At 43.9% G+C, this 72089-nt stretch overlaps 1 long non-coding RNA gene across 6 annotated transcripts; it reads left to right on the top strand.

Annotated features, from left to right (window-relative positions):
- Positions 1 to 11959: 11959 nt before the first annotated feature.
- LOC130363053 (uncharacterized) lies at positions 11960 to 45882 on the top strand. 6 transcript variants are annotated; one of them, XR_008891699.1, is made up of 6 exons: positions 11960 to 12124; positions 38537 to 38671; positions 38763 to 38893; positions 39111 to 39414; positions 40574 to 40700; positions 42702 to 42929. It is a non-coding gene; the product is annotated as an uncharacterized LOC130363053 (long non-coding RNA). The 6 variants fall into 6 exon arrangements; XR_008891700.1 differs by lacking the exon at positions 11960 to 12124 and adding an exon at positions 28283 to 28401; XR_008891702.1 differs by lacking the exons at positions 11960 to 12124; positions 42702 to 42929 and adding exons at positions 28939 to 29034; positions 45689 to 45882.
- The last annotated feature ends 26207 nt before the right edge of the window (positions 45883 to 72089 follow it).

The following is a 72089-nucleotide window of genomic DNA, read 5'->3' as shown; positions in this document are numbered from 1 at the left end:
TGGTCCTCTCTAACTGCACTTCTGAAATTCTTCTCAGACTGCCTTGGCTCCAACGCCATTCTCCTACCCTTGACTGGACCACCGGGGAGATCAAGTACTGGGGTGCTTCTTGCCACAAAAAATGACTCACGTCTGCTCCCAGTCCCGCCAGTCAAACCCCTGTGGCTCCTCCTATACCAGGTCTCCACAAGGGCTATTTGGACTATGCCGATGTTTTTTGCAAAAAACAAGCAAAGACTTTGCCTCCTCACAGGCCTTATGACTGCCCTATTGATCTCCTCCCTGGTACTCCACCCCGGGGCAGGATCTGTCCTCTGTCAGCTCCTGAGACACAAGCCATGTCGGATTACATCCAAGAAAATTTAAAGAGGGGATTCATCCGCAAGTCTTCATCCCCTGCCGGAGCGGGGTTCTTCTTTGTCTCCAAAAAAGACGGTTCCTTACGGCCGTGCATCGATTACCGCAGTCTTAATAAGATCACTATAAAAAACCGCTATCCCCTGCCTCTTATCTCGGAACTCTTTGACCGCCTACGTGGCGCTAACATCTTCACCAAATTGTATTTAGGAGGTGCATATAATCTCATCCGCATCAGGAAAGGGGATGAGTGGAAGACTGCATTTAATACCAGAGATGGACATTTTGAATATCTGGTTATGCCCTTTGGGCTCTGCAACGCCCCTGCTGTCTTCCAGGACTTTGTGAATTAAATTTTTCGAGATCTGTTATATACCTGTGTTGTGGTTTACCTGGACGACATTTTGATTTTTTCTTCTAACCTCGAAGAACACCGCCGTCATGTCCGTCTAGTGCTCCAGTGACTCCGTGACAATCAATTATTTGCCAAGATAGAAAAATGTCTCTTTGAATGCCATTCTCTTCCCTTTCTAAGTTATTTAGTCTCTGGCCAGGGACTTCAAATGGACCCAGACAAACTGTAAGCCGTTTTAGATTGGCCACACCCCTCCGGACTCCGAGCTATCCAACGCTTCTTGGGGTTTGCCAATTACTACCGACAGTTTATTCCGCACTTTTCCACCATTGTGGCTCCAATTGTGGCCCTCACCAAGAAGAACGCCAACCCTAAGTCCTGGTCTCCCCAAGCGGATGAGGCATTCAATCGGCTCAAAACTGCCTTTTCTTCTGCTCCGGTACTCTCCAGACCTGATCCATCTAAACCCTTCTTGCTGGAGGTAGACGCCTCCTCGGTGGGAGCCGGAGCTGTACTCCTACAAAAAGACTCTTCTGGACATAACATTACTTGTGGTTTCTTTTCTAAGACTTTCTCTCCGGCGGAGAAAAATTACTCCATTGGTGATCGAGAACTGCTGGCCATTAAACTTGCCCTCGAAGAATGGAGGCACCTGCTGGAGGGTTCCAAATACCCAATTGTCATCTATTCTTCACGGATCACAAGAATCTCTCGTATCTTCAGTTTGCCCAACGGTTGAACCCACGCCAGGCTAGGTGGTCGTTGTTTTTTGCCCGTTTTAACTTTGAGATTCATTTTCGACCTGCTGACAAAAACATCAGGGCTGACGCCCTTTCTCGTTCCTCTGATGCTTCCGAAACAGAAGCCCCCCTGCAACACATTGTTCCTCCTGAGTGTCTGATCTCCTCTTCTCCAGCTTCTATCAGACAAACACCTCCTGGAAAGACTTTCGTTCCTCCACACCAGCGCCTCAAGATCCTCAGGTGGGGACATTCCTCGCACCTCGCCGGCCATGCTAGCGTCAAGAAGTCCATCCAACTCATCTCCCGTTTATATTGGTGGCCTACCCTGGAAGCTGATGTCGCTGATTTCGTTCTGGCCTGTACAGTCTGTGCCCGGGACAAGACTCCTCGCCAGAAGCCTGCCGGCCTCCTTCATCCTCTGCCTGTCCCTGAGCTACCATGGTCTCAGATTGCCATGGATTTTATAATGGACCTGCCTTTATCCCATGGCAACACAGTCATTTGGGTGGTCGTTGATCGTTTCTCCAAGATGGCACACTTTATTCCACTTCCAGGCCTTCCTTCTGCCCCACAGTTGGCGAAACAATTTTTTGTGCACATTTTTCGCCTTCACGGGCTTCCCACGCATATCGTCTCGGATAGAGGCATTCAATTTGTATCGAAATTCTGGAGAGCTCTCTGTAATCAACTAAAAATCAAATAAAATTTCTCGTCTTCCTATCATCCCTAATCCAATGGGCAAGTAGAGAGAGTTAATCAGGTCCTTGGTGACTATTTGCGACATTTTGTTTCCTCCCGCCAGGATGATTGGGCCGATCTCCTACCCTGGGCTGAATTCTCGTACAATTTCAAAGACTCTGAATCCTCCGCCAAATCCCCGTTCTTTGTGGTGTACGGTCGTCACCCTCTTCCCCCCCTCCCCACTCCCACCCCTTCTGATCTGCCTGCTGTTGACGAAGTTACCCGGGACTTCTCCACCATCTGGAAGGAGACTCAAAAATCCCTCTTACAGGCCTCATCCCGGATGAAGAAGCATGCCGACAAAAATAGAAGAACTCCTCCTGTCTTTGCTCCTGGAGACAAAGTGTGGCTCTCCGCCAAGTATATCCGCTTCCGTGTCCCCAGTTATAAACTGGGACCATGTTATCTTGGACCCTTTAAAATCAAATGCCAAATCAATCCTGTCTCCTACAAACTCCTTCTTCCCCCTTCTCTTCGCATTCCTAACTCTTTTCATGTTTCTCTCCTTAAACCGCTTATCCTTAACCGCTTCTCTCACAAAGTTGTCGCTCCTGCTCCTGTCTCCGGTTCCTCCGATGTCTTCTCTGTTAAAGAAATTCTCGCATCTAAGACGGTCAGAGGTAAAAAAAAAATTCTCGTAGATTGGGAGAATTGCGGTCCTGAGGAGAGGTCATGGGAACCCGAGGATAACATCCTCGACAAGGACCTCATTCACAAATCTTCGAGTACCAAAAAGAGGGGGAGACCAAAGGGGGGGGGTACTGTTACGCCGAGCGCTCCGGGTCACCGCTCCTCCCCGGAGCGCTCGCAGCGTTTACCTGCTCGCAGCGCCCCGGTCAGACCCGCTGACCGGGAGCACTGCGATAGTGTCCCTAGCAGGGATGCGATCCGCAATGCGGGAAGCGCCCGCTCACGGTTCGCATCCCAGCCTGCTTACCAGACCCGTTCCCTGTCTGTTCAGTCCCGGCGCGCGCAGCCCCGCTCCCTAGGGCACGCGCGCGCTGGCTCTCTGCGATTTAAAGGGCCAGTGCGCCGCTGATTGGCGCCTGGCCCAAATTTGTGAATTCACCTGTGTCCATGCCTATAATACCTCACTTCCCCTTCCCAGCATCGCCGGATCTTATTGCCATTGTGCCGTGAAAGCGTTCCTTGTATGTCCCAAGCCAGTGTTCCAGACCTCCTGCCGTTGCCCCTGGCTACGATCCTTGCTTCCTGCCCTGACCGTCTGCTACATCCGACCTTGCTCTTGCCTAATCCCTTGTACCGCGCCTATCTCAGCAGTCAGTCGGGGTTGAGTCGCTATCGGGTGGAACGACCTGGGGGTTACCTGCCCCAGCAAGTCCATCCCGCTTTGCGGCGGGCTCTGGTGAATACCAGTAACCCCTTAGACTCCGTTCCCCTGGTACGGCCCACGTCATCACCCCACTGACACAGAGGATCCACCACCAGTATCCTCACAGTACCCGGATCCTGACACTCATGCTGCCAACACCTCCACGCTGTGCCATTCAGCCACTATATAACCGCTGATGAATCTGTAGGCGCTATATAAATAAATAAAAAAATATGGTGTCCTCATGCTGCCAACTCCTCCACACTGTGCCATTCAGCCAGTATATGGTGTCCCCATGCTGCCAACACATCCACGCTGTGCCATTCAGCCACTATATGGTCTCCTCACGCTGCCAACACCTCCATGCTGTGCCATTCAGCCACTATATGGTGTCCTCATGCTGCCAACACCTCCACACTGTGCCATTCAGCCAGTATATGGTGTCATCATGCTGCCAACACATCCACGCTGTGCCATTCAGCCACTATATGGTCTCCTCATGCTGCCAACACCTCAACGCTGTGCCATTCAGCCACTATATGGTCTCTTCATGCTGCCAACATCTCCACGCTGTGTCATTCAGTCACTATATGCTCTCCTGACACTGATGCCACCACCAGGCTCTGTAATTGTGCTGCTGTGCGTCAGTGATTCTAAAAGCGAGGCCGGTAATCTGCATGTTATTCTGAATAACAGTATTATTTCACTAACCCAGCACACTCCATATGTGTTTTAGAACACAGCAAAGTGTTCTATACCCCTATAGAGGCTGTATGTAGGCTAAAAATAGCCTTTTTTAATATAGACTAGCTGAGTACCCGGCGTTGCCCGGTTTTTCCTTGTTGGGGAGGAAAATAAACAAAGGAGGAAGCTTTTGACTTCATATCCTGACCTCCTATCCTGTCATCATATCCCGTCCTCCTATCACGTCCTCCTATCACGTCCTCCTATCCTGTCCTCCTATCCCGTCCTCCTATCTCGACCTCCTTTCCCCGACCTCCTATCTCGACCTCCTTTCCCGTCCTCCTATCCCATCCTCCTTTCCCGTCCTCCTTTCCCGTCCTCATATCGCAACCTCCTATCACGACCTCCTATCCCGTCCTCCTATCTCGACCTCCTATCCCGTCCTCCTATCTCGACCTCCTATTCAGTCCTCCTATCTCGACCTCCTATCCCGTCCTCCTATCTCGACCTCCTATACCGTCCTATCCCGTCCTCCTATCGCGTCCTCCTATGGCGTCGTCCTATCCCGGTCCTTCTATCCCGGTCCTCCTATCCCGGTCCTCCTATCCCGGTCCTCCTATCCCGGTCCTCCTATCCCGACCTCCTATCCCGTCCTCATATCCCGACCATCCCGTCCTCCTATCTTGACCTCTCATCCCGTCCTCATATTCCGACCTGTAATATGTGAACAGGTATTGAAATATCTCCAACCATTTGGAAGTTATGCAGTAATATATATTTCCCATTGACTTGTGTAGGACTTTAAACATAAACCCCGCCCCTGGCAAATGGGGGGGAGTAAGGGTTAAATCACCTATCCTATGTTTGTTGTTGACATATAAGTAACATGTGTGCCAAGTTTCATGTTAATATCTTTAGCCGTTTGGACGTGATGCTGGAACATACACACATACATACATACATACATACATACACATGTTGAGTTTTATATATATAGATTCGCCACGAAAAAATTCGAAACAAAACAAACTTTTTGGGAAAATTCGGCGAATCGGCCGAATTGAATTTTTGAAAAGTTCGCTCATCTCTAATAACAGTATGTGCCAATAACCCTTTGTAAGGTCAAGTGTTGTGATGTACTTCGCTCTCCCAAGCCTCTCACTAAGTCCATCTACCCGGGGCATTGGGTATGCATCGAATTTTGAGATCTCATTTAATTTTCTGAAAACATTACAGAATGTCCACGTCCCATTGGGCTTTGGGATTAGCACAGTGGGATTTGACCATTCACTAGTAGACTCCTCAATGACACCTAATTCCAGCATGCACTTGACCTCAGAAGACACTTCCTCCCTACGCGCTGTATGGCTTTAGCTTTATTTTACTGTGAGGCTCAGTTTTACTATGCTGTTTTATTAGGTGAGTGCGGCCCGGTAGGTCCGAAAATTTGCATCTGTTTCCCTGCAGGAATTCCCTCACCTCCTTCTTCTGGTGCACTGACAATGTCTCACCTATTGTTATTGGAGGAATTGGTTGCACTACATCTTTAACCTTAACCTGGGAGGCCACCAAAGCCTTGCAATCTTTCCATGGCTTGATCAAGTTTATGTGGTAAACCTGAAAGGGTTTTCTCCTGTCTGGTTGATGGACCTTGTAGTTCACCTCACTCATCTTTTCTAGAATCTCATAGGGCCCCTGTCACTTGGATAGAAACTTACTTTCAACGGTGGGCACTAAAATGAGGACCCTGTCCCCAGGATTGAAGGCCCTCGCCCTGACAGATCTGTTATAAATTTTGCTCTGGGCCTCTTGAGCTCTCTGCAGATGCTCTTTAACTATAGGCATCACCGTCGCTATCTGGTCCTGCATCTGGGCCACATTATCAATAATACTTTTATATAGGGTGGCCTCAGTCTCCCAGGTTTCTTTGGCAAGATCTAATAATCCCCTTGGATGCTGGCCATAAACTAACTCAAAGGGAGAAAACCCTGTAGACGCCTGGGGCACTTTCCTGATAGAGAACATGAGGTAGGGTAATAGACAGTCCCAGTCCCGGCCAGCCCTTTCTACTACCTTTTTCAGCATATGTTTTAGGATTTTGTTAAACCTCTCTACTAACCCGTCCTTTTGAAGGTGATACACTGAGGTACAGATAGATATAAGTGATTTTAAACAACTTGCATAGTTCTTTCATGACTTTTGACATACCCTGGTCAGTAAGGATTTCTTTAAGGATCCCTGTGTGAGAGAATATGTAAAACAATTCCCTAGCTATACTTTTGGAGACCATATATCTTCAGGGTACCGCCTCTGGGTACCGGGTAGCATATTCCAATACCACCAATATATATTGGTGTCCCCTAGCAGATTTGACAATGGGCCCCACCAGATCCATGGCAATTTTTCAAAGGGCACTTCAATAATGGGAAGGGGCTAGGGAAGTGTGGTGTGGGGGTACTTAATTGGCATGTCGGGCATGACTCACAGTACCTTTTCGCTTCTTCATACACCCCAGGCCAAAAAAACTTTGGAGGACCCTCTCTTGTGTTTTGTTAGTCCCCAAATACCCCAAACACATGGTTATGAGCTATGTCCAGCACCATGCAGCGGTATACTTTAGGCACCGGAAGCTGTTCCACAGTTTCATTGTTAACTTTGGTGATCCGATACATGAGATCCCCATTCATGGAAAAATGTGGACATTTCTGGTCAGCTTCTGGTTCCTGTGGTAAACCATTTATTACCATGACATTTGCCCGTGCAGTTGCCAGAGTGGGGTCTCTTAACTGCTCAGTCCCAAAGTTACCCCGAGTCACTTCTAGATCTAAGACCTGTTGGCCAAGTTTCTTCTTCCCCAGCTAACACCTGCAAAGGAAAACGGTCATCACTACACATTTCAGGTGGACCCACATTTCCATTTTGCCCCTCATTGTTACCATTGTTTTCAATGGTTGTTTCACATGACCCATTATTAACAGGGAGAGATATAGATTCTGCCGGAGTTTCTTCCACGGCTGTAGAAGTACCACCCCTTTTCCACAACTCCCAAAACAATGGGAAGTCACGACCTAATATAACTGCATACATAAGTCGTTTTACATCCCAGACGTAGGTCACAGTTCCAGAGGGAGTCACCAACTTAACAGGGGCCACAGGGTAAGCTACAATATTTCTGTGGATGCATAGCACTCATGTGTTTGTTCGGCACATAGTCTCTAGCCACAAGGCTGGCCCGAACCAAAGTTACCAGGCTACCAGAGTCCAAAAGGGCCTTCATGGAGCAGTCATTTATCTTTACCATACATACATGTGGTTCAGTCTCTGAACCTGGAACAGCTGCACACACAGGTTCGGCAAATAGCTACTGTCGCCAGCTAGGGTCACACTCCATGGGCTCTGGGGTAGGAGGGCAATAGGCGGCTATGTGTCCCCACTCATGAGACCTCCAGCACTGTTCTCTGTAGCATGGAGTCCTTTCTAGGACGGTGAAACCCCTGGGGTTCATGATCAGTCATTTGCCCTCCCCCAAACTCTAGAGCCCTTCTCCCTTTCACACCCTTCCACACACCTCCAGCTTGAACTCTCTTATCCATAGATGTCAGGGGCTTAATGGTTCTGGAAGGTGTTGGTGCAGTAGGGACATCACGGAGGTAGTCCTCAGTCGCTATGAACCGTTCCACCATGTTGACAAGCTGCTCAGCAGTCTGGGGGTCTTCTTGAACAACCCACTATTGTAGCTCTACCGGGAGGGTCCTGAAGTAATGGTCCACTATAATCTTTTCCACGATCTGGGCGGGTGTAGAAAATTCCGGTTCCAGACACTTTTGTACTAGATGAATAAGATCATACATCTGTGACCAGGCGGGTTTGTCCTTGGCGTAGCTCCAACTGTGGACTCTCCTGGCACTAACAGCTTGTATAACACCAAGGCGAGCAAGGATCTCCATTTTTAGTTTGGCATAGTCCTGGACATCCTGCTCCCTGAGGTCATAGTAGGCCTTTTGCGGTTCACCTGTCAGAAAGGGCGCAGTCACTTCTGCCTACTCTGCAACTGGCAGTTTCTCTCTGTCCGCCACACTCTCTCAAATACGGTGAGGTAGGCCTCGATGTCATCATCATTTTTGTAAGACCTGCTGAACGGCCCTCCTCACATTCGCAGTCTCAGGGGAGCTTCTCTCCACTTGTGAGGTCTTAGCTACAACAGTCTCTCTGAGCGCAGCGATCTGCTCCATCAACAGACGATTTGTTTCCTGCTGCTGTGCCATGGTCTGCTGTTGGTGTGCCATGGTCTGCTGTTGGTGTGCCATGGTCTGTTGTTGGTGTGCCATGGTCTGCTGTTGTTGCGCCTTGGTCTGCTGTTGTGCCTGTTGCTGGGCTTGAAACATTTCTGCAAAAAACTTTTGTTGCTGATTAGCCTGTATCACCTGCTTTATCATGTCCTCCATTGTGCTGGATGGGCCTTGCAATGCAGCAGCAGCTTTCACCCAGGATATATGCTTCTGGCCTTTAAATGTCCACAAAATTCAAATGCAGCGTTTTGTCATGCTGTTGCCCCTAGCAACAGGGTTTGCCCGCATCCTCCACCAATTGTAGGGAACAGCTCACACGGTGGGGGTCGGAATTGACAATATTCACACAGGCAGTTGGATTCAAACGTCCAAGAGGACGTTAGCATAGTGCAAACAAAGCAACAAAACCTAAGCCTGTACGGCTCTAACTAAACATCAGGATACCTCACTATCCTACTGTGGGCCTAATATCTGGCCCTAAGCAAACTCACACAATGTCAATAGAATAAAGTTCAGACCTGGTGGGTTTTAGCTGCAGTCCTGTTTTTGGCTGTTTTCTCCTCTGTCTCTCCAGCAATCAGCAACCTGCGGACTTCCAGATGTTGCAAAACTACAACTCCCAGCATGCCCGGACAGCCAACGGCTGTCCGGGCATGCTGGGAGTTGTAGTTTTGCAACATCTGGAGGTTGAAGACCACTGGTATAGAGTGTCAGCGCCGGCGGCTGCAACAAACAGGAGGACGAGGAGAGCAGCGCTTGCGGGTGATATGTGAGCGCTGGGCTAATAATTAATTGAGGGGGGGGGGGGGCAGAACAGAGCTCGTGGGTCACATATGATTAGTTCCCTGATGGGGAAGCGCTGGGCTGATAATTCATTCATTCCCGTGGGGGAGGGGCCAAACTGGTATTGCGGTATGGGTTAAGATTCATATCGTGCAGCACAAAAATTTCGGTATTCGGTATGAACCGGTATACTGCCCAGCCCTTATTGATACTATCGTTGTTTGTCGTCCCCCCCCCTCTCCCCTTTTTTATTTTTCCTTTTTATGACTATATGTTTGATATGATTTGTCATAAAGTTACTGTAGTTTGATGACACCGGTCATGTACCTGTAAATTTTGTCATCTTATACTGATATTTGTCTCTATGACTATTTCCACAGTCCAGGTGGACCAAAACGTCAGTAAACTTATTTTCTTTGTGGATTGCAAAATAAATAATATGAATATTATGAAAGTTTTTCTATGACATATGTTATAAATGTCATCTTAAAGGGGTTATCCAGGAAAATACTTTTTTTTATATATATCAACTGGCTCCAGAAAGTTAAACAGATTTGTAAATTACTTCTATAAAAAAAAAATCTTAATCCTTTCAGTACTTATGAGCTTCTGAAGTTTAGGTTGTTCTTTTCTGTCTAAGTGCTCTCTGATGACACGTGTCTCTGGAACCACCCAGTTTAGAAGAGGTTTGCTATGGGGATTTGCTTCTAAACTGGGTGGTTCCCGAGACACGTGTCATCAGAGAGCACTTAGACAGAAAAGAACAACCTTAACTTCAGAAGCTCATAAGTACTGAAAGGATTAAGATTTTTTAATAGAAGTAATTTACAAATCTGTTTAACTTTCTGGAGCCAGTTGATATATATAAAAAAGTTTTTTCCTGGATAACCACTTTAACGATGGGCACACTGTAAGGCTTGTACATCATATTTTTCCCTAGTATGCTGGTAAATCCTTCACCTTCCTGTTAGTTTTGATAAGAGCAAAATTATTTGCAAAGTTCACTTATTTTGCCTCAGAAAACTTATACCAGGTAATTAAGAGGTCTATAGTAATACGGCCTGAAACGCGTTTCATAAAGAACATTTCAAAGAAACTCCAAGAACAACAAAACAGCGTTTAATCTGCGTCTTAAAGTAAACAAATTAACAGCTTTCATGTAGCAAACGACTGAGTCAAGACTTTGCTTTCCTGTTAAAAAAATACTTTTCTGACATCTCTACTTTAAAGGGGGAAGTTTCGGATTCCTTCAGAAGTCCGTGAAGTCAGATCAAAAACATTTTTCAGGACTTTATGAAAAAGAAAAAAGCTTCTACTTAAAACCACATTCACCGGTGAACTCCCAGTTACTTTTGCCAATTATGTTCAGTTCTCAGCAGTCTAGGTGATTATACCGTCTCTGAATATTCTGTAGGTGCATTGCGTTTTTGGGAGTAAAAAAAAAAAAAAACTATATACATTTTGAGATGTTTTGGAAACGTTGTTGATAGTTATCTACTCTTGTGATATAAACATCACTTAGGGGGTTTGTGTGGAGATGTTGGCAATGAATTGGTTAAAGAGTACCTGTCACCAAGCTAAGCTTTTAATATATTTTTCCTTATATAATTATAAGACACTTTGCTATTTACTTGCTGTTAAAATTCTCAGCCTTTATATGCTTTTAATGTGATTGTGAAAAACGACCACTAGGTGGCTCTGTTCTGTTCCCTGCAGTTAATTTGGTCTCCTCCCAGCCTGGCAGGAGACCAAACTCATGAAGTGTGTGTGGGTGCATGACAAGGCACAGCTCTCACAGGCTTCAGTGACATTGTGCCTGCTGGGGAACGCCCACTTACTCCTGCCAGGAGCTTTTTAAAGGCAGGAGGGGTGTTAGGAGTAGTTAGGGAATATACGGATCCTGCTCTGCAATATCTCTATAGTACACCAGTGGGGCATGGTTAACGGGTATGGCGGTGGCAGCTCAGGTGTGTGCTACCTGAGCATGTAACTCTGCTAACCATCCGGCAAAAAAACTCAACTACATACTGACAAGAGAGAGAGGAAAACAAAAGTCCATTAGCCCTAATACACCTCTATGTGTGCGGCCTTATACTGCTGCATTAAGCTGCACTTGTTAACTTACAGCCTTTATAGGGTTATCAAGGAAAAAACTTTTTTTTATATATCAACTGGCTCCACAAAGTTTAAGAGATTTGTAAATTACTTCTATTAAAAAATCTTAATCCTTCCAATAGTTATCTGCTGCTGAAGTTGAGCTGTTCTTTTCTGTCTGGCAACAGTGCTCTCTGCTTGTCTCGGGAACTGCACAGAGTAGAAGAGGTTTGCTATGGGGATTTGCTTCTACTCTGGACAGTTCCCGAGACAGGTGTCATCAGAGAGCACTTAAACAGAAAAGAGCAACTCAACTTCAGCAGGTTATAAGTACTGAAAGGATTAGGATTTTTAAATAGAAGTAATTTACAAATTTGTTTAACTTTCTGGAGCCAGTTGATATATAATTTTTTTTCCTGGCTAACCCCTTTAAGTAAAATGATGCGCACAAAGCAAAAAAAAAATACAGCCCTGTAAAGCTGACACAATACTACCTGGCTGCAGAGAGGAGCCAAGATGTGGGAAGAAGAGGTCCAGCGTCCACAAGATCAGAGTCGCTGAGCCTGCTGTACCCAGGGCGTGGAGCGGTCATGTAATGCATCGCTGAACCCGACAGAGGGAACAGAGCGGAATACCGAAGATTTCGCGACATGACAACAGCGCGATGCGACCCACATGAGCCTACCGAACCTGACTGCCCGAACGGAGACTCCGCTGCGAGAAAGCGGGGAACAACGGGACGCAGGTATGCGGGCTGGGAGAGATTGTACACAGTCAGGAGCGTCATTTACAGCTGAGCAAGCTAAAGGGAAATTACCATGGGCAGTTTCAGCCATTATTTAAAGAAAGGCTTAATAGAAATGGAGGAGCTCTGCAAAACATTCTGGATACAGAAACAGATGGGGAGAAACAGTGAGCGGTGAACTTGCAGCTTTGAAAGTATCGATACTCCCTATGAAGGAAGGAATAGTAAAGAAGGTGGAGAAGATACTGCATATAGAAACCTAAAAATGAATGCATGGTGATGAGGTTTCAAATGGGGACAAAATTAAAATAGATCAATTAAAGGGGTACTCAGGTGGAAAACTTCTTTTTTTTGTTTTTTTTTTTTAAATCAACTGGTGCCAGAAAGTTAAACAAATTTGTAAATTACTTCTCTTAAAAAATCTTAATCCTTCCAGTCCTTTTTAGGGGCTGTATACTACAGAGGAAATGCTTATCTTTTTAGATTTCTCTGATGTCATGACCACAGTGCTCTCTGCTGACGTCTGCTGTCCATTTTAGGAACTGTCCAGAGCAGCATATGTTTGCTATGGGGATTTTCTCCTGCTCTTGACAGTTCCTAAAATGGACAGCAGAGGTCAGCAGAGAGCACTGTGGTCATGACATCAGAGAAATCTAAAAAGATAAGCATTTCCTCTGTAGTATATAGCCCCTAAAAAGTACTGGAAGGATTAAGATTTTTTAATAGAAGTAATTCACAAGTCTGTTTAACTTTCAGGCACCAGTTAAAAAAAAAAAAAAAAGTTTTCCACGGGTGTACCCCTTTAAACAAAGCAATAAGCTGCCCCTCAGTTCCAACATTAGCAAGCTTATCAGCCTCAACTGCCTTCAGCCCTGCAGCTAAAAGGGCCATTAACCCCTTCCCGCAGAATGTCATATATAAATGCCGGGTTGTGCAATGCGTTCGCGCATCCCGGCGTTTATAAATGACATTCAGTTACCCCTGGCGATGCGCAGCATCGCACGGGTTAACTGGCAGAAGTCCCGCTGTTTCCAGCAGGGGACAATTTCTGCTTCACCCCCAGGACCATCCATTGATGGTCCTGGTCAGCGATCACTGTGATTGGTCCCTGTGGACCAATCACAGTGATCTGGGGTGAAAGTTCAGATCCCCCGCACTGCCCGCCCCTGGAAGTCAGTCGGGCAGAACGGGGGACGATGGCTGCGGGGGCTCGAGGGGACCTGCAGCATAGGGGGGGGGGGGACACGAGGGGACCGGCAGCCTTACCAGATCCAGCGGCGGGACCGAGGAGCAGCGCGGGACCGGCCACGTGGACGAGCAGCGATGGGTAAGTATGTGGTCCTCAGAGGCAGCAGTGAAGATCTTCACTGCTGCTTCTAGGAGTCTGAAAACTACAACTCCCAGCATGCCTAGACAGCCTTTGGCTGTCTGCCTGGACAGTCAGTGCATGCTGGGAGTTGTAGTTTTGCAACATCTGGAGGGCCCCCGTTTGGAGACCATTGTATAATGGTCTCCAATCTGTGCTCTTCCAGCTGTTGCAAAACTACAACTCCCAGTATGCACTGACTGTCCAGGCATGCTGGGAGTTTTAGTTCAGCAACATCTGGCCCTTCAGATGTTGCCGAACTACAACTCCCAGCATGCCCTTCAGCTGTCTGGGCATGCTGGGAGTTGTAGTTTTGCAACAACTGGAGACACACTGGTTGGGAAACATTGTTTCTAACTCAGTGTTTCCTAACCTGTGTGCCTCCAGCTGTTGCAAAACTATAACTCCAAGCATGCACTAACAGACCATGCATGCTGGGAGTTGTGGTTTTGCAACAGCTGGTGCACCTCCCCCCCCCCCCCCCCCCCCCCCTGTGAATGTACAGGGTACATTCACATGGGCGAGGCTTTTACAGTGGGTTTCTCGCATCTTGAGATGCAGCAAATTTTGCGCTGGGAAACCCGCTGTAATCCCCCGCCCATGTGACTGTACCCTAAAAACACTACACTACACTAACACAAAATAAAATAAAAAGTTAAAAACACTACATATACACATACCCCTACACAGCCCCCCTCCCCCAATAAGAACGTCCTGTACGCCACTGTTTCCAAAGCAGAGCCTCCAGCTGTTGAAAAACAACAACTCCCAGTATTGCCGGACAGCCGTTGACTGTCCACGCATGCTGGGAGTTTTGCAACAGCTGGAGGCACCCTGTTTGGGAATCACTGGCGTAGAATACCCCTATGTCCACCCCTATGCAAATCCCTAATTTAGGCCTCAAATGCGCACGGCGCTCTCACTTTGGAGCCCTGTCGTATTTCAAGGCAACAGTTTAGGGCGACATATGGGGTATCGCCGTACTCGGGAGAAATTGCGTTACAAGGTTTGGGGGGCTTTTTCTTCTTTAACCCTTCATGAAAAGGAAATGTTGGGGTCTACACCAGAATGTTAGTGTAAAAAAATTAAATTTTTTACACTAACATGCTGATGTTGCCCTATACTTTACATTTTCACAAGAGGTAAAAGGGAAAAAAGCCCCCCAAAATTTGTAACGCAATTTCTCCCGACTACGGAGATACCCCATATGTGAGCGCAAAGTGCTCTGGGGGCACACAACAAGGCCCAGAAGGGAGAGTGGACCATGTACATTTGAGGTGATTTGCACAGGGGTGGCTGATTGTTACAGCGGTTTTGACAAACGCAAAAAAAACAAAACCCCACATGTGACCCCATTTCGGAAACGACACCCCTCACGGAATGTAATGAGGGGTGCAGTGAAAATTTACCCCCCACAGGTGTCTGACGGATCTTTGGAACAGTAGTCCGTGAAAATGAAAACTTGTACAGCCCACTGTTCCAAAGATCTGTCAGACACCAGTGGGGGCCAAATGCTCACTGTATCCCTTGTTACGTTCCTCAAGGGGTCTCGTTTCCAAAATGGTATGCCATGTGTTTTTTTTTTTGCTGTTCTGGCACCATAGGGGCTTCCTAAATGCGATATGCCCCCCCGAGCAAAATTTGCTCTCAAAAAGCCAAATATGACTCCTTCTCTTCTGAGCATTGTAGTTCGCCCATAGTGCACTTCAGGTCAACTTATGGGGTACCTCCATACTCAGAAGAGAAGGGGTTACAAATATTGGGGGGTATTTCTTGCTATTAACCCTTGAACAAATGTGAAATTTGGGGGGAAACACACATTTTAGTGGAAATTTTTTTTTTTTTTTTTTACATATGCAAAAGTCGTGAAACACCTGTGGGGTAATAAGGCTCACTTTATTCCTTGTTAAATTCCTCAAGGGGTCTAGTTTCCAAAATGGTATGCCATGTGTTTTTTTTTTTTGCTGTTCTGGCACCATAGGGGCTTCCTAAATGCGACATGCCCCCGAGCAAAATTTGCTCTCAAAAAGCCAAATATGACTCCTTCACTTCTGAGCATTGTAGTTCGCCCATAGTGCACTTCAGGTCAACTTATGGGGTACCTCCATACTCAGAAGAGAAGGGGTTACAAATATTGGTGGGTATTTCCTGCTATTAACCCTTGGAAAAATGTGAAATTTGGGGGGAAACACACATTTTAGTGAAAAAAAATATTTTTTTTTTTACATATGCAAAAGTCGTGAAACACCTGTGGGGTATTAAGGCTCACTTTATTCCTTGTTATGTTCCTCAAGGGGTCTAGTTTCCAAAATGGTATGCCATGTGAGGGTTTTTATTGCTGTTCTGGCACCATAGGGGCTTCCTAAATGCAACATGCCCCCCAAAAACCATTTCAGAAAAACGTACTCTCCAAAATCCCCTTGTCGCTCTTTCCCTTCTGAGCCCTCTACTGCGCCCGCCGAACAATTTACATAGACATATGAGGTATGTGCTTACTCAAGAGAAATTGGGCTACAAATATAAGTATACATTTTCTCCTTTTACTCCTTGTAAAAATTCAAAAATTGGGTCTACAAGAACATGCGAGTGCAAAAAATGAAGATTGTGAATTTTCTCCTTCACTTTGCTTCTATTCCTGTGAAACACCTAAAGGGTTAAAATGATGACTGAATGTCATTTTGAATACTTTGGGGGGTGCAGTTTTTATAATGGGGTCTTTTGTGGGGTATTTCTAATATGAAGACCCTTCAAATCCACTTCAAACCTGAACTGGTCCCTGAAAAATAGTGAGTTTAAAAATTTTGTGAAAAATTGGAAAATTGCTGCTGAACTTTGAAGCCCTCTGGTGTCTTCCAAAAGTAAAAACTCGTCACTTTTATGATGCAGACATAAAGTACACATATTGTATATGTGAATAAAATTTTTTTTTATTTGTAATATACATTTTCCTTACAAGCAGAGAGCTTCAAAGTTAGAAAAATGCTAAATTTTCAAATTTTTCATCAAATTTTAGGATTTTTCACAAGGAAAGGATGCAAGTTACCACAAAAATTTACCACCATGTTAAAGTAGAATATGTCACGAAAAAACAATCTCGGAATCAGAATGATAACTAAAAGCATTCCAGAGTTATTAATGTTTAAAGTGACAGTGGTCAGATGTGCAAAAAACGCTCTGGTCCTTAAGGCCAAAATGGGCTTGGTCCTGAAGGGGTTAATGGGGTTCTCTGGTGCTTACACATCTTTTCCCCTATCCAAAGGATAGGGGATAAGATGCCTGATCGCGGGAGACCCGCCACTGGGGACCCCCGGGATCTTGCACGCGGCACCCAGTTTGTAATCAGTCCCCGGAGCGTGTTCGCTCCGGGTCTGATTACCGGCGGCCACCGGGTCTGCAGCGCCTGACGTCACGCCTCCGCCCCCGTGTGAAGTCACGCTCCGCCCCTCAATGCAAGCCTACGGGAGGGGGCGTGATAGCTTTCACATAGGCTTGAATTGAGGGGCGGAGCGTGACGTCACACGGGGGCGGAGGCGTGACGCTGCCGGCCTTCACTGCAGTACTACAAAATGCAGTGACTACAATACAACAACACATACAAACCATGGGTAACCCGTACAAATGGAACAAAAAGTAGAAGAACAGACGTTAGGCCATAACAAGCTTGTAGTAACTGTGGGAAAGCTAAAAGAGGAGGTAGCTTTCCGTAAAAAGAAACTGACGGACATAGAAGATCGTTCAAGAAGAAATAATCTTTGCATAAGGGGTATATCAGAGTCGGTGCGACAAAATTAACTATTACCTTTCCTGACGGAATATTTTTCCATTTTAACACCTGACCTCACTAAATTAGATATGACTGTTGATAGAGTTCATCGCTTGCCTAAAGCTAGGGGTCTCCCTGCTGGTCTGCCAAGCGATGTCATACTACAAACGCATTTCTTTAATGCTAAAGAGAAAATAATTGATGCATCTAGGAATCCCCCACAGATCCCAGAATTTTCTTTAAAGGGGTATTCCAGGAAAAAAACTTTTTTTTTTATTTCAACTGGCTCCAGTAAGGTAAACAGATTTGTAAATTAATTACTTCTATTAAAAAATATTAATCCTTTCAAGAATTATCAGCTGCTGAAGTTGAGCTGTTGTTTTCTGTCTGGCAACAGTGCTCTCTGCTGACATCTCTGCTTGTCTCGGGAACTGCACAGAGTAGAAGAGGTTTGCTATGGGGATTTGCTTCTAAACTTGGCGGTTCCCGACACACGTGTCATCAGAGAGCACTTAGACAGAAAAGAACAACTCAACTTCAGCAGCTCATAAGTACTGAAAGGAGTAAGAATTTTTAATAGAAGTAATTTACAAATCTCAATAGTAATAAATTAACCATACCTCAAGGATGATACACAATGAACAAAAATTAAAGACAGTTAGATTGATAGAAATGCAAAACAATTTATTATACAATGTTTGTCACAATATAAAATCAATAAAAAAATTAATTTGATAAAACATAAATAAAAATACGACTGATAAAGCAATAGTGTATATAATGTTTTACTATTGGGCCCTAATGGTATATGAAATTGAATATAGCACTGCTGTTTGGGTGGTTGTTAGGTTATCGGCCGATTGTCCGGCAGAAACTGTTAGTCCGGCAAATATGTGGCTATAGTGTGAAACAGTCTTTGGTTGACAGACTAGGTTGTTCAGATTAATAGGAATTGGTTGTCTCTCACCCTGTCCGCTGGTCTCCGTACTGCGACGGGCCAATGATGGCAAAATTGCTGTGTTGTAGGCGATGGTTAGAATCTGTCTAGCGGCGGTTTGTTTCAATCAATGTTCCGGCTTCTGGAGGAGCAGTGCATATTTCTAATGCTCTATTCAGACTGTATCCAGACCTAGACGCGTTTCAGGGCACTTAAATAGACCCCTTCTTCAGTAGGCAAAGAAGTGGTCTATTTAAGTGCCTTGAAACGCGTCTAGATCTGGATACAGTCTGAATAGAGCATTAGAAATATGCACTGCTCCTCCAGAAGCCGGCACATTGATTGAAACAAACAGTTCATCTTTTTATCACACCAGCTGGGAGCCTCCCCTACCTGCCGCACTGGCTTGCTAAGTAGAGGTCCGATACCAACACAGCTGCACGCAGCCGCCTCCGACGTGGGAGTCTCTAACCAGAGCCCCCGCCACTAGACGGATTCTAACCATCGCCTACAACACAGCAATTTTACCATCATTGGCCCGTCGCAGTACGGAGACCAGCGGACAGGGTGAGAGACAACCAATTCCTATTAATCTGAACAACCTAGTCTGTCAACCAAAGACTGTTTCACACTATAGCCACATATTTGCCGGACTAACAGTTTATGCCGGACAATCGGCCGATAACCTAACAACCACCCAAACAGCAGTGCTATATTCAATTTCATATACCATTAGGGCCCAATAGTAAAACATTATATACACTATTGCTTTATCAGTCGTATTTTTATTTATGTTTTATCAAATTAATTTTTTTATTGATTTTATATTATGACAAACATTGTATAATAAATTGTTTTGCATTTCTATCAATCTAACTGTCTATAATTTTTGTTCATTGTGTATCATCCTTGAGGTGTGGTTAATATATTACTATTGAGTTAAATTCGCCCTATAAGAGATCTTTACTAGCTAAAGAGGTGCGTTTAAACCAACCAGACTTTTGCTGTATCCAAGAAACCCATTTAAGCCAAGGCGACTCACATAGATGAAAAATAAAATCTTACTCTATAATCATTTCATCGCATGATGTGGGCAAAAAAGGGGGAGTCTCCATCTTGTTCCATGACAGAATAGTGACCAACATCCAACAGCAAATTATAGACAATTAAGGTCAATGGGGGATATGTATCGTATTTTAACCCTGTTTTGTGTGTATTTTTTTGCGCAAAATTTTGCGCAAGCCCTTTTTTTGCGCATTTTTTTGCGCACGTTTTGGTAGAGCATGTCCACCAGATGTGGCCTAATCGGGGTACCTTGGAGTGACATCTATAGTACACATGGATTTATTAACTGTGTACTTTTCCTTTACACCAAAAACTTTGCCGCAAGAGCTGTTTTTTTTGCACAAATATAAGCCAACTTGGACATAATGTAGCAAGATGCTCTAAATCATCGATTCTATCTTCCAAAGAGTGGATTGAGGAGATTACTATATTTACCCGCAATTTATTAAGCTCATTGCGCTTGATTGATAAATTTTGCACTTCTGCTCATAATTTAGAATTTGGGAAAAGGGGTAAAATGCTTCTACCATACACAAATAATGATACATGTCCCCCAATATGTAATACTTGTAGGCTTAATTAATAATGTGCAATATACCATAGTCTCAATATACAGCCCCAACTCTAAACAACACCGCCACGCCCCCTCCCATAGACTTGCATTGAGGGGGCATGGTGTGACATCACTATGGGGTGTGGGCATGACATCACGACCCTCGCTGACTGTGCCCAGCATTCGGAACAAAATGTTCCCGACGCTGGGGCAGTGCAGTACCCCTTTGATCTACCCTGTCCAGAAAGGGGTCCTGCTTATGGTGGGTGACTTTAATAAGGCCCAATGGCCTTCAATGGACACTACCACTCTAAAACACGAATTAGAGCCAACACCATATGTTAAAGGGGTTATCAGGAAAAAACTTTTTTTTATATATCAACTGGCTCCAGAAAGTTGAACAGATTTGTAAATTACTTCGATTAAAAAATCTTAATCCTTCCAGTACTTATGATATGAACTGCTGAAGTTGAGTTGTTCTTTTCTGTCTAAATGCTCTCTGATGACACGTGTCTCGGGGAACCGCCCAGTTTAGAAGCTACTCTGTGCAGTTCCCGAGACAAGCAGAGATGTCAGCAGAGAGCACTGTTGCCAGCAGCTGATAATTATTGAAAGGATTACGATTTTTTAATAGAAGTAATTTACAAATCTGTTTAACTTTCTGGAGCCAGTGGATATATATATATATATATATATATATATATATATATATATATATAAAAAAGTTTTTCCTGGAATACCCCTTTAATACATTAAATTCATACTCACTACCTGACCCATGGAGAGTGCAACACCCGGGAGAAAGGGATTATTATTCTCCCCGCCATCTAATGTATTCCAGGATAGACTATTTTCTGATAAAACGACTTAATTTACACTTAGTGAAATCTACTAAAATAGGGACAATAACATGGAGCGATCATAGCCCAATTACAATTCTAATAAAAGAACAATTACCACGATCACAGGAATCATTGTGGCGTTTAAATGAGTATGTACTTAACCATGAGGGATACTTACCAGCCACGGCAGAAGCCAAAACCTCTTACTTTAAAATTACGGTAATGATAATGGCCTGGTTTCGGATAGTACGCTTTGGTGCGCCCACAAAGTCACACTACGGGGCCATTTTATTAAACAATGTTCACATTTCAAAAAAACTAATACTAGGGCAGTGATGGAAATTAAACCAAAATTATCCAGGCTACATTGCCTAAATAAAATTAATGTTGATCACCATAGATCAAAAGAAATATCAGAACTAACTGCACAATTATACATATTACAAAGCTATAAATTTGAAAGAGCCTTGCGTAAACTTAAAATAACACATTATTGGCATGGTGGATGCCCAGGGGCTCTCTTAGTTAACCCCTTAAGGACTCAGGGTTTTTCCGTTTTTGCACTTTCGTTTTTTCCTCCTTACCTTTTAAAAATCATAACCCTTTCAATTTTCCACCTAAAAATCCATATTATGGCTTATTTTTTGCGTCGCCAATTCTACTTTGCAGTGACATCAGTCATTTTACCCAAAAATGCACGGCGAAACGGAAAAAAAATCATTGTGCGACAAAATCGAAAAAAAAACGCCATTTTGTAACTTTTGGGGGCTTTCGTTTCTACGCAGTGCATATTTCGGTAAAAATGACACCTTATCTTTATTCTGTAGGTCCATACGGTTAAAATGATACCCTACTTATATAGGTTTGATTTTGTCGCACTTCTGGAAAAAATCATAACTACATGCAGGAAAATTTATACGTTTAAAAATGTCATCTTCCGACCCCTATGACTTTTTTATTTTTCCACGTACGGGGCGGTATGAGGACTCATTTTTTGCGCCGTGATCTGAAGTTTTTATCGGTATGATTTTTGTTTTGATCGGACTTTTTGATCACTTTTTATTCATTTTTTAATGATATAAAAAGTGACAAAAATACGCTTTTTTGGACTTTGGAATTTTTTTGCGCGTACGCCATTGACCGTACGGCTTAATTAATGATATATTTTTATAGTTCGGACATTTACGCACGCGGCGATACCACATATGTTTATTTTTTATTTTTTTTACACTGTTTTATTTTTTTTATGGGAAAAGGGGGGTGATTCAAACTTTTATTAGGGAAGGGGTTAAATGACCTTTATTAACACTTTTTTTTTACATTTTTTTTGCAGTGTTATAGGTCCCATAGGGACCTATAACACTGCACACACGGATCTCTAATGCTGATCACTGGCGTGCATTAACACGCCTGTGATCAGCATTATCGGCGCTTGACTGCTCCTGCCTGGATCTCAGGCACGGAGCAGTCATTCGTCGATCGGACACCGGGGAGGCAGGTAAGAGCCCTCCCGGTGTCCGATCAGCTGTTCGGGACGCCGCGATTTCACCGCGGCGGTCCCGAACAGCCCGACTGAGCAGCCGGGTCACTTTCACTTTCACTTTAGAAGCGGCGGTCAGCTTTGACCGCCGCTTCTAAAGGGTTAATACCGCACATCGCCGCGATCGGCGATGTGTGGTATTAGCCGCGGGTCCCGGCCGTTGATTAGCGCCGGGACCGACGCGATATGATGCGGGATCGCGGCGCGATCCCGCTTCATATCGCTGGAGCCGGCGCAGGACGTAAATATACGTCCTGCGTCGTTAAGGGGTTAAACAAATAAAAACTGAACAGAAGAAAACACAAACCCCAAATAATTATAACTTGATAAGGTCGTAGATCCCCAAAGTATTGCTAACATACTATCAGAATATTATAGTGGTTTATACAACCTTAAAGGAGATAATTCTATTTACCGGCCAGACCAATCTCACATTGCTGCCTTCTTGGAGGGTATGGAGCTCCCCCGAGTGACAGAACATCAGTTAGAAACCCTGTCAGCCCCCATCTCTTTGACTGAGGTTATTTCAGCTATTGGATTGTTAAAAGCAAACAAATCACCAGGTCCAGTCGGACTATCAAATTTATATTATAGAATGTACCAATATAGGCTGGCACCGTTTTTGACTCAGTGTTATAAAGAAGCAATGATTGGTGGTGCTTTTCCATTTGAAATGCTTAAAGCTAAAGTTGTATCCCTACCAAAGCCAGGAAAAGCTCAGATCGAGCCTGCTAATTTAAGACCCATTGCTTTGTTGAACACCGACTTAAAGATATATGCAGCTACAGACTAAAAAAATATCTTATCATCTTCGATAGTGAATGACCAGGTGGGGTTTGTCAGTGGGCAACAAACCTTAAACGGTACTCATAGGTTCCTGGACTTCATCCATGTTTTGGAGAGCCGTCGAGCGCCTTCTCTGCTTCTAACACTGGATGTGGAGAAGGCGTTTGACTGCATACACTTGGAGTACCTGAATGAAGTGTTTAAGAAATTTGGTCTAGAGGGGAACTTCAAGAAAGCGATCATGGCATTATATTCTGGCCCGTCAACAAAGGTGTACATCTCAGGTACTTTGTCAAAAGAGTTTCACACTACCAATGGTACATGCCAGGGTTGCCCTCTGTCACCATACATTTTTGTTATGGTTATGGAACGCCTGGCCCAATGCATTTGAAACTCCCAAGACATTTCAGGAGTATTAATAGGAAATAGAGAGCATCATATCGGGCTATTTGCGGACGATGTTGACCAAGTCTGACCAATCCGGAAAATTCTTTGTTGGGAATCACTCAAATACTCTCAGAATTTAGCAAAATAAGCTATTATAAAATAAATGCATCTAAGTCACTTATTCTAGATATAGGAATAACACCAGATCTTAAGCAGCTACTCCAAGCCTCCTACCCCTACAAATGGTCAAATGGTCAAATTCCCTACTTATGTATTGTTCTAACAACTCCTCTGACTAGTATGATTCCAGTAAATTATTCTGCTTTAACTACCTCCCTTATGAGGGATATCACTAGCTATTCTAAACTTCCTACATCTTGGGTGGGCAGAATTGCAGTCATTAAAATGTCTATACTTCCCAAGATTTTGTATTTTTTTCTAAATCTACCTACCGTAGTGTCACGATCACACCCTATCGGTCCAGCTAAGATGCTAGAGAGAGTGTGATGGTGCAAGGGTTAAAGCCGCCAGACCTCTGGGTATCCACTACAAGTCCCAGCAATCACCAAATTAACCCTTAGATAAACGTGATTTACCAGAGCTGCCTTCAGAAAGGTGAGCTCATATATTTAGAGATCAAAGACCAGAGCTGATTAATTAAACATCTAATCTGATAAAAGGTATCACAGTGCTGACTATATAAAAATACAGAAACAAATGACATACAGTTACAAAAATATATAAAAGAGTTTAGCAAGACAAGTTCAGAAAACAAAAGATGAAGTTCTTACAGCATGATGATATAGCAGTCCATGAGTGAGAGTGAGTGCTGTTCTTAGGATGGTCTTGTCAGCTTGGGGCACAGCCTTGAACAACCCGAGTCTAGCATTTTTAAATATTATATATCTGCCTTTTTGGAAGGGAGACTCCATTCCCCCCTCCCCGTCTTCTCTCTTCCTGGCCCCTTATCTGTTTGATTATATGATGGGACCAGAGTGCATGACTTCAAAAAAGCCTTTGACTTCAAAGGAGATGTAAACAAACAGCCAGACCCCCCAATAAAATGCAATACACAAAAACACCGTCTGAATGACCTCTCACCCATGGCTTGGATAATACATCACACAGTTATAATTATAATACACATATAGGATTTTAATAAACAGGCCTTGGGCCTGACACTTAGTCCCTAACTATAGAATTAAAACTTTACAACAACTTCTTATACAGTTCGTTTGGAAGAACCAAAAAGCCATAGTAGCCTCATGATATCTATGTCTTCCAGGAGAAAGAGGAGGTTTGGGCTGTCCTGACCTAAAGTGTTACTATCACGCTTCATTATTAAATCATGTGAAAAACTGGTGGTCAGGGACTACTTTAAAGCATGGGTGGAAATAGAGTCGTCTTTAACAACCTCAGGCTCTTTGTCAGCAGAATAATGGACATCCCGTTTAACAAATAAAATTCCACCATACATTTGCCCCACTATGAAAGCATCCTTTTAAATCTGGTCTCTCCCTCTAGTTAAAAATTATATACTCCCTTTGGGACTTTAAGGAGTACTCCAGGATAGAAAAATTGCCCTCCATACTGCCGGCAGTAAAAAAATAAAGAGAAACATACCTTCCTTTGCTCCCCCGGTGCCTCCGGTAAACCACTCCGGTCTCCGCCGCTGCCATGGCCAAAAACATCACACTGCCACTCAGCCTATCGCTGGCCGAGTCCAGACTTCGCTGCGGCTGGTGATTGGTTGAGTGCAGTATGACTCACCAACCAACCAGGAAGAGGATCACAGCGGAGGCCGGAGTGGGTTACTGGAGGTACCGAGGGAGCGAAGGAAGGTATGTATTTCTTTATTTTTTTACTGCCGACAGTATGGAGGACAATTTTTTCATCCTGGAGTACTCCTTTAAAGACGCGCCCTTAGAGATTTTTCGGATACAAATCCCCAATGTTAGATTCACTCACCTGGAAAGATCAGGGTATTCACCTGTACTCTGATATTTCTGATGAGAAGGGATTTATTTCATTCCAATTAATTGCCCAAAAATTCTCGCTGTCAACATCAGAATTTTACAGATACTTGCAGTTAAAGGACAACTGCAGCGCAGTATACACTTATCCCCTATCTACTAGATAGGGGATAAGTGTTTGATCGCGAGGGGTCCGAACGCTGGGATCCCCCCGCGATCTCCCTAACGGGGCGCCACCATTAGCACTCATAGTGAGCGCTAAGGCACGTAGCGTCGTCCTAGAGGTTGACAGTGACGCCCCGTCTCCTCCCCATCCCAATAAGTCATGCTGCGGCTGGCACGCCCCATGCACGGGACAGCCGCGGCCCCATACAGGAGATCACAGGGGGTCCCAGCGGTCGTACCCCCCGCGATCAAACACTTATCCCCTATCCTGTGGATAAGGCATAAGTGTTAATCACGCTGCAGATGTCCTTTAAGACACTATATAACATCAACACAATTACCATACACAAAACCGAAATCAGGGTACAGTATTTCCTTTAACAGCAAAAATATGAATACCAAGGGCATAACGAAGGTGTAGAAATCCCTTCTACCTACTACTGAACTACCAGCTTCCTACAAGAGATGGGAAGAGGAACTTGGAAAAAAATTTTTGGGGATGAACAATGGACCCATGTGTTTAAGTTAAGTTTAAAAGTATCACCCAATGTTTCCCATCTGGAAGCAGCTAGGAAAATGATGTATACATGGTAGATAACACCCTATAGACTATCTCAAATCCATCCTACTTGCTCCAACAAATGTTGGAGATGCAATAGAGAAGTGGGAAAAAGTTTATTCCCTTTTGTGACAAATAGTTGGGTATGCTTTCCCTTGGGCCCCTGAGATTGCTCTTCTCCATTTGGGTCTTGTTGAAATTCCAATATCGGACACTACCATTGCAATCCAACTTTTGACAGCAGTAAAAACAATAATTGCGGCTAGATGGAAAAGTACGGAAGTACCTGATATTCAATACCTCCTAAACGTAGTCGAATTCAATTATAATATGGAAAGATCTATTGCCCTTGCTATAAACCAACTACCAAAATGTATAAGGCTAGAATTCAAATATAATAATATAACATCTGCATTTTTCTTATTTCTTACATATCATATCCCCCCCCCCTCATTTTTTTTTCTACTTTTTTCTCCTCCCTATTTTCTTTTTTTCCTTCTCTTTTTCTTTATGTATGTACTAGGGAGAATCCCTAGCTAGAATGTGTAATTTAATTTATGATAAAGCGTATTGAATTATTTCACTGTAAAATGTTGGTGCAAAAGAAAAAAAAAAAGAAAATATGGTTTGATGACAAGTGCTCTTTAAAAAAAAATGTGGGATGTCCATCTCAATGAATGGCATGGAATGGCACAAGGGGTAGTGATTAAATGTCACAGGTGGGAATTAAATTACACATGATGGGAATGATAAAATGGCACAAGGGGTGACAAAATGGTTCAAGATAATGATAAAATGGCACGAGAGGGTAATAATATAGCACAAGGGGTTGTTAAAATGGAACAAGGAGGGGTGATGAAGTGAGACAAGGGTGAGGGATGAAACAGCACAAGGGGGTGATAAAATGGCACAAGAGGTAATGAAATGGCACAAGGGGTGATGAAATGGCACAAGGATGGGTGATGAAATAACACAAGGAGGGGTGATGAAATGGCACAAGGGGGTAATGAAATGGCAAATAGGGTTGAAGAAATGGCCCAACTGGGAGTGATGAAATGACATAGGGGAAGGGGTGGTGATGAAATGGGCCCAAGTTATTTGTCATGTGTGCAGTCCTTTGCATTATCTTGCCTTGGACAAGATTATATAACAGTCCATTTAGAGGAGTGGATTGTTTTATGTTAGTTTGAAGATGTGACATAGTCTTAACTTTTGCATGAATTCTTTGCTATCTCTAAAAGCAGTAACAGAATGTTAGAATGAGCAGACAAGATTGATCATCCATGCCCATGTTGTGGGGCGGGAGTGGAACACGCACACTGCGGGAGCTGGCCATAGTGGTCAGAAATTCCTCTTTTTTTTCATAGGGCTTTATTAAAAAAAATTCTCTTTTAGTTCCTCAGTTTACTGTGGGTGCTCTGCTTTGTCTTTTCACATGTATCATCTGGTGTAGGATTCTATTGTGGCACCTGTAGTCCACTGCAGGCATCCTCCATTGTATGCATTTTTATGCTGGGGATCGCCCCTAGCAACGGACTACAAGGGCAGGATCTGCTCCCCCAGTATAAATGCACAACTGCATTTGGGGTTGAGCACCTCCAGCCATTTGAGACCATGTTTTTTGTTGTTGTCTCTTCACAGGTAGCATACCGCTTACTACTTGCTTTCCTCTCTATCTACAGCTTGTGTTAACCTTCAGTGACCTTCTCCATCCTATCTACTATCAGATCTGCTGTGCCCCCCCCCCCTCCCTTGCCTCTCCCTGCTTCTTTCTGTAGCACTTAGAGAGCAGAAAGTTCTTTTGACAGATTCATCTTATTTTGTTCTTTGAATAGCAGCTAAATACTTGGACATTTTGAAAAAAAGACTATTCAGAAAGTTGCTTAAAGCAGTACTCCGGTAGAAAACAATTTTTTTCAAATTAACTGGTGCGAGAAAGTTAAACAGATTTGTAAATTACTTCTACAAAAAAATCTTAATCCTTCCAGTACTTATCAGCTGCTATATGCTCCAGATTAAGTTGTATTTCTTTCTGGAGTTATTTCCAGTCTGACCACAGTGCTCTCTGCTTTCCATGTCAGGAACTGTCCAGAGTACAAGAAAATCCCCATAGCAAAACTCTCCTCCTCTGGACAGTTCCTGATATGGACAGACGTGTCACCAGAGAGCACTGTGGTCAGACTGAAATGAACTCAAGAAAAAAAAAAAAACTTCATGTGAAGCACACAGCAGCTATTAAGTATTGGAAGGATTAAGCTTTTTTAATACAAGTAATGTACAAATCTGTATAACTTTCTGGCACCAGTTGATTTGAAGAAAAATTGTTCTCCACCAGGTGCTGGTAAGTAAAAGTCCCCGCCCAGGGGACTACTTGCGGGGTGGCTGGGGTGGGGTGACTTTATAACTGAATATCTTCACCATCTCTGGGGGCAAAAACGTCCCCCGGGGATGGTGAGGATATCGATTTTAGCATATATAATGTGTTTTTAAGTGTTATATATGCTATATGGTTCCCTTTAAGGCTGCAGATGCGTCCGCCGCCATCAGTCACAGAGCGACTGCAGTCGCTCTGTGACTGACGGAGGTGGGCGCATCCGCAGCATTAAATACGTTGTGAATGCGCTGTGTGTGACCCTACCCTTAAAGAGTAAAGGCCCAATATTGACCCCTGTGGTACCTCATTAGTAATCTGAATATGTACCATCAATAACCACCCCTTTCCTAACCACCCAGTTGACGAAACAGAGAAAACAGCAAACTCATAGGAGGAGATTCATCAAAACCTGTGCAGAGGGAAAAATTGCCCAGTTGCCCATAGCAACCAATAAACTCACTACTTTCACTTTTGACAAGGCCTTTGAAAAATGAAAGTAGAGATCTGATTGGTTGCTATGGGCAACTGGTCAACTTTTCCTCTGCACAGGTTTTGACAAATCTCCCACATAGTTATTATTTATGTTGATTTACATGGAGGGTGAGTAGTAAGTCAGAACGGTTCAATCCCTTACACCGACCCTTCACTCCTCTGCCTCTGTATAGAGAAATCATAGTAATACTGATAAAGTTCAAGACATTTCTCTCCCCCTATAACTCAATAGCTTAAGAAAAAAATAAAAAATATTGAAATTAAACTGTCTATAAGGAAAGTAACACTCCGCAATGTAGAGAGGGACACAGATAGTAAATAATAAAAATTGCTGCGCGTTTGACCCCGTGACCTCAGTTAAATAAACCACATCTGCTTTTTCATTGTAAAACTCTTGGAAAAGATCATTCGTCACTGACCTGACAGCTGCAGACACAATCCCCACAAAAAACACCGAGTATGAAATATTCGTGGTGGACTAATAGTATTAGAAGAATATAGGAATTTATCTACAGGTGTTGGATGATTTTAGCAGCCGCTCGTGATTCAATGTCTAGTGTCACAGGCTTTAATAATAGCAACACAGTCCCCAAAATCAATGGAACTTCACTAGAAGGGTTCTCTTGGTATGAACTTTTATGGCACATTCATCAGGAGTATACACAAAAATGACAGGAAAACACTGCAAGTGCTAAGATACATATATATATATATATATATATATATATATATATATATATATATATAACTAACGGAGCACTGGACGTGGACGATTTTTCTACCTAAAAAATTTTAGGAAAGGGAAAGCAAAAATAGTGCTCCTGTCCCTATATCTAGTCCTCATATCCCGACCTCATATCCCATCCTCATCTCCCATCCTCATATGCTGTCCTCATATATCACACAAAAATGACAGGAAAACACTGCAAGTGCTAAGATACATATATATAACTAACGGAGCACTGGACGTGGACGATTTTTCTACCCAAAAAATTTTAGGAAAGGGAAAGCAAAAATAGTGCTCCTGTCCCTATATCCCGTCCTCATATTCCGACCTTATATCCTCTCCTCATATCCCAACCTCATAGTCCAAACTTTTATCCTGTCTTTATATCCTATCCTCATATCCTGACCTCATATCTCGTTATCATATCCCGTCCTAATATCCCATCCTCATATCCCGTCCTCATTTCCCATCCTAATATCCCGTCCTCATATCCCATCCTCACATCCTGTCCTCATATCCCGACTTTATATCCCGACCTCATATCTCGTCCTCATATCCCGTCCTCATTTCCCATCCTAATATCCCTTCCTCATATCCCATCCTCACATCCTGTCCTCATATCCCGACTTTATATCCCGACCTCATATCTCGTCCTCATATCCCGTCCTCATTTCCCATCCTAATATCCCGTCCTCATATCCCATCCTCATATCCCAACCTCATATCCTGTCCTCATATTTCGACCTTATATCCCCACTTCATCTCCTGACCTCATATCCTGACCTCATATCCCTTACTCATATTCCGACCTTATATTCCGAACTTATATCCTGTCCTCATATCCAGTCCTCATATCCAGTCCTCATATCCCGTCCTCATATCTAGTCCTCATATTCTGTCCTCATATCCCGTCCTCATATCCCGTCCTCATATCCCGTCCTCATATCCCATCCTCATATCCTGTCCTCATATCCTGTCCTCATATCCTGTACTCATATCCCGTCCTTATACCCCTTCCTCATATCCCATCCTCATATCCCGTCCTTATACCCCTTCCTCATTTCCCATCCTCACATCCCGTCCTCATATGCCGTCCTCATATCCTGTCCTCATATCCCATCCTCATATCCCGTCCTCATATCCCGTCCTCATATGCCTTCCTCATATCCTGTCCTCATATCCTGTCCTCATATCCCATCCTCATATCCTGTCCTTATATCCCGTCTTCATATCCCATCCTCATATCCCATCCTCATATCCCGTCCTTATATCCCGTCTTCATATCCCGTCCTCATATCCCGTCCTCATATCCCATCCTCATATCCCGTCCTCATATGCCGTCCTCATATCCTGTCCTCATATTCCGTCCTCATATCCCATCCTCATATGCCATCCTCATATCCTGTCCTCATATCCCGTCCTCATATCCTGTCCTCATATCCCTTCCTCATATCCTGTCCTCATATCCTGTCCTTATATCCCGTCTTCATATCCCGTCCTCATATCCCGTCCTCATATCCTGTCCTCATATCCCTTCCTCATATCCTGTCCTCATATCCTGTCCTTATATCCCGTCTTCATATCCCGTCCTCATATCCCGTCCTCATATCCTGGCCTCATATCCCGTCCTCATATCCCGTCCCCCACACTAACTATTCTCTGCATTTCCCTGCTGGACAGTCAGCCTTTGGGTATCTGGGCATGCTGGGAGTTTTAGTTTTGCAACTGCTGGAGAAGCCCTGGTTGGGAAACACTGCCGTATATGATTCTCATGACTGGTAAATATTAACAAAATAGCCGTTTTTACAGCCATTTTTGATATGTAACGAAAAGGAATTGAAATAATTATATCCTTTCAGTCTGGTCCGATCCATACTTTTACCTCCCAGTTCTACTGTCCATACAGAGCGATATCCTTGGGCGCTTGGCATTTCTGAGATACCACAGCGCGTCTGGTAGGAATTATCCAATTGCTCGGACCTATATTGCTCCAATTGAAATCATTGTTCTAATAAGTGCAGGGAAGTGTATTTAACATTTCCGCTTAAAGTGACCTACTGTCATAATACTGCGCTCATGAAGAACAGATTCTTGTGCTGCACGAGCATTTTGTTTTGGAATCCGAATGACCCCGATGTAACAACTGTGAATTACTTCTGGAGTGGAGGACAATTTTCATCAGCGCACATGCAACAACACAATTCCTTCACTACCTGGGGGACCACAAGCATTTTGAGAGTCCTGCTACGTTTCATGAGTGCTTTCCAAAAAAACTTTTGGACATTGAATGTTTCTATTTGGTGTATATAAATACAGGATAATTTAAAGAGGTACTCCGCCCCTAGACATCTTATCTACTCTCTAAAGGACATCATGAGGGGGCGGAGCTGTGACATACCGATACCCCCGCCCCTGTATTGCCCGTCATCAGCCACGGAGGGATCTTTGCTTTGTGCAGCTCATGAAAGAAGGTGCTGCAGGCATGATCATCGGGTCCCCAGCAGCGGGACCCCCGCAACCAGACATCTTATCCCCTGTCCTTTAGATAGAGGATAAAATGACTAGAGGCGGAGTACCCCTTTAAGAAAGATGGTACAAAATGACAGAAAGCTTAACACAAATGTATCAAATGAACACTGTCGGAATCAAAAACTTTTTATATGTTGTACATCTTGGCAAAACATTTAACTTTTCTTATATATTTCATTCAAAAAAATGTATCTCCTTTTTTATATAAATCATGGCTTATAAAAAAAAGGACCACTAAGGGTCCCCATGCCATCCAGAACATAATCCTATCCGACTACAGCATTATCTTTGTCCCAGCTGAAGCACAGGCTGGGGCAATGTCCAGGAAGTGAGGGCAGGACTAGCACTCCTCTGTGCTCACTCCTGTCCTATCAGACTGCAGTATGAAAACAGAGAGGAGGGGGTTACAGAGTGGCCTGCAGTGTTTGGATAAAGAGACCCAGCACAGCAGACTCAGGGAGGAAGTGAATGAATGGTGAGTGAGGGTGGGCTTAGTGCTTGTCTTGGATACACCCCTTCCTGAGCAGTGGAAATCAGAATGTGTGAGCTGCAGAACAGAGGGATTTGTGAGACAAATGCAGAAGCTAGACACAAAAGACGTAAAGAATCTGCATGACTTTTGGAACAACATATATGAGCATTATTTGTTCTGTGATATGAAACGTACTTTTTAACATAAAAAACACACACTGAGTTTTATCTTTACTGTAACACCTGCGCCGTCCGTGAGTGCTCTCTGCTTCTGTCCCAGCTGCCGGCGGGGCTGGGATTCGCATCGCGGGACGCGCCCGCATGGGAATCCCAGCCCGTCACTCACCTCCCTCATCTTCCGCCTCACTGTGTCCTTGCAGCCCCGGTGCACGTGCCCCCGCCTCCTAGGGCGCGCGCTGGAGCTCTTACTCTTAAAGGGCCAGTGCTCATTTAATCAAGTGTCTACACCTGCACCCTGTCCTTAACCTCTTAAGGACGCAGGGCATACCTGTACGCCCGGCGCCCGGTTCCGGTGTTTAAAACTGGGTCACGCCGTGACCCCGCATCACATGGGGTTGGTCCCGGCTGCTATTCATAGCCGGGACCTTGGGCTAATAGTGCGCGGCACAGATCGTTGTGCCGCGCGCTATTATCCCTTAAGACGCGGCGATCAAAGTTGATCACCGTGTCGAAAATGAAAGTAAAAGCTTCCTGGCAGCTCAGTCGGGCTAATCGGGACTATCACGATAAAATCGCGATGTACCGATCAGCTAGGACGCGAGCGGAGGCCCCCTTACCTTGCTCCGTCACGTCTGATCGGCGTTTGATTGCTCCAAGCCTGAGCTAAAGGCTTGAGCAATCAACCCCCTATTATGCTGATCCATGATCCAGGCTATGGCTTTGCAGGGATCAGGGTAAAAGATCAGTGTGTGCAGTGTTATAGGTCCCTATGGGAGCTATAACACTGCAAGAAAAAAGTGAAAAAAAAAGTTAATAAAAGTAATTTAAACCCTTCCCTAATAAAAGCTTGAATCATCCCCCTTTTCCCATTAAAAAAACTGTAAATAAAAATAAATATATGTGGTATCGCCGCGTGCATAAATCTCTGAACTATAAAAATATATTGTTAATTAAACCGCACGGCCAATGGCGTACGCGCAAAAAAAATCCAAAGTCCAAAATAGCATATATTTTGTCACTTTTTATATCATAAAAAATTGAATAAAAAGCGATCAAAAAGTCCGATCAATACAAAAATGGTACCGATAAAAACTTCAGAACATGGCACAAAAAATGAGCCCTCATACCGGCCCGTACACGGAAAAATAAAAAAGTTATAGGAGTCAGAGGATGACAATTTTAAACGTATAAAGTCACTTTTTTTGTACTTCCATATAGCGGGAGCATCATGCATGAGCAAGTACTTCTCTATCTCTTCTCCTGCTTGCTGGAGTGCCAAACAGGGCATTATGGGAATCAGTATATGGGTACTTAGAGATAGAGAGTCCATACAACGATCTGACAGCTTTATGAAGGACTCTGCACGTTTAAAACTTTGTTACAAGTCAATAATTATATGAGACTTACACGACACATCCCCCTAAAAGCAATTTTAAAGCATAATAGTGCTTTCAGGTGATTTTTTAGGATAAGCTATATTACTAATATTTGTTTTTTTTCACCGATTTCCCCCTCTGTAAGCACCAGCTCTAATTTTTTGTTGTAGATGAGATAGTGGATAAAGACTAGCAACTATGGTGACTCCCACACACTGCACACACACAGACTAGGGATCTTGTTCTTCTTTGTTTCTATAGTCCATACTCAGAAGCAGCAATAGCATGGGGGACATTATAGAAAAGTACTGATCAGTGTAAGCTTTGAATCCAGCACTGGAGTGAGCTATAACACTCACTACAAGATGCTGCCTCCTCAGTCACTCTCCTTTACTTCTTCATAGAATTCGAAGAGCTGATCTATCTCGAGATTGTTTTTTTAACAGTTTTTCAGAGTGACTGATGGAGGAAGGGGCAGGGAAAGGAGCCTGATAAATGGAGAATTAGGCATTTTTCTCTAATAAGATATATAATATTTTTTTGTTATTTGGTTTGTTGGTGCCTGTTTAAAGGGGTTATCTATTTACATAAAAAATACTCCCTATCGACAGGATAGAGGATAAGTGTCTGGTCCAACTGCTAGGACCCCGTGCTCCAGAATGGGTCTCACCACGCTGAACACCCTAGCCCCCACCTTCCGAGACATACTAGGTGAGACAGCTATAAGGCCTGCAATGAGCAATAGAGATGAGAAAGTTCAATTGGAACAAATCAAATTTGTTCTGAATTCTACAAGAAAAACTGATTGGTTTCAGGCAAATCAGTGCAGGAGCATGGACTCCTGTTAAAAACAGGAGTCCCTACTCCTGCATTTACTGAGCTACATTTCCATTTACACTCTAACAATCTGTACCTGGCTCAGTGATTTTTTTTATGAAATCTAAACCGAACTGGCAATTTACAGCCAATTTTCCAAAAACAAATTTTGGGAGGTTCGTTTATCTCTAGTAAGCATAATACAGGAACAGTTTGAGACTGATTGCTACTTAAATTTCCTTATAACTCATATTGTCCCAGAGTGTCCTCTGCAGAAGTGCAGAAGATACACAGGGCCCCGAAACAGTACCTGCATTGATATCTGCTTTAATACAAACTCCATTTAAAAAATATTTAACATTTGGCTAATGTGAAGAATATGGTGACCATCTCAGGAGTCAATGGGTTGTGAACAATGTATAAAACCTACTTAGTAATGATACTAAAGGATTTGTTCTGATTGCAAATTACCCCTCCCCGACCTCCTATTTCCTATAAGCCAATAATAAATTCGAGGTTTCAATTTCACCTAAATGGATTTTGACGTGAAAAATTGTTCGGCCTGTGAAATTACCACAAACATTCGACTGTGGACAATAGTGATCGCATTGATCCGCTGACCTAATAGACGAAAATAGTTTTCCGTTACTTTTCTTTTTTGTCAACAAATTGATTTTAAAGGCAGAATTAATGACTAACATATGAGGGGCCCAAAGCGCAAACAAAGGTACAATTCAGTTCAAGGAGGTTTGTGCACATAAGGACATTGTTTTACAATACAGGTTCCTAAAATTACCTCAAGAAGTAACTCTTCTTGTACATGACATTTGTGGGATCCCATAGAAGCATGATGCACTCCTGAAATCCTATCCTCCCGTTGATCAAAAAGATCTATGCTATGAGGGCACCTAAAGGTAGCCAAAACCAAATATTTCTATATCCCAAAAATGTTTTTGTTATCTTATGGGAATGTATGTTCTTATGTAAAAAAAAGAAATATATTTTTCAACATGGCTTCCACAACAAAAACACAAGTTTTAATCCATAAAGGGGTACTCCGCCCCTAGACATCTTATCCCCTATCCAAAAGATAGGGGATAAGATGTCTGATCGCCGGGGTCCCACCGCTGGGGACCCTCGCGATCTCGGCTGCTGCACTCCAGATATCCGGTGCATGGAGCGAACTTTGCTCCATGCCAGATGACTGGCGATGCAGGGTGGAGGCTCGTGACGTCACGGTCACTCCCCGCTCGTGATGTCACGGCCATACCTGCTCAATGCAAGTCTATGGGAGGTGGCGAGATGGTCGTCATGCACCCTCCCATAGACTTGCATTGAGGGGGTGTGGCCATGATGTCACGAGCGGGGCATGGCTGTGACATTGCGAGCCTCCGGTGTGGCACCCTATGCTCGAAACAAGAGAGATCGCGGTGGTCCCCAGCAGAGAGATCACGGGGGTCCCCAGCGGCGGGACCCCCGCTATCAGACATCTTGTTCCCTATCCTTTGGATTGGGGATAAGATATTTGGAGGCTGAGTACCCCTTTAAACCCTCTTATATTGATGTCAATGCTCGTTTTCAAGAAGCCTTTTTTTTGGGCTGCGCTGGTAAAGTAGTCGCTTCTTTTAGGCTTTCTCCCTTTTCTGGGCATTTTTTTCTTCTCGCAATAAATCAAACTACTTTTATTTAGTAATCTTGTGCGCTTCTTTGGTGCTTCATTTGGCATGAAAAAAAATATAAAGTAAGCTGGGACAAGTCTCTATGTATACATGATTTCAATTTTGTATTATACTGCTAAATATACTTTGTTTATGCAGTTCAGTGGTGTGTCTATTAAGTTATTTTACTATTTTACGATTAGTGTCCTATTTTAGAGTACCTTACTGTTTTACCTCACCATGGCTGTTCTTCGATGGAATGTTGCCCGATCCATGTGTGTGTGACTCTTACAGGTTTTTAATTTTGTTGTTTTTTGCAAATAAACAAAGTAGTTTTTTTTAATATAAAATCTGCATTTTATGGAGTCCCCAAATAGTAGTTAGGCCCCCTCTGTGCCCTCATATAGTAGATAGCCCCTTGCTGTGCCCCCATTAAATAGCTAGAGAGAAAAAAAGGTGGTATAAAAAAAAGCACTTTTGCTAATTGGGTGAATATAAATACAATACCCAATTTGTATAATTTCTGTTATGTAATATATAAAAAAAAATTTAATTAACAAGCATTTTCGAAAAAATATTATATGATATAGAAATATATTATATTATTATTGCCCTGTTTTGACACCTATAACATTTTTATTTTGTTGTTTAAAGAGCTGTTTTGGTCTGTAGATTTTAACATTATCAATTCGGCATTGATTAGATTTCTTGATCGCTTTTAATTTTTATTTTTTTCTGCGATTTGATGTGGGAAATAAAACACAATTCACTGCACATGATCAATTATGTTACATTTCAAAGGAGATGTCCATTAAAAAAAATATCTTATTTCCTATCAATAAGTGTCTAATCATGGGGGGATCCAACTGCCGCTGGGACCCCACCACGATCTCCTGAAAACCTGGGACCTTGGCTCTCATAGAGGAACACATACATTCTCTATGGGATCACCAAAGAGACCCAAGTGTACTCGGACATGTCCGGTGCTCCCATGGAAATAAATGGAGCGCATGCCGTCTGCAGCATGCACTCCTCTCAGAGGGAGGTCCCCTTTAGGTGATCGGAGGTGGTCCGAGTGGTCGGACCCACACTTTCAGACACTTATCCCCTAACCTGTGGATATGGGTTAAATTGTCTCTTACCTGACCACCCCTTTGAAATATAACATTATTGATCATGCACAGTGAATTGTGTTTTCTTCACATCACATCCCAGAAAAAATAAAATTTTAATAGTTCAGACAATTTTGCACGTATATTTTTAGCTTTATTTAATTTTTTATTGAATTTTTTTGAAAATTGAAAAATGGAGGGGGGGGGCAGTTAATTTTGATTTGTTAAAACTTTTACAAGGATTACATTTTTTATCCTTTATTAGTCCACCAGGGGGAATTGTATAAGCAAGCATTAGATTGCTCATACAGATCAATGCAGTTCATCTGCATTACATTGATCCATCACATCTGTGCTCTATTTATAGAGCTTGCCACAGGCAGCCCTGGAAGCTGATGTAAGGAAGGGCTCTGGCTGTCGGGACAGTGAATGGTCACACCCAGCGTTCGCCCTTTGGGGCCGAGTGGGGGGGGGGTTTGATTTGAGCTGGCAATATAGGGTAAGACCATTGACTTTAGTCTGCAGCCAATCACAGCTTTCAGATATTTAGAGCTACCTGCAAGAACCCAACACTAGGTTCTATTTGTCTTTTTCCTCATTTCTGAACCTTTGAAGCAATGAAATTTAGAACAAACTAATTAAGCGTAAAGATGTGTTCCTAAGATATGTCTGGCGATCGGCCATTACATTCCCCGAATATCAAATAGCCTAATCTAATTATTATTTTTTTGGAATACATAGGTCATAAATGTGCAGAGTAACCTGAAACACTGACGGAGCTGCCAGCTGGCCCGATCTGCATCATTCCAAAGTGCTGCCCTGCAGTTCCCTCTTCATCTCCATGGGGCTCGGAGCTCACCCATAATTGCATGGCAGGTAATAAAAGAACAAAAGTCAATGACGGAATGCTTGGCATTTTTATCTGAGCTCTCACGCAATTTTATTACCTTTATTGTTTCTTTTAAAGGCACAGATACACAGTACATTATCCAAGGCCCTACACAGCAGTGCTCGGGCTGTGTTCACACTAGTATCCTGACTTCCTTCTTATAGCAATGCCATAACAGCTAGGCCCGATCAGTTTTTGAAAGGATAATGGTGAGTTCTATAGTACCCAATTGTTTTCAATTGGGCTTATTTGGGTTCTGGTATCTTTGATCTAACCAAAAACACCACAATATGAGATAGATCCCATAACCGCGAGTGAAAACAAAGCCTGAGATAACGCAATATTGTTTTGGGGCTAGATAGCGGACCAGGGGGTAGGTGCCAAATCTGGCCTTAGGGTTTTAAAAACATGTATGTGCTTTTATAGGTTTCTTCAACTGTCTTCAAACTCCAAGGATGTTATCATTAACCCCTTTACTGCACTAGACAACAAGAGATGTTACTCCTTCACTGCACTATACCACCAGGGATGTTATCATTAACACCTTTACTGCTCTAGAACACTGGGTATGTAACCTATGGCTGCAAGGGAAATTAAACTAACCTGCTTCTCCAGCCTCCTGCCACTGCACTTAACCATCGGGGATGTTATCAGGAACTCCATCATGACCCTTGACCACCAGGGATCCAGATATTCTATCATGAACGCCTTCCTTACCTTTGACCACCAGGTATGATATCATGAACTACTCCCATCCCTTGACCACCAGTGATGTTACCATAAACTCCTTCTCTACCCTTGACCACCAGGGATGTTATCATGAACTCTTTCACTACCTTGATCTCCAGGGATGTTATCATGAACTCCATCATGATCCTTGACCACAAGGGATGTTATTGTGGTATGGGGTGTGATGCAGGGCAGATTGAATTACCCTAAGGGCAGATGGCATTACACCCTTGTATTCGTGATGCCAGGGCGTGGTTCATCCCCAATACCACCCGAAGGTATACCGCTGGATTCAGGGCTAGGCACAGGGACAATAATGACTCAGATGCCAAGTTACGGACAATGGTAACTTTACTGAGTGACAGATGGAACAGTCTATCCAGTGAAGCCAGGCCCATGGAGGTGACCAGTAACTTTAGAGACCTTAAGAGCTTGCTGGGACTTGCAGTGGTTTTGGACAATTTTGTGCAGACCACTCTGACTTGACAATAGATGACAGTGACTGACTTGACTGGAGACAGACTAAGCTGTGACTTTAGCTTACTTGTACACTTGTAACTTGTGGCTGTAGACTTGAGGCTCCTATGACTCCAGACTCTTAGGCTCGACTGCACCTCAGCATAGACTCAGGAGCTAAGAGAGAGAAGAGACTCCTCCCAGAGCTTTTATGGGGGAGACTCTGGTTGGGTCCCATTGGTCACCCTTAAGTCACCTGGTCACTGATACCTCCTGGGTAACAATCACATGACAACTGGTGATCACATGTTGACCTTTCTTAAAGACACAACATTCTTATATACATAACATTGGGGATACTATACAATTACAGTAGAACAGATGCAGGGGGGGGGGCAGGGGACACAGCAGCAGGGGGAGGCACCTGTGGGATGGCTAGGTCCTCCATAGGTCATGGTTGATGTAGTTCTAGTTACAATAACTTCCACAAGGTCACCTGGCGCTGTAGAGTTTGGGGTCCCAATAAGGGTGTTGTGCACAAAGGTGGCCAGACACTTAAATAAAGTGGAGACAGCACAATCAAATCCTTCCATAAGTGTAGCTAGGCTAGACCACACACTGGATCATGTTAGGGTGTCTGGAAATTGCAGTGTCTTCTCTAACCTCTGTGATTTGTCACCAATACCTTTGTTTCTCTTTCCCAGCTTGATCCAAAAGTCTTCATTCCTGCTGAAGCTTAAATTCCTAATCGCGGGGTGCAGGTTTCTGAAAGCCTGAAGCTTTATAGTCACATGGTCCTAGGCCCAGTCTGAAGCACAGTAAGGACCTAGGGTGAGGTTATGAGCCCCCCCCCCCCCCCCATGAATGTAAGAGAACGGTGGTGAATACAGTGACCCTAGTTTTACACAGACTCTGCAGACCAGTCACTACATACAGTTACATCAGGTGACTCGCAGGTGATGTCTTCTCTGATCAGAGTCGTTCACTTTCCCTTTTTTTTTTCTCCATCCGGCCAAGACAGGTCGTGACGATTTTTTCAGTCAAAACTCGTCTCCATAGAACCTGCCAAACAAACTGTCATGAACGGGGGCAGGTAGGAGTGAGCCCTAAGCTGTCCCTAAAAACCACTCTCCCTGCCTACTTGCCCATCCACCCTAAATGATGGATTGACAACTGGGCGCCGGTTCCTTCCTACACCAAAGGGCATGGGCGACAGAGTCAAAACAAGCCAAACTTTACATGTCGGGAAACAAGTCAGGAACATAACGAAAATACTACAAAGCTACAAACAGGTATATCAAGACAGGATATAGCATAGATTAACGGCAGATATGATAATAAGAACTAGACTAGATATGAGGATAAGTATACAGCAGACAAAACTGGGAGATGCATGGGGATGAACAGGTTAACTGAGTGTCAGAACACTAAATGGGTCAGGAAATCAAGAGTAATGTTCACACTGGACACAAAACAAGGAACACACAGGATACCCCACTCCAACTATGGAGAGACATCAATACCAAATCCAAATTGGCTCCTAGCTAGTGGGCACACTCCCCTCTGTGATTAGGATAGGGGATAAGTTATAGATCATGGTGGGTCCAACTGCTAGGACCCACCACAATCTCCTGAATGGGGCCCCGGCAGTTTGCCTAAAACGGCCATTCCGACCCCCACAGGAAGCTGTGGCTGACAGGCCCCCTCAATGTATCTCTATGGGATATATGGAGGGGGCGTGTCGGGGTCGGTACCACCCTACCATCAGACTGCCAAGGCCTTGTTCAGGAGATCGCGGGGGGTCCCAGCGGTCAGACCCCCCGCGATCTATAACTTAACCCCTATCCTTTGACTAGGGCATAAGTTATCTTTAACTACACTATTCCTTTAACTATAGGCACATTTGTAAGATGCGCTTATAGTTATATGCGTCCCAGACCAGACATTGCAAAGTCGTGATGCCTACATTGCACGCATCGCCACTCACTTCGGGGCGAGTTAGACAGCTGCAAGGCCCCCACAAGCTCAAGGCCTTAGGCAGCCACCTATCTCGCCTAATGGGAGGGCCGCCTATGAACTCTCCATTCGCCTTAACTCTTTCACCTGGACTGAATATACATGGCCTACCTCAAAGGAGAGACCCAAATGAACTGATATCATTTTTGTCTCTGTAGAGGGACAGGCCTGGAGCAAGCTCCTTCCCTACTTAGAAGGTTGGACTACTCTGACTATTGTGGACACATATATTAACTTTTTGCTCACAGCTAAACCTTAAACAAATACAGTTACAATACAAAAACAATACATCACAAAACAGCATAAAAGTATAAAAGCTTCTGAGTGGGACACAACAATGGAGTTTTATCAAGGTATTTAGAGTAGTATCTCATATATCTATCTATCTATCTCATATCTATCTATCTCATATCTATCTATCTATCTCATATCTATCTATCTATCTCATATCTATCTCATATCTATCTATCTCATATATCTATCTATCTCTATCAATTACTATTTTGTATCCTAGTATTAGTCAGCCAATCACGTTTCTATCCTATTCCCAGCATTCTTTCATCCTGTAATTCTCTGCTCTCCATCCCTGTGAGGATTTGTAGGCACTGTTCACATGATGTGTTACTTTCTGCCTTTCTGGTGTTCCATCCTCCTATACATGTTCCGCTGGGCTGAGGCTTCTCGTGTTTCCCGGGATGACCTGCGTTTCTTGCCGTTGCATTCCTTGTACCTTGCTCATGCTCAGCTGTAATCACCTCTCTATAACACCCATATATTCTTCTATACAATCTTACTGGTGCCTTGTTTTCTTCCCAGATTCCTTCGTTCTTTTCCTTGGTTCCCAGAAGTAGGCATCCTTGTTATTTAGGTCTGGATCCAAATAACTTCTACAAAAATGCACAGTATGTCTTGGACTAATTTTAATACTCCACGTGGTTCCAAAAATCTGTCTGTGTTTTCTTTTTCCTATTTAAATTCTATAAAGCTTTTATTTTACACAGTGATTTTTAAAAGGGGTCACACAGAATAAAAAAAAATTAACAAACCTAGTTGCTTAATTACAAATATAGCACCCCATCTGCCCATGGTCTGGTATTGCAGCTCAGCTCTATGAAGTCTATGGAGATTATCTGACGTAGGTGGGGCGCCATTTTGGAAGAAAGTCATCATACTTTTCTAATCTTGTAAAATCCCTTTAGTGTCCCTCGCTGTCCATGAAGCATATACTGTATATTTCCTAAAAGTGTATAGGCCAATGGATTATTCATCTTCCCCTTCTTGATAGCCTTCAAGCTAACTACAGGGGGTCCTATGTACAGATTGCAAACACCCCACAAGAGTCTTACCTACAGGGGGTCCTATGTACAGGGGCAAACTACCTACAGGGGGTTTTATGTACAAGGGCAAACTACCTACAGAAAGGGTCCTATGTGCTGGGGCAAACTACCAACCGGGGGGTCCTATGTACAGGAACAAACTACCAACAGGGAGGGTCCTATGTGCAGGGGCAAACTACCTACAGGTGGGTCCCATGTGCAGGGGCAAACTATCTACAGGGGGGTCCTATGTGCAGGGGAAAACTACCTACAGGGGGGTCCTATGCGCAGGGGAAAACTACCTACAGGGGGGTCCTATGTGCAGGCGCAAACTACCTACAGGGGGGTCCTATGTGCAGGGGCAAACTACCTACAGGGGGGTCCTATGTGCAGGGCAAAACTACCTATGGGGGGGGGTCCTATGTGCAGGGGAAAACTACCTACAGGGGGGTCCTATGTGCAGGGGAAAACTACCTACAGGGGGGTCCTATGTGCAGGGGCAAACTACCTACAGGGGGGTCCTATGTGCAGGCGCAAACTACCTACAGGGGGCTCCTATGTGCAGGGGCAAACTAACTACAGGGGGGTCCTATGTGCAGGGGCAAGCTACCTACGGGGGGGGGGGTCCTATGTGCAGGGGAAAACTGCCTACAGGGGGGTCCTATGTGCAGGGGCCAAACTACCAACAGGGGAGTCCTTTGTGCAGGGGCAAACTACCTACAAGGGGGGGGGGGGGGTCCTATGTGCAAGGGAAAGCTACCTACAGGAGGGTTTCCCTACCTACAGAGATCAAGTTTCATAAATGGGGTCCTACGTAAAGGGGCAATCTACCTAGAGGCAGTCCTACATATAGGGGGTAAACTACCTATAGAAGGTTGTACCAATATTTGGTAAACTACATACAGAGGGTTCTATATACATGGGACAATCTATCTAGAGGGGAGTCCCATATATAGAGAGGCAAACTACAGTACATGCATGGGGTCCTACATATAGTGGGTCCTCCATGCAGGGAGGAAAAGGTCATGTGGCGGGGGAGGAAACTAACTACAGGGTCAAGCTATCCCCAGACTGACTAATGCAAACCTTGAAAAGCAGTACATTTTTAAGTTGATATTTTTTACAGCCCACAAATTACCCAAATATCCAAATGACCCTTCGTTCAATGCACTGATCAGTAATATTGTGAATCTATTGGCAAACTACATCTGTGGTCAGACTATACAAGAAGATCCCCGAAGTGGCACGGAGCCGCTAACCAATTTTTTCACTCATTGGGCCCTCGCGATCCTGCTGCAGGGGTCTGATGAGTGAGTATAAGTATTGCAACTGCTTTTGATGCAGTGATCAGTATTGATCACAGAATCTGAATGATCGCTGATGTCTGCCATTAGCTCCTGTGCTCGCTTCATTGTCAAAATGCGTCTCAGGAGGTGAATGTACATCCTTGTGTGTTAAAGGAGAACTGCAGACATAGACACTTATCTGCTATAAGCCATAGACACTTATCTGCTATAAGTGTCTGATCGCGCGGGGGGGATCCGAACACTGGGACCCCCCCATGATCTCCTGTATGGGGCCCCGGCTCTGCTATGGCTCTCCCATGCAGAAGGCATGTCGGCACGCGTCCTCCATGTATCTCTATGAGAGAGGTGGAGATTGAGGATGAAGCCGCGGTAATGCCGGGTCTCAGTACATGAGATCTCGGGTCGTCCCAGCTGTTGGACCACCCACGATCAGACACATTTCCCCTATCCTTCAGATAGGGGATGAGTCTATGGCTGCAGTACTCCTTTAAGTATTAGGGCACCAGGGCGTACATTTACTTCTCATGTCGTTCAGGGTTTAAAAATCTAAATCCTTCCAGTACTTATCAGCTCCTGTATGCTCCACAGGAAATTGTATTTCTTTCTGGAGTTCTTTTTTATCTGACCACACTGCTCGCTGCTGACACCTCTGTCCATGTCACGAACTGTCCAGAGCAGGAGCAAATCCTCATAGCAAACCTCTTCTGCTCTGGACAGTTCCTGACATGGACAGAGGTGTCAGCAGAGAGCACTGTCATAAGACAGAAAGAAATTCAAAACGAAAAGAACTTCCTGTGTAGTATACAGCAGCTGATAAGTACTGGAAGGATTAAAAAAAATTAATAGAAGTAATTAACAAATCTGTTTAACTTTCTGGCACCAGTTGATTTAAAAAAAATTTTTTCCACCAGAGTACCCCTTTAAGGGCGGATGCACACTGCTGTAATATTGTAAAAAATTCCAGGTCCAGGCCATATAGTCTGAGATGTGTCCCTCGGCTTAGCACAGTGTTTCTTAAACAGGGTTCCTCCAACTGTTGCAAAACTACAACCCCCAGCATGCCTGGGCAGCGAAGCACCCTGGTTGGGTAACACTAGCTGAGCAACTATGAATTCATAGAGGGACTGATAGGACATGTCCATTTGCCTTCTTGACTTTGCCTTCTCCTTCCATACTACAGCTTTATCCTCCCTGGCGCGGTGTTTGTTGCTACAGGAGTTGAGACTGTTGTGTCTGCTGGCTGCGGCCACCGCTCCGCTGGCGTTTTCTGTCAGCATGGGAATTTGGTTTGGAAATTCAATGTGCCACTCATAGCCAGAAATGAAAAAAATCCAACATCTTGGACTACAAAAAAATAATAAAAAATAAAATGGTGGATTACCAGAACATAATCCTGTAGGAAGTTTTAAATTCTTCTTTACAGAATAGATCATATTTATTGTATTTTTATTCCATTTCACAACATTTAGAATTTTTTGCCCTCTAGAAATAAATACAAAACTACAAGTACAGAGAGAAAAAAAATAACATTAGGTTAAAGGGAACCTCTACCCCGTGTGCAGGAATGTTAGTGTAGCTTGTGGTATAATGGAGAGCATAGGGAGAACCATTTTGTTTGGCTTTGCTAAAATATAATGTGTGCAGGAATGTTAGTATAGCTTGTGGTATAATGCATAGCGTAGGGAGAACCATGTTTTATGACTTTGTTGTAATATAATGTGTTCAGGAATGTTAGTGTAGCTTGTGGTATGATCTGTTGTGTGGGGAGAACCATGTTGTATGTATAGAGCAGGACATTGTATGTATGTCTATGACGATTGATTGCTAATTAAGTTTCTTTTTTTTTTTTTTAACTGTCCATGTGCTGAAAAAAAAAGCCTATGGCGGGTGCTTGAGATATGGAAAGGCTTGTGGTGTTGTACCCTTCACTCATGAACAGTATACAATCCTCCGGTCGAAGTATTTGGGCGTGACCAAGGTTATCACATAACATACAGTTCTCAGTGTTGCAATTAAATACAGTTACTACAGTTAGAAACTTTCCTTGCACCTACTTGTGCAGCAACCCAAAGAGAGCATAGATGGAGCAATGGGGAGGAGGCCTATGGGATGACTAATGCTTGTAGTCCTCAAGCTAATCATGGTCTTTGTCTCACCGGTGACTATGGCTGGAGGACTTCTGCAAGGATTCCTCACACTCTGTAGACCAGCACAGTGATGGGGGTTCCATTTTAGGTGATGGTACAGTTTGTTCCCCCAGGGCACACTCTGTCTGGCTGGTGGTGTTTCATAGACCGCAGGGTGATGGTTAAGTACAATGACAACAGCAACTTGTAACAGTTTATTGTTTCTTTAAAAAGTTTTTCAAAATTATTCAACATGGAAGGCACAACTCTTAGGCTAGGTTCCTACTATGGAACTTCCGAGTGAAATCCCAATTTATAATCTCACTCGGAAATTCTGATGCAGCAGATCCAAATTGCTGGCAATGGTATTTCGTGGCACAGTGCGCGCTATGGAATCTTAGTGGAGAACATTCTGCCGTTGAAATTTTGCTGCCGAAAAATCTTGCTCATTCTTTCAGCGGAATCCGCCTGGAGTAGATTCCTGTTTATGGGGACGGCATTGTATGCTGCACTCAGAATCTCCAGCCGGAAGTCTTCCTGCCAGAGATTCCATTGTGTGAACCTAGCCTTAGAGATCAAAGTCAAGTATGAACTGTTCTGGAGCAGACATTAGTGCTCCAGCCTAAGGGTCTATTCATATGGTAGAATTTCTGCTTGCGGAATTCCGCCTCTAATTAAAGCCCATGGACTTTTATGGGATTCCGCACTCCCATCCACACTTCTGAATTTCAGATTGCGAAATTCCTCAAGCTGAAATTTAGTGTGAATGGGAGTGTGGAATCCCATAGAAATCTATGGGCTTTAATTAGAGGTGGAATTCCACAACTGGAAACTTTGCCAGTGAATAGACCCTAAGGCCGGGTTCACACTGTGGAATCTCCGGATGGAATCTCCGGACGGAATCTCCGTTGGAGATCCCGCAGGTGGCACCAGGACCATGCAAACTTAAATGGTGTTCCCATAGACACCAATGCATTTCTGAGCGGATCTTTCAGCGGATCGGCTCAAAAATTCTTTGCGGTCAATGCGGACGACAAAGTCTGCTCTGTCCTGGTGCTGCCTGCGGGATCTGCGGGACAAAAATTCTGTCCGGAGATTCCACAGTGTGAAGACGGCCTAAGGCTTTTGGTTGGAACCCATGGTGTTAGGGCCTCTAGGGTCCCTGTTTTTTGTCCTCTTTACTTTGGTCCTTTGTCACTAGTCTTATGACTTTCTCCCTGAAGAGGGGACTGAATCATGATAGAGCTTAGAGGTGGGAAAACGCAAGGATAGCGAACACTGCAGGGATGAAGCTGCTTCCTTACATACTCGTACCCTTAAAAACTGATGTTTGTCAGTCAGAAAATTCAGAAGCCAACAAAATAGTTCCCATGATAGACCAAACTTCCCTAACTTTGGCGGTCATTGGGATCTTTGCGGCCACATGATAAAAAAGAGTACAAAAAATCCCGAGTGACAAATCGAATGAGTAGTCTGTATACAAAGGAAGTGAATGTATCGGGACTCATGTAATGGTGGTCATCCTTACCGACAGCCAGACGCCTACAGAGCACTCTTGATGGGGGCGCACCCACCCATCCAACTACCCCAGTAGTTAGGTGATTACATGAGGAGGAGGTTTGTTACAGTGTATCACCCCAGTAGTAAGGTGATTACATGAGTTGGAGGTTTGTTACAGTGTATCACCCCAGTAGTATGGTAATTACATGAAGAGGTGGTTTGTTACAGTGTGTCACCCCAGTAGTAAGGTAATTACATGAAGAAGAGGTTTGTTACAGTGTGTCACCCCAGTAGTAAGATAATTACATGAAGAGGAGGTTTGTTACAGTGTGTCACCCCAGTAGTAAGGGGGTGCATGTCAAAGGGTGGAGCCAATGGGCGGGGTTGAGGGGTGGCAAAACTAGCTTTCGCCTAGGGTGGCAAAAGTCCTTGCATCAGGCCTGCTGACAGCTCAACAATGACCTGAGAACACAACTCACTGCGGCTTTGCACCAAAAATGTATTTATTTTAAATTCATAACTGCTCACGATTCATCAAGAGCTCAGGAACAAAAAGAACCAAGTGATGTTTCCAGTGGATCGGTTCTATGCAAAAACAGCTTGTGGGTCCACTTCTGCCAGAGTACAATGCATTTGGAAAGTCTTCAGACCATCCAACTTTTTTTCACATTTTGTTATGTTTTGGCCTTGTGCTTATAAAAAAAAAAATAATAATACATTTTGAAATTTGTGAAAATGTATTAATGAAGAAAAACTAAAACTTCGCATGGACAAAATTATTCACACCCTTTGCTATAGCACTTGAGATTTAGCGCCGGCTCCTACTATATTTCGCTGAGATGTTTCTACATCTAGATTGGAGTCACCGGTGGTAAGTAGGTGGTATAGAGGCTAATGATAATGGGGTGGAGTACCAAAAAGGGGTGGAGTACCAAAAAGCTGTTTTTGGTCACAAAACATCATCATGTAGCTGTACACTCTTGGGGACTGATATATTCTTTAATAATGTTATCTCAAAACTAAAAGTAAATTCTACTTATTCAGCCTTCACTCAAAAGCTGGCCAATCGCATTAAATAATTGTTGACCGAACACACCATTTTTGGAAAGAGCAGTTGACCGTTGAATGCGTATGATGGCCTCCAAATGGCTGATGCTAGGGGAGAGAAGGATCGAACTTGTTGGTTTTCCACTGCTGATCCTTTTGGTCTCGAAATGTGGTCTCGAAATGATAAGCCCCCACCAGTCGGGCAGTGGCTTAGTGCCCTCTCTCTATCGAAAACATGAGTTGAGTGTGTATGTACAGGAGATGGACGGATCAGGTGAGAACGATGTTGGCCAAAAGCGTGTAAAATCTGTAGCTATCTTATGTGTATGGCTAGCTTAAAGGGGTACTCCGGCCCTAAGACATCTTATCCCCTATCCAAAGGATAGGGCATAAGGTGTCTGACCACAGTGGTCCCGCCACTGGGGACCCCGGCAATCTTGCATTCAGCACCCACACGGGGCGGAGTAGTGATGTCATGATACTCCGGCCCGTGGTCATCACACGGCAGATTCTGAGCTGGCAACACGACGTGCAGATTGCGGGGATTCCCAGTGGCAAGATCCCCGCGGTTAGACATCTTATCCCCTATCCTTTGGATAGGGAATAAGATGTCTTAGGGCCGGAGTACCATTTAAAGCTGAATGTAGGTGACACTGGATGGAGCATCTGGCAACTATAACTAGATGATAATATTTTGATTCTTTACCCTGAGCTGAAAAAATTTCTGATGACCTTCTCTACTTGACTGAGGGGAGAATCGCTGAACAAAGGCCCCTTACCAAATATGTGTCTTTTGTGGATCCATGGTTGGACCAGATGACCGTTTCCTGTTGGGAGCCAATATACAGTGCTTATCCAAACTGCACAAAATAAAATATACACTTCACATGGGTTAACTCATTCAGTGCCATCTACTATCTTCCATTATCTACCTTTTTTTTTGGAACTGTTCAAAGTTCGTGCTGCCACTAAGTGGAAGATGAGTTCAGTAAAAGTTATACTGCGACATCCTTCGAGTTTCAGTGTCTTGGTTTAAACCGTACCTGCCATATCCCACCAAAAAAAATATAAAGTTATATATTACTTAGTACCTAATCCTGATCATGTACTATAATTTTATGTGTCTAGCACCTATATTTTCCTCACAAATACCTTCTATTCGTTGCGAACTTTATTTGTCATTCTGTGCTCTGGAGGGGGCGTGTCCTCACTCTGTATGACTCCTCTTTCTCCCTGAGTGATGGGTCTCTTTATTCAATCACTGCAGTCTGCACTGTTTTTATGCTGCAGTTTGATAGGACAGGAGTGTTTATTCACAATAACACTTGGTCCAGGGCACTAAGGTCCCAATTAGAGACTAACTACCATAAAACTTAGCTTTTAATCAGATTACATAAATAAAACCTGGTGATTAGTGACTTAAAATTAGCATTACTATCTCCTATATATGTATATCACTGTGAGTTGTTGGTGTGACCAGAAAGTTGTAACACCAAAAGTGATCTCCAATATACCTCCTATTGTCCTATTGTCTGGTGGGGCCTACAGGCTCTTCCACCTTAATGATAGGTATGACTGAGTGGTGCCTACAGGTTTTTACTACCGACTACTGGTGGGGCCTACAGGCTCTTCCACTTTAATGATAGGTATGAGTGAGTGGTGCCTACAGGCTGTTACCACAGACTGCTGGTGAGGCCTATAGGCTCTTCCCCCGAGGTTGCTGCAAACCACAATCTTTTATAGTAAGTATATATTATTACAGGAGGAGTGACGCAATTAAAAACAAAAGCAATTGCCACCCCTCTACATGCTTCGGTGTCACCACACCGTCTTCAGGAGGAAATTGAGGAAACACCAGCCAGTAGCCAATCAAAATGTTCCAAGATCCCATCTAAAACATTACTTCACATCCTATTGTGTCATCCCTGTGTGTCGGCAGGTAAAGATTGCGAGAACTGTGAAGTTCCGCGCATATCCGCAGACTTATACTTTGCTGCGCATCTCATTTCACTCTCTGAGAATGCACAGCCTGTCACCGGCATTCACTCCGTCCTAGCTCGAGAGTTGGAGAATCAAGCACATGGCCGCGGACTTCTAATTCTGAATCATCCAGTATCGGTCATTTTGTGGATCATTCTCATGTGTGAAGTTATTACTGAGTCATTATTGTAGTTAGAATTTTTTTTATATATATATATTTTGTATATGTCGCAACAGTATTATAAAATATTAAAGGGTCACTCCGCTCCCCAGCGTCCGGAACATTGAGTTCCTGAATGCTGTGGGCAGCCTTCCGTGTTCACGTCCACTCCCCTCATAACGTCACAGCCTGCCCCCTCAATGAAAATCTATGGGAAGGGGGCACGATGGCCATCACACCCCCTCCCATAGACTTGCATTGCGGGTGTGGGATGTGACATCACATGACAGGGCGTGACGTCACGAGGGGGCGGGCGTGAACACGAAAGCTCGAACACAGCGTTCAGGAACTCAATGTTCCGGAGGCTGAGGCGCGGAGTAACCCTTTAATATATAGCATAGATCATGTGCAATGAAAGATAGTGAAGATTGACTAGAGGTTCAACGATGTATTATTGAAATTATTTATGGACATGTGATATGATAATATCCTTTATGGGTATATCTCTTTTTCAACATTGTGTGGAGTTCAGACGTTGAAGAGATATTCTCAATGTCACATTTAGAAAGTAAACTTATTCTTTGTGACATTATGGGTAAGTATGATGACCGGAGGTAAGTATCACCAATATTCATACATAGATTTATGGGTAGGAGGAAAGGAACTAATCAACCAATTATTAATATCTAAAGTTATTTACTAACTAAAATACCTTAAGGGAAAGCGGCAAACGAAAAGCCCTCATTTAGACCTGAGGGAGCCATACATTTCATTTGATGAATCCAACGTGCTTCTTCTTTTAGTAACAGAGCGTCAATATTGCCCCTTCTAGGGCCCCATTTCAGTTGACAAAAACCAATGAATCAAAGTACCTCAACATCTCCATTATATGCCAGGTGCATGTGATGCGCTACTGGAGTGTCAGTCCGAGTCCGGACTGTACTTAGATGTTGAGATATATGTCTCTTAAAGGGTTGGGTGATTTTGCCTACATACACCTTAGGACAATTACAGATAGCTATGTATATTATGTTTTTACTGTCACAATTAATAAATTGTAGAATATGGTAGGTATGTGAGTCAGTGGGATTCGTAAATGATTTTGTTTTAACAATGGTGGGACAGACACTACAATGACTGCATGGAAACGATCCAGCTGGTCTCTGCGGTAACCATGTTCCATCTCTTTCTTCTGTATCTAAATGACTATGGGACCAAGTAGCCTCTTAAGTTTCATCCTCTCCAATAGGTCACATTTGGCTTCTCATTTAAAACACCAGATAAATCCTTATCCATAGGGAGTAAGTGCCAATAACACCATAAAATTCCCATCAGCCGATGGGTATAACCGTCATAAGTCCCTACACAACGTATGATCTTAGACTCGTCCGTTGGTCTCGAATTAACAAGTAAGGTCCTTCTGTCACTCTGTGTGGCTCTATGAAAAGCCTTTTTGAGATATTTTTGTGGATAGTCACGCTGTTTGAACCTTCTGTAGAGGTCCTTACATTCAGTATTGAATTGTCCTTCTGTCGAGCAATTTCTACGGGCGTGTAAATATTGCCCTACTGGTATACTGCTCTTTTGGGTGTTTGGATGCCAACTTTGCCAATGCAGAAGAAGACAGTAGAAGTCAGTTTTCTGTAGATTTTCGTTTGAATGGTACCTGATCCATCAATATAGATGTTAAGATCTAGGAAGTTGATGGCTCTGCCTCCAAATTCTGAGATGAACAACATGCCTATGTCATATGTGTTGAAAGAACAAACTAATTCATCAAAAAGTGCCTTATCTCAGGACATCATCAGGATATATCTACCCCAAAATAAAATGTGAGATGTGAAAGCATGCAAAAAATCACCAAAAACAATAGTGTCTTCCCACCACCCTAAAAACAAATTAGCATAATTTGGTGCGCAGGGTGACACCATAGCGGTGCCATAGTGGTGAAAGAAGATGCCGTTGAATAGAAAATAATTGTGTGTAAGGATAAAAGTGAGAATATCAATGATAAACTGGTCGTGTTCTGAAAAGAAAGTGCTCCTAGTGTTCAAGAAATGTGTCACTGCTGTGAATGGTAGGTGGTTTGCCTCAATTTCCTCCTGAAGACGGTGTGGTGACACGAAACATGTAGAGGGGGGGCGATTTCTTTTGTTTTTAATTGTGTAATAATATATACACACTATAAAAGATGGTGGTTTGCAGAAACCTCGGTGGAAGAGCCTGTAGGCCCCATTGGACAATAGGACAATAGGAGGTATATTGCAGATCACTTTTGGTGTTGCAACTTGCTGGTCACACCAACAACTCACAGTGATATACGTATATAGGAGATAGACTGGAAGGTGAGACCGCAGCGGGGACTGACCTCCGTGCAAGTGACTACCCAGGCAGCCAGCCAAGGATAATACCACAAAAGTCCAGAAATCACCGCGCAAGCAGGTCATAGGATCAATAAAAGCTGGTTTTCTTTATTCCCAAAATAAAGTGAAACGTTTCGGCTATTGATGAAAACTATTATAGCCGAAACGTTGCACTTTATTTTGGGAATAAAGAAAACCAGCTTTTATTGATCCTCTGACCTGCTTGTGCTGTGATTTCTGGACTTTTATATAGGAGATAGTGACGCTAATTTTAACAGTCACTAATCACCAGGTTTTATTTACGTAATCTCATTAAAAGCTAAGTTTTATGGTAGTCAGTCTCTAATTGGGACCTTAGTGCCCTGGACCAAGTGTCTCAGAGTTATTGTAAATATATAGAATTTTGGTCCCAGACTTACCTGGGTTCATTTGTGTATGGGACAGGAGTGAGCACAGAGGAGTGCTAGTCCCGTGCACACTTACTGGACTTTGTCCATGCCTGGACATTAGCTTGGACAAAGATGATGCTGCAGCTGGACAGAATTATGTTCTGCATGGTATGGGGACCCCTAGTGGTCTTTTTTTTATAAGCCATGATTTTTATAAAAAGGAGACACGCTTTTTAAGGAGTATATTAGAAAGGTTGAAGAGTACCTGTCATCAAACCAAGTTTTCTAAACTAACTCACATTATATTCCCTAACTACTCCTAACACCCCTCCTGCCCTTAACACCTTAATAACGCAGGGTATTTTCCGTTTTTCTAAAAATCATAACGCTTTCAATTTTGCACCTAAAAATCCATATTATGGCTTATCTTCAATTCTACTTTGCTTTGACATCAGTCATTTCACCCAAAAATCCATGGTGAAACGGGAAAAAAAATCATTGTGCAACTGAAGAAAAAAAATGCAATATTGTAACTTTTGGGGGCTTCCGTTTCTACGCAGTGCATTTTCCGGTAAAAATTCCACCTTCTCTTTATTCTGTAGGTCCTTACGGTTAAAATGATCCCCTACTTATATAGGTTTGATTTTGTCTTACTTCTGGTAAAAATCATAACTACATGCAGGAAAATGTATACGTTTAAAAATGTCCTCTTCTGACCCCCTATAACTTTTTTATTTTCTGCATATGGGGAAGTATGAGGGCTACTTTTTTGCGCCGTGATCTGACATTTTTATTGGTATCATTTTTGTTTTGATCAGACTTTTTGATTGCTTCTTATTCACTTTTTTATGGTATAAAAAGTGACCAAAAATACGCTATTTTGGACATTGGAATTTTTTTTACGTGTACGCCATTGACCGTGCGGTTAAATTACTATTATATTTTTATAGTTCGGACATTTATGCACGCGGCGATACCACATATGTTTATTTTTATTTACACTGTTTTATTTTTGTATTGTGAAAAGGGGGGAGATTCTGACTTTTATTATGGAAGGGGTTAAATGATCTTTATTAACACTTAATTTTCACTTTTTTTTTTGCAGTGATATAGCTTCTATAAGGGGCTATAACACTGTGCACACTGATCTTCTACACAAATCACTGCCTGGCAATAGCCGGGCATTGATCAGTGTTATCGCCGCTCAACTGCTCCTGTCTGGATTTCAGGCACGGTGCGGTCATTCGGCGATCGGACAGCGAGGAGGCAGGTAGGGACCCTCCAGCTGTTCAGCAAGCTGTTCGGGATGCCGCAATTCCATTGTGGCAGTCCCGAACAGCTCAACTGAGTTAACCGGAAAAGTTTACTTTCACTTTAGACGCGGCGATCAACTTTGATCGCCATGTCTGAAGGGTTAATACTGGGCATCACCGCGATATGACGCTGAGTCAGCGCGTTACCCCGCTCATGACGTATGCATACGTCACATAGCGGGAAGGGGTTAAAAAAACTTTCCGAACTTTAAAAAGCTGTGTATCATACTTTCCCCTTGCTCACATTGTGTGAGCTCCCGGCAGGAGAAAGTGGGTGTCCCCCAGCAGGCGCAACGTCACTGAAGCCTGTGAGAGCTGTACGTCATCATGCCTTGCACACACTTCCTGAGTTTGGTCTCCTGCCAGGCCAGGAGGAGACCAAACAAACTGTTTGACTTGCGCAGGGAACAGAACAGAGCCATCTAGTGGCTGTTCTTTTTATCACATAATAAAACACATAAAGGTTGAGAATTTTAACAGTAAGTAAATAGCAAAGTGTCTTATAATTACATAAGGAACAATATATTAAAAGTTTAGTTTGGTGACAGGTACTTTTTAATGTTTTCACACGATATACAACATATAAAAAGTTTTTTTTTTTATCTGACAGCGCCTTCCACACATCAATGGCCAGGACACTGTTACCAGTAAGTTTCCCCTGGGAAGCAGACTATAAATCATCAGTGCAGTCCCCTACCTTTGACAACTATGTGGGGACTCTAAAGGGACCCTTGGCTTTACCAACACAATAGCCACATGTGATATCTTTATGGTGACTGAGACTGGAAATTCTTATCCAGCTCAACTAAGTCTATGGAATACAGTAGCTAATTTCAGCCTTGGACATATAGACTAGTGACCTGTTCACATGCCCTAAAATAAAACAGTATACAAAAAAAGCCATAGTCATTTCCATTCACTTTAAGAGAATTCGTTATTAGAACTTTGACATTCAGTTGCCCGTTTGTGTCTCCGCCATCTGGACTTTGCTTGGTAATGTGCCATTTGTTGACATGTATATTAGACCGATCCCGTAAACAAAGGTTAATGGTTTGTTTGTTGGGTCGAGATTCCAAAACGTATTCCACTTAACGTTGTTTGTGTTTATGACAGTGTGGATTACTGTTTTCGGCGGAATAAGACCATTGTCATGGAGACGGTGAACCTGCTACTATATGAGCTATAAACACAGCTGCTAAGAATCTTTTTGCCATGCAAGTGGAATTCCAACGGGAGAAAAATAAACTTCTAAAGCACTTGTTTCAAAGGCACACATGTTTAGTTTTATTTTCGCATATATAGTTATTGGCTGAAATAATTTTCATGTGTAGGCCATAAAAGTGAACACATTTTTACAAATGATGTATGTGTTGCCATGTACTGTATTCATCATGGCTGGAGCGGTCCATATGTTTCGAGAGCTGACAAATTAAAGTTCAAGCTACTTCTAATTTTCCCATCTCATTCTCCAACCTGGCCAAAAAGACATCTTATTTTGATTGTCCATGATTAAAAAAATATGGCTGCTTTCTTGTTAAAACAGAAGTCCATGAGTTGTTTTTTGGGCATTGCAGCTAAGCCTTATCTAATTGAATTGGGCTGAACTGCAATACTACAAGCAACCTGTAGACAGGTGTGGTGCTGCTTGGTATTCAGGTGAATCGGTTCTTTACAAAGTAGCAACTGTGGTAAGTGAACTTAGGCTGCATTCACACCACGTTTTTGCAATGCAGTTCCCGTTGCAGGTTTGATGAAAAACGAATTCCACAAAACGGGACTAAACTGTATCAAAACGTGTGTACAAATTTTAACCCCTATCCGGTTTGAAAAATGATGTCCGTTTTTTTTTTTAAGTATACATTTTTAGCTTTTCATTCCATTCGGTGTGCACTGTGCATGTGCAAACTCAAAAACCGCATTGTGCAAACCAGATGGAACTGTACACACATACGGTTCTCTACGGTTCTCATTGACTCCCATGTTAAAGGAACCGTATACAGTTTCAATACGGTTTTTAACCTGGACAAAAAACCGTGGTGGGCTACGGTTTTGGGTACGGAAGAAAAACTGACAAATCCATACAAGACGCAAAAAGTGCACAACCGGATGCATCGTTTGACATACGGTTTTCAATGAAGAGTCAATGCATATGGTATTCAATATGGTTCCGTATGGTTTTAGAATTGAAAATGTATACGGAAACTGTATTGCAAAAACGTGGTGTGAATGCAGCGTTACTACAGCCACTTACTACAGTCGCTAGGCCAGGTGCTCTGGAACCAGCCCTGTGAATGTTCACTGAGTGGTAAGGTACCTCTGCTCCTCTACATACTTTCTGTGGTGCCCTGCACTCTCAATGTAAAGAATTTAGGTCAGAAAATGTAGTGTGTGTAGGCGACAATGCATTTAGATGTGTCAAGCCATCCAGAGGTAAGTGGTGGTGAGTATGCATTGTCACTTCCACTTACTACATATGTGGGACCAGGTGCTCTGCATTGTGCCCAGAGAATGTTAACTGAGCCTGCTTTACATGTAATGGGTGCCAGCTGTATATTACAGCTGACACTCACCAGAAGCAGCTGGGATTTGGCTTCAGTATGATACCAGCAGTTAAACTCCTTAGATGTCTTAGCCAAAAGCAACTGCAGCATCTAGGCAGCTAATTGAAAGGTGTCAATTCTGTCATTTGTTCGATCAACGTGCCACAACACAATTGTGGGGTGCCAATTGGTTCTTATGGCAATTGGGGGCCTTCTAAAGGCTCCCGTGGCCGCCATGAAACTTCCCCTGTTACACTCTTTCATGGAAAAAACAGCTGCCTAGTAGGTTTTTTTTTTAGGTTATCCCCTTAAAGGGGTACTTCCACCCTAGACATCTTATCCCTTATCCAAAGGATAGGGGATAAGATGTCTGATCACGGGGGTCCTGCCGCTGGGGACCCCCACATTATTGCATGCGGCACCCACCTGTGTTCTCACCGGAACCGCTGGAGGGTCTGAGTCGCTACTCCGGGAACGGGGGCGGAGTCCTGATGTCACGGACTTCCGTTCCCGGAGTCGTGACTCAGACCTTCCAGCGGTTCCGGTGAGAACACAGGTGGGTGCCGCATGCAATAACTTGGGGGTCCCCAGCGGCGGGACCCCCGCGATTAGACATCTTATCCCCTATACTTTGGATAGGGGATAAGATGTCTAGGGTGGGAGTACCCCTTTAAGGACCCATTTTGACCTTAAGGACACAGCCAATTTTATTTTTGCATTTTCGTTTTTCCTCCTCGCCTTTTAAAATTCATAACTCTTTTATATTTTCATCCACAGACTAGTATGAGGGCTTTTTTTTTGCACGACCAGTTGTCCTTTGTAATGACATCACTCCTTTTACCATAAAATGTATGTTGAAATAAAAAAAAAATGCTATTTGTGTGGGGAAATTGAAAACCGCAATTTAGCAAATTTTGGAAGGTTTCGTTTTAACAATGTACAATTTACTGTAAAAATGACATGTTTTCTTTATTCTATTTGTCAATACGATTAAAGTGATACCCATGATTATATACTTTTCTATTATTGTACCACTTAAAAAAAATCTCAAAACATTTAACCAAATTGGTGCATTTAAAATCCCTCTATTTTGACGATCTAAAACGTTTCAATTTTGCCGTATAAGCGGCAGTATGAGGGCTTATTTTTTTGTGCCGGGATCTGTACTTTTTTTTGATACACCATTTGCATATATGAAACTTTAAACAAAAAATTTTTTTTTTTTTTTGGAATAGTATGTGATAAAAAAAAGCTGCAATCTTGGACCTTTTTTTTGTACGATTACACCATTCACCATACAGGATCATTAACATTATACAGTATTTTAATAGTTCAGACATTTACGCACACGGTGATACTAAATTTTTATTTTAAAAAATTCACACTTTCGAGGGGGTTAAGTGGGAAAAAGTGATGATTTATATTTTAAAATAAAAAAAATTACTTTTTTTTTTTACACTTTTATAGTCCCCATAGTGGAATATTTATAGCAATCACTTGATTGCTAATACTGTTCAGTGCTATGCATAGGGCATAGCACTGATCAGCGTTATCAGCTATCTTCTGCTCTGGTCTGCTCGATCTCAGACCAGAGCAGAAGACCCCAGGAGAAGGACCGAGGCAGGTGAGGGGACCTCCATCTGCCATTATGGATGATCAGATTCCCGCGGCAGTGCCGCGAGCAATCCGATCATCCATTTTAGTGACCGCACTGTCACAGATGCCGTGATCTGTATTGATCACGGCACCTGAGGGGTTAATGGCACACACCAGCGCGAATGCTCATGTACGCCATTACCGGCGGGTCCCCGACTGCTCATAGCAGCCGGAACCTGCTGCGCATGACATGAGCACCAGTCCGGTACTCGCGGTCATGTACAGGACGCAAATGTACATCCTGGTGCATTAAGTACCAGGGCAAAAGGATGTACATTTACGTCCTATGTCGTTAAGGGGTTAAAAAATGGTAATTACCATATCAGGAAATGTAAACTTTCCATGTCACTGGATAACCCTTGAACAAGAGTTAATTTAGTCATTAACTCTATGGAGCACATTCATCACAAGCTGTCCTCAAAAGCTTACCACCAAGGAGGACACTTGAAAGAAAAGCCACCAGGAGATGAATAAAACTATTCTCAAGGTTACTTTTGCATCACAGCTTTCTCGGAGAATGTCTAAAGGAAGAAAAAACAGCGCCCCATAGAGTAACACATCGGAGGATGGGTAAGAATGATTAAAGATCAAGTGCCGCTTACCCTAGGTAGTTGTGTACCCTCATACACAATAATGATCTGCGTGTGATGCAAAATCAATAGCAATCCCGTCTGCAGCCTCCAGTCTCCGAACAATAGAGTAATAGGACGAGCTTCAATAGACCAACGGCAGGATTATAATGGCGCTGACCGGTCACAACATAACCGGAACGGTGAAAAGAGGGTTAATTTACCAACCTATTCTGGTTGTGTTGTTTGGTCCGGTCAGTGCCATTATAATCCTGCCGTTGGTCTATTGAAGCTCATCCTATTATTTGAGGAGAGTGGTCACTGTTGAAAGATGTCATGGACCTTCTAAGCAACAGTATTCCGACAAGGCACATCGAAGACTGTCCATGGAGTAAAAAGTCGACAATTGAATTGCTATATGTATGCCTAAATTTTTTTTCTAGGGGCAGTTTCAATCTGTAGCTAAAATCCTATATTGTGTCCCAAACCAAACACCATACAACACCAAAACCATAGACGTGCATATAAATGTATACTCCAAGCAGGGACGTGCACACATAGACTGAAAATGGGGCTTGAGCCCCTGCCCTTTTAATGTACCTGCCTTATGATGCCCTCAATGATGCCCTCAATGAGAGACTCATTCAGCTGATATGACTGCAGGAGGTCTCTATTATCAGAAAATGTGTTATATTAACATTTCTTAGGTTATTACAAACTTTTTTCTTTATAATGAGAAGTGCTCTTTTTCCTACTTAAGCCCCTGCCCCCCAAAATGTCTGTGCACGTCCCTGACTCAAAGTCACAAGAAGTACAGAAGTGAAGGACTTGTGAAGTTCACATCACTTTAAACAACCAGCCAATCCACTTGAACATAAAGGTCAATGTAGAAGGGTTGATGGCCAAGTTTAGATCCAAGTCTTGACCTCAAACAATTTGTAAGAGCTTCATGTTTCCTCATCATGGGAAATGCCGGAGGCACATGTGTAAATGAAGGTCAACAGGGTTGACGTGAACTTTCACTACCGCATTAAAGTTAACTTCTCCCGAACAATACCCCACCGAGGACCATGTATCACTTGGAAGTGAGCTATTAACACAAGCATGGCCCATAGAATGTCCTCCTGTCTACTCTTATTCATCGACTAATGACACAGATTCTACTTTATACAAAGGTCATGTGGATGTTTCCCCTCATTTATATTTTTATTATACATCTGTCTCCACAGAATACATTATAAATGAAAAGTCCGATTATATTCCTTAACATCTCCAGTCGCTTTCCAGGCCAAGTTTACATGAGTTACCCCAGGGCTGAACCTTCTGAGCCACAACCACCATTCTTAGAAAAGTTCACACATACAGTTTGAGCTATGGTATACGTGTCTAAAATAAATACATTGAAAGGGTACCAGGGATTCTTATATTTAGTATGCAAAAATAAATGTTTGTTCTAGATAGGCATAAATAAGTTGTGTATAAACTACCATCAGATACCAGTGTTAACGTAGCATGCAACATGATAGAACCAAGCAGATCCCATAATAGGTCAATGGGGGTCCATGAGTGCCATTGTTTTACAGGGTCAGCACTATCGTCATGCTGGCAGTGTGAAGGCAGTGTTAACAGAACCTAATTGTCTGCCATCTTGTGTTTACCAAATTGATAACCCAAGGGTTAGGATTTTAGCTCAACAGAAGCTGCTGCTTGATCTATTTTCTGTGGATGGAGTTAAGAGGAAACAAAGCAAAGCCTTACATTTTAATAGAATGCTGGATAGTGTTGGGTGCGAATATTGCAAATTTGCGAATTCGCGAATATTGCGAATATATTCGCTACATATTCGAAATTGCGAATATTCGCTTTTTACCCCGCATATGCGCATATTCCTTCTTTTCACTTGTGGGCCGATTAGAATGATGCAAATACACTTGTCAGAGGTTATCAATAACATCCCTAGCAACCAATAGTAAAGTTGCCCACCCCCTCACTGTTTTCTTCCTCGAATACGAGAATATGAGAATATGCGAATATAACGAATACGCGAAATTCGCGAATATATGACGAATATTTGTCTATATATTTGCGAAATATCGCAAATTCGAATATGGGCAATGTCGCTCATCACTAATGCTGGATTCACTTGTTCTTCTCAAAACTTACACACTGCATTCTGCCTAGTCCATGGCCTTAGGGGGAAGGACATGAAACAGAAATTCAAAGGAACCCCAAAGGAAAATTCCTAAAATCCACCCCAAGTATGTTGCTCAGAATGTTCCTTTAAAAGCGTTACTGTTACGCCGAGCGCTCCGGGTCCCCGCTCCTCCCCGGAGCGCTCGCTACACTCTCGCTACTGCAGCGCTCCGGTCAGATCCACTGACCCGGTGCGCTGCGATACCGCCTCCAGCCGGGATGCGATTCGCGATGCGGGTGGCGCCCGCTCGCGATGCGCACCCTGGCTCCCGTACCTGACTCGCTCTCCGTCGGTCCTGTCCCGGCGCGCGCGGCCCCGCTCCCTAGGGCGCGCGCGCGCCGGGTCTCTGCGATTTAAAGGGCCACTGCGCCGCTGATTGGCGCAAGTGGTTCTAATTAGTGTGTTCACCTGTGCACTCCCTATGTATACCTCACTTCCCCTGCACTCCCTCGCCGGATCTTGTTGCCATTGTGCCAGTGAAAGCGTTTCCTTGTGTTCCTAGCCTGTGTTCCAGACCTCCTGCCGTTGCCCCTGACTACGATCCTTGCTGCCTGCCCCGACCTTCTGCTACGTCCGACCTTGCTTCTGTCTACTCCCTTGTACCGCGCCTATCTTCAGCAGTCAGAGAGGTTGAGCCGTTGCTAGTGGATACGACCTGGTCACTACCGCCGCAGCAAGACCATCCCGCTTTTCGGCGGGCTCTGGTGAACACCAGTAGTGACTTAGAACCGGTCCACTAGCACGGTCCACGCCAATCCCTCTCTGGCACAGAGGATCCACCTCCTGCCAGCCGGCATCGTGACAGTAGATCCGGCCATGGATCCCGCTGAAGTTCCTCTGCCAGTTGTCGCCGACCTCACCACGGTGGTCGCCCAGCAGTCACAACAGATAGCGCAACAAGGCCACCAGCTGTCTCAACTGACCGTGATGCTACAGCAGCTACTACCACAGCTTCAGCAATCATCTCCTCCGCCAGCTCCTGCACCTCCTCCGCAGCGAGTGGCCGCTTCAGGCCTACGACTATCCTTGCCGGATAAATTTGATGGGGACTCTAAATTTTGCCGTGGCTTTCTTTCTCAATGTTCCCTGCACTTGGAGATGATGTCGGACCAGTTTCCTACTGAAAGGTCTAAGGTGGCTTTCGTAGTCAGCCTTCTGTCTGGAAAAGCTCTGTCATGGGCCACACCGCTCTGGGACCGCAATGACCCCATCACTGCCTCTGTACACTCCTTCTTCTCGGAAATTCGAAGTGTCTTTGAGGAACCTGCCCGAGCCTCTTCTGCTGAGACTGCCCTGTTGAACCTGGTCCAGGGTAATTCTTCCGTTGGCGAGTACGCCGTACAATTCCGTACTCTTGCTTCAGAACTATCCTGGAATAATGAGGCCCTCTGCGCGACCTTTAAAAAAGGCCTATCCAGCAACATTAAAGATGTTCTGGCCGCACGAGAAATCCCTGCTAACCTACATGAACTCATTCATCTAGCCACTCGCATTGACATGCGTTTTTCCGAAAGGCGTCAGGAGCTCCGCCAGGATATGGACTTTGTTCGCACGAGGCGTTTTTTCTCCCCGGCTCCTCTCTCCTCTGGTCCCCTGCAATCCATTCCTGTGCCTCCCGCCGTGGAGGCTATGCATGTCGACCGGTCTCGCCTGACACCTCAAGAGAGGACACGACGCCGCATGGAGAATCTCTGCCTGTACTGTGCCGGTACCGAACACTTCCTGAAGGATTGTCCTATCCGTCCTCCCCGCCTGGAAAGACGTACGCTGACTCCGCACAAAGGTGAGACAGTCCTTGATGTCAACTCTGCTTCTCCACGTCTTACTGTGCCTGTGCGGATATCTGCCTCTACCTTCTCCTTCTCTACTATGGCCTTCTTGGATTCCGGATCTGCAGGAAATTTTATTTTGGCCTCTCTCATCAACAGGTTCAACATCCCGGTGACCAGTCTCGCCAGACCCCTCTACATCAATTGTGTTAACAATGAAAGATTGGACTGTACCATACGTTTCCGCACGGAGCCCCTCCTAATGTGCATCGGACCTCATCACGAAAAAATTGAGTTTTTGGTCCTCCCCAATTGTACTTCCGAAATTCTCCTTGGACTACCCTGGCTTCAACACCATTCCCCAACCCTGGATTGGTCCACTGGGGAGATCAAGAGTTGGGGTACCTCTTGTTTCAAGGACTGCCTTAAACCGGTTCCCAGTACTCCTTGCCGTGACCCTGTGGTTTCCCCTGTAACCGGTCTCCCTAAGGCCTATATGGACTTTGCGGATGTATTTTGCAAAAAACAAGCTGAGACTCTACCTCCTCACAGGCCTTATGACTGTCCTATTGACCTCCTCCCGGGCACTACTCCACCCCGGGGCAGAATTTATCCTCTCTCCGCCCCAGAGACTCTTGCTATGTCTGAGTACATCCAGGAAAATTTAAAAAAAGGGCTTTATCCGCAAATCCTCCTCTCCTGCCGGAGCCGGATTTTTCTTTGTGTCCAAAAAAGATGGCTCCCTACGTCCTTGCATTGACTACCGCGGTCTTAATAAAATCACGGTAAAGAACCGCTACCCTCTACCTCTTATCTCTGAACTCTTTGATCGCCTCCAAGGTGCCCACATCTTTACCAAACTGGACTTAAGAGGTGCTTATAATCTCATCCGCATCAGAGAGGGGGATGAATGGAAAACGGCATTTAACACTAGAGATGGACACTTTGAGTATCTGGTCATGCCCTTTGGCCTGTGCAACGCCCCTGCCGTCTTCCAAGACTTTGTTAATGAAATTTTTCGTGATCTCTTATATTCCTGTGTTGTTGTGTATCTGGACGATATCCTGATTTTTTCTGCCAACCTAGAAGAACACCGCCAGCATGTCCGCATGGTTCTTCAGAGACTTCGTGACAATCAACTTTATGCCAAGATGGAGAAATGTCTGTTTGAATGTCAATCTCTTCCTTTCCTAGGATACTTGGTCTCTGGCCAGGGACTACAAATGGATCCAGACAAACTCTCTGCCGTCTTAGATTGGCCACGCCCCTCCGGACTCCGTGCTATCCAACGTTTTTTGGGGTTCGCCAATTATTACAGACAATTTATTCCACATTTTTCCACCATTGTGGCTCCTATCGTGGCTTTAACCAAAAAGAATGCCAATCCTAAGTCATGGCCTCCTCAAGCGGAAGACGCCTTTAAACAGCTCAAGTCTGCCTTTTCTTCTGCTCCCGTGCTCTCCAGACCTGACCCATCTAAACCCTTCCTATTGGAGGTAGATGCCTCCTCAGTAGGAGCGGGAGCGGTCCTTCCACAAAAAAATTCTTCCGGGCATGCTGTTACTTGTGGTTTTTTTTCTAGGACCTTCTCTCCGGCGGAGAGGAACTACTCCATCGGGGATCGAGAGCTACTAGCCATTAAATTAGCACTTGAGGAATGGAGGCATCTGCTGGAGGGATCAAGATTTCCAGTTATTATTTACACCGATCACAAGAATCTCTCCTATCTCCAGTCTGCCCAACGGCTAAATCCTCGCCAGGCCAGGTGGTCTCTGTTCTTTGCCCGATTTAATTTTGAAATTCACTTTCGGCCTGCCGATAAGAACATTAGGGCCGATGCTCTCTCTCGTTCCTCGGATGCCTCGGAAGTAGAGCTCTCTCCGCAACACATCATTCCTCCTGACTGCCTGATCTCCACTTCTCCAGCCTCCATCAGGCAAACTCCTCCAGGGAAGACCTTCGTCACTCCACGCCAACGCCTCGGAATCCTCAAATGGGGTCACTCCTCCCATCTCGCAGGCCATGCGGGCATCAAGAAATCCGTGCAACTCATCTCTCGTTTCTATTGGTGGCCGACTCTGGAGACGGATGTTGTTGATTTTGTGCGGGCCTGCACTGTCTGTGCCCGGGATAAGACTCCTCGCCAGAAGCCCGCTGGTCTTCTTCATCCTCTGCCTGTCCCCGAACAGCCTTGGTCTCTGATTGGTATGGACTTTATTACAGACTTACCCCCATCCCGTGGCAACACTGTTGTTTGGGTGGTCGTTGATCGATTCTCCAAGATGGCACATTTTATCCCTCTTCCTGGTCTTCCTTCAGCGCCTCAGTTGGCAAAACAATTTTTTGTACACATTTTTCGTCTTCACGGGTTGCCCACGCAGATCGTCTCGGATAGAGGCGTCCAATTCGTTTCAAAATTCTGGAGGGCTCTCTGTAAACAACTCAAGATTAAATTAAACTTTTCTTCTGCTTATCATCCTCAATCCAATGGGCAAGTAGAAAGAATTAACCAGGTCCTGGGTGATTATTTACGGCATTTTGTTTCCTCCCGCCAGGATGACTGGGCAGACCTTCTACCATGGGCCGAATTCTCGTATAACTTCAGAGTCTCTGAATCTTCTTCCAAATCCCCATTTTTCGTGGTGTACGGCCGTCACCCTCTTCCCCCCCTCCCTACTCCCTTGCCCTCTGGTTTGCCCGCTGTGGATGAAATAACTCGTGATCTTTCCACCATATGGAAAGAGACCCAAAATTCTCTCTTACAGGCTTCATCACGCATGAAGAAGTTTGCTGATAAGAAAAGAAGAGCTCCCCCCATTTTTTCTCCAGGAGACAAGGTATGGCTCTCCGCTAAATATGTCCGCTTCCGTGTTCCTAGCTACAAATTGGGACCACGCTATCTTGGTCCTTTCAAAATTTTGTGCCAGATTAATCCTGTCTCTTACAAACTTCTTCTTCCTCCTTCTCTTCGTATTCCTAATGCCTTTCACGTTTCTCTTCTTAAACCACTCATCATCAACCGTTTCTCTCCCAAACTTGTTTCTCCCACTCCTGTTTCCGGCTCCTCGGACATCTTCTCAGTAAAGGAGATACTGGCCTCCAAGAAGGTCAGAGGGAAAACCTTTTTTTTGGTCGATTGGGAGGGCTGTGGTCCTGAAGAGAGATCCTGGGAACCTGAGGACAATATCCTAGACAAAAGTCTGCTCCTCAGGTTCTCAGGCTCTAAGAAGAGGGGGAGACCCAAGGGGGGGGGGTACTGTTACGCCGAGCGCTCCGGGTCCCCGCTCCTCCCCGGAGCGCTCGCTACACTCTCACTACTGCAGTGCTCCGGTCAGATCCACTGACCCGGTGCGCTGCGATACCGCCTCCAGCCGGGATGCGATTCGCGATGCGGGTGGCGCCCGCTCGCGATGCGCACCCCGGCTCCCGTACCTGACTCGCTCTCCGTCGGTCCTGTCCCGGCGCGCGCGGCCCCGCTCCCTAGGGCGCGCGCGCGCCGGGTCTCTGCGATTTAAAGGGCCACTGCGCCGCTGATTGGCGCAAGTGGTTCTAATTAGTGTGTTCACCTGTGCACTCCCTATGTATACCTCACTTCCCCTGCACTCCCTCGCCGGATCTTGTTGCCATTGTGCCAGTGAAAGCGTTTCCTTGTGTGTTCCTAGCCTGTGTTCCAGACCTCCTGCCGTTGCCCCTGACTACGATCCTTGCTGCCTGCCCCGACCTTCTGCTACGTCCGACCTTGCTTCTGTCTACTCCCTTGTACCGCGCCTATCTTCAGCAGTCAGAGAGGTTGAGCCGTTGCTAGTGGATACGACCTGGTCACTACCGCCGCAGCAAGACCATCCCGCTTTGCGGCGGGCTCTGGTGAACACCAGTAGTGACTTAGAACCGGTCCACTAGCACGGTCCACGCCAATCCCTCTCTGGCACAGAGGATCCACCTCCTGCCAGCCGGCATCGTGACAGTTACTGTGCCGGAAAACATCTTATCACCTATCCAAAGGATGGGGATAAGATGTCTGATCACGGGGGTACCGCCGCTGGGGACCCGTGCCAGCAGCTGTGGCACCCGGAACATGGAAGCTTGGAGCTTCCGTGTTTGTGACATCATGCCCCCTCCATTCATGTCTATGGTAAGGAGGCATGACAGCTAATACTTAGCCGTCACACCTCCTCCAATAGACATGAATGGAGGGGACATGGAGGCAGTAATCGCCAGTCATCCAGCATTGGGCGGAGTTCAGTCCATGCACCGGATGACTGGGGTGCTGCAGCGGAGATCGTGGGGGTCTGGCCACTGGGGAGGAAATGTTTTCTGGCAGAGTACCCCTTTAAACATATAATACTGTAAGTTTCCACTTGTTTTTTTTATTTTTTATTTTTTTCGGCAGTTTTTTGAGCCAAAGTCAGAAATATTCAATTATTCAAAAGGAATAGGACATATAAAGGAAGAACTTACACTTCTCCTTCCTTATGGATCCACTTCTGACTTTGGCTAAAAACTGCAGTGGCAGTATTCCAAAAACTGCCAGAAAAAAAAGTGGAAACTTAGCCTAAGTATGTTTTTTTTCTTCCAACTTTATTATTTAGTATGTTACTATGTTGTCTAATAAAATATACCATTGAAATATTCAATTACAATTCATCTTATCTTTTTGGTCTCTGTTTTTTAGGAAAAGGTGATTTAGGTGAGCAGAATAGCTATGAGGGATGCAGAGGTGTCTGTCCCATCATGGACCTGGGGCCAGAGAACACTAAAAGAAGTGTTTAAAAACATATCAAAAAAAAGTTTTAAAAAGTATAAAAAAAAATCCCCCCAAAAATGTAATAAATAAAATAAATAAATAATTTTGGCATCACCACATTCCGAAATGTCCAATCTATTAAATCATCACATTCCCCATCCGGCACAGTAAACAGCGTAAATGAAAAAAAAAAATCTGAAAGTTAATAAATGCTGATTTTTAGTCACAGCACATCCCTGAAAAATTCGAACTAAGTGATGGAAAATTTACATATACACAAAAGTAGTACCAATAAAAACTGCAGATCATGGGAAAGAATAAATATAAATGGCACAGCCCTATAGACCGAAAAATAAGATAGTTATAGTGGCTAGAACATGGCAATTGTGAGCATATTATTTGATTTTTTTTCCAAGTAGTAAAATAAAACATAAACTAAAAAAATCCGGTATTGTTGTAATCAAACTGACCCACAGAATGAAGAGAACAAGTCAGTTTTACCATAAACTGAACTGCGCAGAAACTAAACCAAATTTTAGTATATATTTTTTTATTTTTTTTATTTCACCCAACAAATAATAATTTTTTTGGCTTTATCGTATCGTTGTATATTTTATGATAACATGAAAGATTTTGTTACAAAGTACAATTAGGCCGGCAAATAACATGCCCTCTGAAAGAACAGTAGTGGCCCCCAACCCAGTCCTTAAGGCCCAACAACATTTCGAGTTCTTCGAGTTACTCTTTTGGAATAGAACAGGGAAAGTTAAAAAATTCCTGGGCTGTTGGTGGGCCTTAACCCCTTAAGGACGCAGGACGTAAATGTACGTCCTGGTGAGGTGGTACTTAACGCACCAGGACGTACATTTACGTCCTAAGCATAACCGCGGGCATCGGAGCGATGCCCGTGTCATGCACGGCTGATCCCGGCTGCTGATCGCAGCCAGGGACCCACCGGCAATGGCCATTAACCCCTCAGGTGCCGGGATCAATACAGATCCCGGCATCTGCGGCAGTTCGCGATTAAAATGAACGATCGGATCGCCCGCAGCACTGCTGCGGGGATCCGATCATTCATAACGCCGCACGGAGGTCCCTTCTCCTTCCTCCGTGCGGCTCCCGGCGTCTCCTGCTCTGGTCTGTGATCGAGCACACCAGAGCAGGAGATGACCGATAATACTGATCTGTTCTATGTCCTATACATAGAACAGATCAGTATTAGCAATCATGGTATTGCTATGAATAGTCCCCTATGGGGACTATTCAAGTGTAAAAAAAAAATGTAAAAAAATGTAAAAGTAAAAGTAAAAAAAAAGTGAAAAATCACCTCCCCCAATAAAAAAGTAAAACGTCCGTTTTTTCCTATTTTACCCCCAAAAAGCGTAAAAAACATTTTTATAGACATATTTGGTATCGCCGCGTGCGTAAATGTCCGAACTATTAAAATAAAATGTTAATGATCCCGTACGGTGAACGGCGTGAACGAAAAAAAATTTAAAAAGTCCAAAATTCCTACTTTTTTAATACATTTTATTTAAAAAAAATTATAAAAAATGTATTAAAAGTTTTTTATATACAAATGTGGTATCAAAAAAAAGGACAGATCATGGCGCAAAAAATGAGCCCCCATACCGCCACTTATACGGAAAAATAAAAAAGTTAGAGGTCATCAAAATAAAGGGATTATAAACGTACTAATTTGGTTAAAAAGTTTGTGATTTTTTTTAAGCGCAACAATAATATAAAAGTATATAATAATGGGTATCATTTTAATCATATTGACCCTCAGAATAAAGAACACATGTCATTTTTACCAGAAATTGTAAGGCGTGAAAACAAAACCTTCCAAAATTAGCAAAATTGCGTTTTTCGTTTTAATTTCCCCACAAAAATAGTGTTTTTTGGTTGCGCCATACATTTTATGATATAATGAGTGATGTCATTACAAAGGACAACTGGTCGTGCAAAAAACAAGCCCTCATACTAGTCTGTGGATGAAAATATAAAAGAGTTATGATTTTTAGAAGGCGAGGAGGAAAAAATGAAAACATAAAAATTAAATTGTCTGAGTCCTTAAGGCCAAAATGGGCTGAGTCCTTAAGGGGTTAAAGGGGTATTCCGCCCATAGACATCTTATCCCCTATCCAAAGGATAGGAAATAAGATGTCTGATTGCTGGGGTCCCGCCGCTGGGACCCCCCACGATCTCCGTGCAGCACCCGACTTTCTGTGCCAGGTACTGCTCCAGTCTCAGAAAAGATGGAACTCCTGGACTGGAGATGTGATGTCACGCCACGCCCCCTCATGACATCATGGCACGCCCCTCCATTCATGTCTATGGGAGGGGGCATGCCGTAACATTACATCTCCAGTCCCGGGGATAAGATGTCTATGGGTGGAATACTCTTTAAGGACTGGGATAGGGACCTTTGATTTACAATATGGCTCTTAGACGACAGGAAGAAAAAATATAAACTCAAAAACAAAAATTGGCTGCATCATTAAGTTAAAATGGGTATCTGTATGAGACTACAATGTCCCCAGGCCTATCATAGTGACAGGTCCAAATAAATGTGTGCACATCCATCAACTGGTTTATAGAGATCCTGTCCCTTAAAAATGTACAAAATACTAGACAGTATCTAGGACTGACTGCGCTTCAGGATTTTCCGACGTTCAGATCTGTTTTCTATTATCGCTGGATTGTTGCGCTGGTTATCTTGGTTTTGGAGGCGATAATTGTTCTGGTTCATGTTATTCGTTGCCCAGCGGAATCGACTGCGAGTTAATGTACAGTGGAGACTCATGAAACTCTACAAGCGATGGTACAAATATTAATGCATACTTGTGTGTTACATATATTCCCTAGGCTTATAAAAGGTGTTAAATTCCTATACTGTGTATACGAAACAAGACTATTACATTAGGTCACTCCATTGCTTGCAGGTCATACACAATTATTAATCTTCTCTTACGTGAAAGGGCAGATATGCTGGGGGAAGATATCAATGTAGTGGCCCAGTACGGGAGGTGTTATCCCGTGCTCCTGCTGTCCTGTCAGGTAGCCTCCTTCAGTGTCCCCTGCACTTGTTTCCCCATTATAAATATGTTTTACCATGTAAAGTGTAAATGTAAAATGTAATGTTGCTGTAAGAGTTATACCATGTGATATGTCATGGGATTGTTACCCAGGAGGTAACAGGGACCAGGTGATCCCAAGAGTGACCTATGG

The sequence above is a fragment of the Hyla sarda genome, chromosome 3 (genome assembly GCF_029499605.1).
Source record: "Hyla sarda isolate aHylSar1 chromosome 3, aHylSar1.hap1, whole genome shotgun sequence".
Taxonomy (NCBI): Eukaryota; Metazoa; Chordata; class Amphibia; order Anura; family Hylidae; genus Hyla; species Hyla sarda.
The sequence above is the reverse complement of the archived record's forward strand: the minus strand, read 5'-3'. Positions and strand labels throughout refer to the sequence as shown.